This window comes from Ruditapes philippinarum, unplaced genomic scaffold (genome assembly GCF_026571515.1).
Source record: "Ruditapes philippinarum isolate M1 unplaced genomic scaffold, ASM2657151v2 ctg1469_1_1_1_1, whole genome shotgun sequence".
Classification (NCBI taxonomy): Eukaryota; Metazoa; Mollusca; class Bivalvia; order Venerida; family Veneridae; genus Ruditapes; species Ruditapes philippinarum.
The window spans coordinates 209749-281837 of record NW_026859600.1 but is presented as its reverse complement, the minus strand read 5'-3'; the positions used below and the strand labels follow the sequence as shown (position 1 = coordinate 281837).

At 32.0% G+C, this 72089-nt stretch overlaps 3 protein-coding genes and 1 long non-coding RNA gene across 6 annotated transcripts; 3 read left to right on the top strand and 1 right to left on the bottom strand.

Annotated features, from left to right (window-relative positions):
• Positions 1 to 15910: 15910 nt before the first annotated feature.
• On the top strand, positions 15911 to 31984 carry LOC132757215 (paramyosin-like). Of its 3 annotated transcripts, none has more exons than XM_060748428.1 (19): positions 15911 to 16165; positions 18818 to 18964; positions 19609 to 19665; positions 22246 to 22332; positions 22934 to 23100; positions 24223 to 24301; positions 24591 to 24667; positions 24848 to 25016; positions 25245 to 25352; positions 25552 to 25640; positions 25978 to 26110; positions 26362 to 26578; positions 26780 to 27020; positions 28839 to 29034; positions 29194 to 29322; positions 29527 to 29898; positions 30128 to 30328; positions 30565 to 30730; positions 31060 to 31984. In XM_060748428.1, the coding sequence occupies exons 1-18, from the start codon at positions 16064 to 16066 to the stop codon at positions 30721 to 30723; spliced, it is 2730 nt and encodes a 909-aa protein (XP_060604411.1). In that variant the 5' UTR covers positions 15911 to 16063; the 3' UTR covers positions 30724 to 30730; positions 31060 to 31984. The 3 variants fall into 3 exon arrangements, with proteins under 3 accessions (XP_060604411.1, XP_060604410.1, XP_060604413.1); XM_060748427.1 differs by lacking the exon at positions 22934 to 23100 and adding an exon at positions 22698 to 22864; XM_060748430.1 differs by lacking the exons at positions 18818 to 18964; positions 22934 to 23100 and adding an exon at positions 22698 to 22864 and having other exon boundaries at positions 15912 to 16165.
• On the bottom strand, positions 31548 to 48463 carry LOC132757216 (uncharacterized). Its single transcript, XM_060748431.1, has 13 exons — positions 48161 to 48463; positions 45494 to 45626; positions 44729 to 44792; positions 43882 to 44099; positions 42041 to 42139; positions 41718 to 41797; positions 40125 to 40256; positions 38586 to 38729; positions 36872 to 37061; positions 36422 to 36526; positions 34643 to 34827; positions 34043 to 34298; positions 31548 to 33344 (listed from the first exon to the last, which is right to left on the bottom strand). The coding sequence occupies exons 1-13, from the start codon at positions 48374 to 48376 to the stop codon at positions 33019 to 33021; spliced, it is 2148 nt and encodes a 715-aa protein (XP_060604414.1). The 5' UTR covers positions 48377 to 48463; the 3' UTR covers positions 31548 to 33018.
• On the top strand, positions 48451 to 53940 carry LOC132757217 (uncharacterized). The gene is made up of 2 exons (XR_009629417.1): positions 48451 to 48552; positions 52961 to 53940. It is a non-coding gene; the product is annotated as an uncharacterized LOC132757217 (long non-coding RNA).
• A 4857-nt stretch (positions 53941 to 58797) lies between these two features.
• On the top strand, positions 58798 to 69214 carry LOC132757214 (tryptophan 2,3-dioxygenase-like). The gene is made up of 12 exons (XM_060748426.1): positions 58798 to 59267; positions 59867 to 59957; positions 60475 to 60548; positions 61212 to 61277; positions 61781 to 61842; positions 62026 to 62101; positions 62347 to 62460; positions 63359 to 63469; positions 63695 to 63806; positions 67388 to 67525; positions 68246 to 68336; positions 68669 to 69214. Exons 1-12 carry the CDS (start codon positions 59202 to 59204, stop codon positions 68916 to 68918), a joined length of 1251 nt encoding a protein of 416 aa, XP_060604409.1. The 5' UTR covers positions 58798 to 59201; the 3' UTR covers positions 68919 to 69214.
• The last annotated feature ends 2875 nt before the right edge of the window (positions 69215 to 72089 follow it).

The window sequence follows — 72089 nt, the reverse complement described above, 5'->3', positions numbered from 1 at the left end:
AAAATTTCAACAAAAACTATTTATTATAACAGTTATTAAAAAGTTAAGATGCAGCGTTTGACGGTGTTTTTTTTCAGTGTATACAATAAAAAAACTTATTTTGTGGGAAAATGGGCAGTTTCAGGAATTATGTTGTATGCCACATTAGAAAAAAATATAAAGATGAACAGAACATTTATTTTATTAGATTTGTACCATAAGTACATCATCGTAACATATTTACAAAATTAATAATTAATACATTTACATGTAATATGATACAGTCACATGATAAACCAGTGTTTATAAGTAATGTAAGGCATTTGTTTAGAATCACTTTTCCTACTTTTACAAAATAATAATAATAAAAAAATCAATTATCAATATATCCGGTGATGAAGTACAGTCAAATTGTTGGACGTCATATTAACCATATTAACCATAGATGGTAGTTCAACATTTAAAAGAACTCATGATCTGTTATTGATATCATTTGTATTATTGGTCTTACGGCAAAACACGATATATCCGGATTTTTATTGGCATGCTCGATTAAGTTATTAATGCAGGCGTCACACTGTCCCGAAATTGACACCAGATGGGCATACGAATATGAAATTTTTAATTTCGTGCGAAGATAGCCCCGAAATTAGTCGACAGTCTCTCAACAGCCGAAACAAGTACGATTCCTACAGAAGGTCACGCGATCGCATCCGAGCCGCACACGATTCCTACCGAAGGTCACGCGATGGCATCCGATACACACACGAAATATGAACCTTCGCAATGTCTTCGGGCAATTTTTTGGCATGCCAAACATTTTGGAACCGCTCACAAAGTTGCTGCCGGAGCTTGATATTAGCCGGGGATCATACGATGACAAAAGATGCCCTCACGAATGGCACGATGTTATTACGATCAGATCCGAATTTGAACATTTCCTTATTCGTGTGTCCATCTGATGCCAAATTCGGTACAGTGTGACGCCTGCATAAACAATAACAATGTAGTGGCATCCAATTTTATCTACAAAAAAGCATTTATTTTTTTCTTTAATTAACCCTATTTATTACTAGAATAAATATGAATATGGACATATGATTCTAATCTGAAAATATAGTTATACACTGAAATAAACAAATACGTACACTTATTAATGGATTAAATTCTGGCACCGAAAACAACAATGTACTAATACCATACAAATTGCACATTCGGTTTGATTGAGTCTGTTCATCAGAGATTATGTAAAAGTGCAACATCTTGCAAGACCCCCATAGCACCGGCTCAATAGGTATTCAACACTAAAGTGCTGGAATGATTGATCCAGAGGAACAGAAAAATATAAGAACACTGAATTTAAGTACATATACTTGTAACATTTTTCAAGTCTTGAACGAAGCTTGATCATGTGGTAAATGAAAAATATAATAGCAGCACTAAAACGCGGTGGTGGTGCAAGTGGTGTGAGGAACTAAAGAATGTGATTTGAGCTCTCCAATAGAAGACTGCAGGAATAAACTGACAGTTTTGATATCAAAATTATTGATTATTCTTTACATGATGAAATATTATGCCTGACATCAAACACGCACGCATGACTTGTTTTAATAAGAGTAAACATTCATTACATATAAAACATTATTTATGTCTTATAAAACTTGCGTCAGTTTTTCTGCGTTTCTATTGTGAAAACAGATCTCTCTGGTTCCTGGAAGGCATTACTTACAATTAATTACAAGATCTCTCGATGTAAAGTAAAATAACAGTATTAATTCACATACTGTTATATGAATTTACAATTGTAAAGAAGTAAATGATTTGGCAGAGTGTGTAGATTTCACGATTATAATTACATGCAAATACAGATTACACGATCACTTCCATAGACAAGTACATAGAAGTTTTGAGAGAATCTCTGGTGACTTTGTACAGTTGAACCAGGAATTTAGCTATTTATATGCGTACAATTGTCAGTGTCATCGCCAGGTCGGAAAAATCAGCGATTCAGAGCGTGTATAGAGGATTACGGCATACTCCCCCGATTATTTTTAACTGGTTGGAGCGATCCTGCATCCCGGAGTAGGTTCGGGCGGAATTACGTGAATTAAAGATATATATTATTTGAACATGTAAAATGTATGGGATTAAACAACAAAATGAATACAACAACAAAAAAACAAATAAAAAATTTCACACAGCTACAGCATTAAGTTAACAGTTTTATTCGAGATGAGATACATGTATTTCCTATATTCTTAATCCTATTCCAGTATCAGCACTTACACAAAGGATTTTCTTTTGTTCAAAAACATATATATCCCTTATGCTATGGAAGTTATTAGAAAGAGACCAAATGATATATTTATAGACTGTTTTATTTTTTGTGTAAAATCCACTCGATAAAACAATGCAAAATTCTTGATAACACACCAGCGCATGCCAAAATCCACATAAACTTATTTCAAAGGCAGTCATTCAGAAAAAGACATAGACTTTCCTCATTTCATAAATAAATACATGTATATAAGATAATTAGAATTATTAAGACAGCAATTAGAAAGGAAAATGACCAATATGAAATTAAAAAAAGAAAGAAACAACAAAAAAGTAAAACGAATGTATTTAAAGAAAACATCATATTTATGAAAATATTATCAGGATTCAAGTTTCAATTTACACACATACACTATATGGCAAAGACATTTAACATCAATATATCCATAAACATGTTTACATTTTACACTGACACAATCAAACAAATGTTTAGAAAAAATCAAGTTAATAAACAACAAATTCTATGCTTAAGAGATAAGGATTTAACAAGGATTCGTTAAGAAGCTGTGAGCAATTCCAAATAATTGTTTGGACATTTCATCGACTCATCTACTATAAATTTCGCTATTTTAAAAAGTTTAAATTTATTTTTTGTTGATGTAAGCTGTTTGAATTTATGAACATTTGGCCATGGGTTTATTTCCTAAGTATTGTCTTCTTAAATGATCATATTTATTATAACATAGCAAAAAAATGGAACTCAGATTCAATAACATTTTGATTACATAATTTGCATAATCTATTCTGTCTATCAATCCCATTAAATCTCCCTTGATCAATTTCCAAATTATGCGAAAGCGAGTAAGAGATTTAATTTCTTATAGCCTCGTTGCTTATTAAAAAAATAATCTTCAAACTCAAAAAGTAGTTTAAACTTACATTAATAGCGTAATTTCGTCGAAGTATTAATTGTATGATTCCAATCTTGTATAAACTGGTCCCGAATCATACTTTTAAACAAATTTATATAATTTGCATTACAGTCGTAATTTAAACGAATATTTGTAAGACCTAAATGATCAATAATTGAATGGAGTTTAGAAGCCCAACAATTTGTGTTTACACTATTATCAAAACACTTTGACTCTAAATGCGATTCATTGAAGAAGAAAAAAACTCTTATGATTAAGAACATATGGATTGTTCTATTAAAATTTTATGTTATACGGTTGCATCACTCAGGCCTATAATGAATAAAGTAACAGGATAACTGTTCATAGATATATTCGTTTTAACACACGTTTACATGTTACATTTCTGCGTTATAAATACCAAATCCAAACAAATAAAGCAAAAGTAAAGACACTGAATTTGTTTTGGTCTTTACAAATGTACACAAGCTTGTACATTTTCTTCTGTAGTTGAGGTTCCTGTGGACTCAGATGAAATTTAATACTGTGTCGTGGTTGAGATAATTCGACAATAAATATAGATTAATACAGATTTATGTTTATCTCAATTTGATTTTAATAAGTACTTTTTGTGTGTAAACAATGAATACACGCCCTTATTTTTGTTTATTGTTAAATCATGGCGCGCCAGTATACCTATGCTTTATTAAAATCTCGAATCTTGATACAAATCAGTATTTTACATTCATGAATTATATTGACAAGGGAACTACCTTAGAAAAACTTTTCTCTCTTTTACAGTTGAACTTTTTTCAGTCTGTGAAGATACTGCTTTTTTTCTTGGAAATGTTTTCTTGCTAAAAAGGCTGCATGCTTCAAGCGTTACAATCTCATAAAATAGTTCAATACTCTACTGTATGTATATATCTATATCTATGTGAGAATGTTTTGGGAGAGAATACGAAATTAATAGTTCTGTCTATTCTGATGATACGTATAATCTACTGATGTTATCTATACAATGGTTTCCTATCTGTTAGAAGCATACTCGATTGCCTGTAAGACAGCGGGTTGTGATTGCACGTGCTAGATAAGTTGTTTTCCCGTGCATAGTTGATCCCACTTGTAATTTAGACTTTACTTACCTTTACAACTAAAGCTTTACTATAATACTATTTAATGCAAGAGAAATCATTGATGACAAGAACAAATATTCGAAATGCTTTATATTTTTATTAAATTGTATGTCTTAAAAGTAGGTAAGCATGTAAGCCGACTACACATTTGTACCATTTATGTAATATATTCGATTGCTCATTGCTATCAAAATCAGAGATGTAAGTTTTTGATCTTTGCATATCGTTTGAATATTATCAGCAACGCACGCTTTTAATGAAACATTGATTGCACATGTTATGTTATCTATAAAGCATACAATCAGATACAGGTAATATGTATGCAGGTAAAGAGCTTGCATTAAATTGGTGATCTACGGATAACGCAGTTCTGCAGTACAAAAAATACGTAACTAATTTAAGATTTCATCAGTTTTACAACATACATGTGTGCTTCTAGGAACAGTAGCTTTTTGTGATACACAACTGTTATTTTTTCTCTATGATAAATACACGTTAATGATAATGTACTTTACATGTATACCTAATATATGATGCACGAATTCAAAATCATATTTACAAGAATTAAAAAAACATTTGATTATGCTACAACCAGTTTTTTTTTATCTGGTTATTTTAAGAAAAGAATATAGATAACAATTCTATCAATATTTAAGGTATTTGCCAAGCAGTGCAAAGGTTTAGCAACAACAGCAACTGCAAGTGTGTGTAATAGCTGTGGAATTCATAGAGTGAGAAAAATAAAATGTCACGTTAGTGAATCAGTGCTAGGTTTTAGCTTTTGTATAGCTAAAACAATTAACATATACAAAGGTTTAATTCATCAATCAACAAAGACTCAAAGATAAAATAACAGTACATGTTATAAAATACCAGTATTATAGTTACAATGCATATGCCTTATAAAATACCCTTATATGAATTGTAAACATAAACATGCGTTTCTTTGATTGATTATGTAAACTGACAGTATAAAAAATACTCGTATAAGAGTGAATTACCGTTATTTATTTTATGCTTTTCAGTGGACTACTGATTTATCCGTGAAAATTATATTTGATAATTTTACAGTGAAATTATCAAAATATAATTTCACACTTTTCAATGACGAAACTACTTTTTAAGATTTTCCTCATGTGGTACCTCAATTTTATTTTTGCTGACGATTCTGACAATGTCAGGCTGTTTAAAGAAAAGCAAAGCTGAAATTGATAAATAACTTAAATGTCAAAAGTAATAAAAAGAAGAAAACTTACTTCTATTCATTCAAATTCCAATCACCAAATTTCGTCTCTATTTTTTTGGTTTCATTTTTACAGTCTGAAAAATACATTCCTTCCACATGCAAAACTGCTCTTGATGACATTTGGGCATATTAAAGTATCCTACGAGCAATAACTGTCGTATGCTTTATGAAAACTTGAAAAGCAATGACAGCCATCAGCCGAAGAATAAGTAAACAACCCAGCGTTCCTGAGCTAGCCTTTGAAGTTTTCCATTTTCCTTGCTGCTTTTTGAATGTTTTCACATCTGTCAACACTTATTTTTTGTCTGTTACAATCCTCAAATAAGTTTTTTTCTTTTAAAAAGGTGTATGACTAACAAATCCAAAAGATATTCCTCTGAATCAAACACAATTATTTTCCTCCCGTGAAATACACAACTTTAAAAAATGGCTGCCGCTTAAATTTAAGAAAGCCAGGTCTAATATAAATTCGCAGTAAGTAACAGAAATATGGATGGATGGTTGGACCTTTTCTCCTACAAGAATTGTTTGTTTTTATTATTAAAACAAGCGATCATTCATATTTTTTCTAATAAAATGAATCATATCACCGTCATTTAACGTTGATTGTCGAACTTATTTTAATATTAACGTTAATATTATGGAAATTTCGTTTTAACTTGTTTTTAAGCATAAAATAAAAAGAAAATTTGTTTGTTTGTTGTGTAAGATGTAAAATATCCTCTATTTCTTTCCAGTTAAGTCATTGGAAATTTCAAATGAAGAATGATCTAATTTCACTTCTTTTTGGTTTGATAACTGTCTTATTGCTGTTTTAGTCTATGTAATATTCCAGGTAGCAACTGCTTAGTATGTTTTAAGATTCCGTACGTGATTAATAGTTTTGCAATATTTGTGTTGATAAATAAAGACGGTACACTGTTATAGGAAGATCAATAAAATATGTTTAAATAAAAAGTAGACTGTCAGAAATTTTGTTGCTTATTTGTGTTGGTTTATAATCTTGACACTATTTTCTTAAACACGACAATTCATTTTATCAAACATGAATTGTTTCTTTGGTAAAAAAATTAGAATTATAAACTAATAAATTATATGTTGCACAGTTCTTTCGTTTTACACGGTGCTTTCAATAATATCTTACTTTTTATATACCGTACAACTTTTGTATTTTAGTATACGAATGAATCATAGCAGAGCAGATATTGCTTTACCTTTTGCAATAAAAAATTAAAAGAATTAAAAATAAATGAACTGGGAATCTTGGGAATCGACTGATGCCGGGTTATATAACCAATTAATTTATTTATTCCAATCAGTTCATACAAACATTACAGCATGAGGTAATAATACAATTGCAAAAAGTATAATAAACTAGCTTTACGAATAAAATAATACAGGATAATATAAACAAACATAAACTATAAATTTAAACTTTCACGAGGAAGCCAAAATTACAATGAAGATTTAAAATGAGAACTATTTCCAAATAACAATACATAAATACAATACCTGACTCATTTGAATCTCAAAGTAATTTCATTAATGAATTAACAAAGTCTTTTTTTTGTATTTTGAAAATATATCAGCTGTGTTTATTAGCAAACCAATAGAGGGTTCTTTTTAGTTAGAGTTAGGTCGCAAAACTTTATCCTGCTATTCTCAAAAGAGGGGCATTCAAAAATTAAAATGAAATCAACAATGGATTTATGACACATTGTTAAGTTCGACACCATTCCAAATCCCGATTTTTTTGACAGCTTGGTATTTCTTGTTCTAAATCTTATTATATAACATAAACATATATCTACAATAATAAATAGTTTATTTCCATAAGTAAAATGATATGGCATACGTCGATCACTTGTAGAAAGCAAAACTTAAGTTATTTTTCATATGAAGTGTTTGAAAAATGGTTTTAAAAAGGTACATGCAGTATCATTTTAACCTTGTATGAGTATGTTCTAGGTTACAACGAAACAAAATACTGCTTCTAAAATATCAATGAAAAACATCGGTGAAAGATTTTCACCTTGAGGTACTCCAATATTATATATAATGTAATCAGACATTACCTTTAACAAATACACCAGTTTTTTTTGTGTTCATGTATATGATTTTCTTTAGATTGTCTTTATTATGGTGGCTGATTTCTGTATTTCGTTATTTCGATTGAAGGGGCGAAAACCATACAGATTCACCATTAATATTATATGACTGTTATTTTGACCATAAACCCTGGTCCAAGTTATAAAGAACATCATTAAGATTCAGGTATATGATTGGTCACAAACCAGTACATAATGTATATTGACCAATAAAAATCTTGAGATTCGAGACAACAAAAAGCACATTTATATCGACAAAACAAAAAAAATATATTTTTATTTTTTAACGTTAATCAATAAATTAAGGCCTTTAATTAATACATTTTAGTTTATTAACCTTTTCTAAAATTAGAAAATAAGAATCCCTAAAGAAAGTCCAACACGCCAAAATTGAAAATGGTTTGATTAAGCCTGTTCATAGACGGTACTGGCAAGTGCAAACTACCGTCCACGCCCCCTAGCACCGTCTTTAGCAGAATTCAACATTTACACTTAACCTATTTCTGATATTCATTTATACATGTAACATCATATGTAAATGTGAAGTCGTAAATTTTAAAAAAAGCTGTACATATAGACCATGGTATCTGTTTTGATGAAATTAGTAAAACAATTACTGACTATATACATATATACTTCTTTGATCAATTAGCATTTGATATACGATATAATTATCATAGACTATGCATACTCACGCATCTATTTGTTGTTTAGACAGTCTTCAATTAATTTACGATACAGAACAATCCAAATCCAAACAATAAAAGAAATTAGTCGTTAAAACATTGAATTGTCAGCAATATTTTTCATTGGTGCAAAAATTATAATAGATGAATAGATTAAAGACGAAGTACAATAACTGTAGAATTTTGCAACATGATTTGACGTTCTACAGAGCTGTACTAGCATACACCGCATGCCAACTGTTTCCAACATTGTTTCGGCATATCCATTGCCAAATATTTGTCTTTTTTGTAATCATTTTTAATTCTTAAAAAATATAAGTAAGGAGGAGAGAGGTGGTAATTTGATGATGCAAGAATAAAGACACTTCAATCAATTGCGATACTAAGATAGGTCAGTTATCCTCACAACTTTTACAAGGAAAAAGTATGACATTCTCTTCAAATATTACACATGTATTTGAAACAATCATACAATTATTAAATTTAAGCTAACTTTTTATACCGATCTCAAAATTATTTATGTTTGATGCTCACCAATTTCATTTTTTATATACAAAAACATGTTTGTTACGTTGAAACTAAAACTTTAATGAAATATTTCATATTTCTTTCCGCGTGTATTTCAAACATAATGTGGGGAATTTAACTGCTATGTGGTACAGCAAAGCAGATTTTTTATGCAATACAAAAGCTCATTATTAATTATATCATTTTTTCTCTTTAAATATTAAGTGAAGAAAGTGATTAATAATAACTTGAAAAATCTTATTACAGAAAATCTACCGAAAATTAATATATTGCGTACACTGACCATATAATCATTATGCAATAGATATGTTAATAAAATCAAACAATAGTAGAGGCGTACGCCTCTTCTTCAAACAATGATATAGAAATAAAGAATAGAGTTTGCAACGTAAAATAGAACCATGAACTAAAACCTGAACTATCTACTTTAATTACAAAAACATATTATATCAAATTTTTGATAACTATAACTTAAACGTATATGTTAACGAAACGGATCTTTTGTTATTGCAAAAGTCAGCAACAAGTTTATCTCACTGTATGTTAAAAATTTCGAAATTATTCGAACACATACATAATAATAACACAAATAGAATTAAACATCATCATTCTACAGAATAAAATTCACTATAACAACAACTGCATTTGTATAACTAGTGAATATACCATTTAAAATATAATATATGGGTGTCCTCAACTTCCGTATTAGGTCAAACTTGATGTATCTTCAATACTCAAAAATCTGTCTATTAAAGACGTTTGTTATTGCAACCAATTGATAATTTTGGCAAATGCTTTAGAATAGAGTCAGCAGCTTAATGCCGGTAGCATGTAAGTAACAAGTATCACACCATGCCAATTGTCGCCGTCAGGTAGGATTTCTTGGATATGGTGAATATTCTGCACATAAATGACTGGTTGTCTTCAAAAATGCATTTCCAGCATCAGAAAGCTTTCATGACGTCTAACATGAACTCTTGCCAATTCGAAAACAGGGTCAAATCACACGCTGAATATGTCAATGACATCATTTTTGTTAAAAACAATACTTTTAGACAGTATGCACTTTATTTGTTATATTTGTTATGTTTGCTAAAGTAAAGAGAGACATAATGTGTTGTTTTAGATCATGGACCACATTAGATATTTGGCATCTACAAAATGCTTTGCAACTTTTTGTACAGACTGGTCATTATAAATGGGGTTATTTTATTGTAGCTTAACAACAAAAAAGTGTCTTCTGTGTAATTTGGGAGATAAATTGCTCATAGGATGAAGGCAGGAACACTAAGTTTAGTGTATGGTGATAATTTGTACTTTAGTTTTATAGGATTACATCAGCAAAACTAGGAAACTAGGCAACAACCGCTAAATATCATCACTAAACAACCTCTCTACGATATTGCCATGGATTAAAGTCTTTTGCATATTTTTCTGTTTCTTTTCTGCAACTGATGATTTTTTAGATTTTTTAAAACCTTTGTTTTATTTAGAATATATAGACATATCTCTAGAAGTTATTGTTGAATTTATATACCCTGTAAATTGACTGAATGCTTTATGAGGATAATAAAAACAATAAGACTAACAACTAAATGATTTGACAATAAACAATTATCATTTTCAAGTAGCTCACCTGTGTTCTCTTACAGCATTGTATAAACAACCAACATAAATATTTCAAGGTTGCCAGACAACGATTTTATTCCAACAGAATGCAAAATAATTCACCCTCGTATACCGTATCATTTACAAAGCATAAGCGAATAATTTGGACATCACAAATACAGTGAGTCATTAACTGTATCCTATCAAAATATCAAAATTTAACATACATATGTTGCATATAAATCTCATATTAACACGTAAATGACAATAATAACAATAGAAAACGGCAAAATTGAAAATGTTGCAGGCTCGGTTTGATTGAGCCTGTTCATGGACGGTACTGGAAAGTGCAAGTTACCGTCAACACCGGAACCGGCTTAATAATTAAACCTGAAAATGAAAATAACAAGCCCAATATAAATAAACTTCATATTGAAATGTTTACACTTAATTAAAGTACTTTTTAATTTCATCTAATATCTTAATTTAACTTTTGTCTATGCTGCACTTGTACTTATACCTCTCCTTTTGGAGGATAATGTAGGAGGACATTGTGCTATTTGATAAAACTTTGAAAATAATTTCAACCCCAAAGTTGTTACAATACATTTTAATGCTGAGTAAGAAAATAAGGAGATAAACATTATAATATATAATATTGTTAGAAATTTAGTATGGTATAACAAGGCTTACTCAAAGAAAATAATCTACCTGTGCACTGTTACTGTTAGAAAATATTTTTGCTAGGAGATGAATCATTTCTAATTATCATCCGACTTTCACCTGTGCCAGTTTATCTCCTCCTCTAAGGTCTAAGGCAAGGTCGTTCAGCTTACGTGTACTGTGAATATGGAATGCCAACAAAACATTATTATTATTTTACTGCGCTTGTGATCGATCGAAGCTTACAAATAGACAAGAAATGTCGTGGGCAAAATTGTTATTGTTTTCATTATATAGACATAAAAGGTCCATGTGTTTGATTAATAAAGCTCTTTCTACAAAATTAATCTTATTAACAGTTAAAGAATTCTGAGTATTTTTATAATGAATTATTATTTTTATTACATAAAGATAAAGAGGCGACCGGGTACAAAAGGAGAAAAACAAAATTATTTTTCAACACAAACTATTATTAAACAATTTGATAATTCTCTCAAAAGTTATCCTTCAACTTTTACGAGAGAAAAAAATGCATAATACATGTATATATATCTATTTTATAAGCAAGATATTTGAGGCACAAGAAGTTATTTTAATGACTACTTCCACACTACATATTGAAGGTGATTTGTTTTTAGAATACATATACTCATAGTATTTATGAAAGAACACAAACACAAATAAATGAAAATAATGCAAATTTCTCGCAATTCTTTGAAGTTATCTTGTCTTACCTGAGCGAATATCCAAATGCTATAAAAGCATTTAATATTCGGAAAATGCAAATATACCTCTTATATTACAGGAAATGTCAGGAAGCATTGTTTATTTATTGTTCATTAGACGGGTCTTTCTGTCTGCAGCCTTGGAGGTGTTCTCAGCACTTAATGCTACAATTAATTATTCCAGTGATGCTATTTAAAAAACACAGTGATCTCTCGTGCCTATTTTACTATCTATTTTCTTTATAACTTGAAGTAAATGCACAAGTTAAAGTCAGATTCAATATTTTATGTTATAGCTATCGAGTAATCTGCTTACGACACGTGTTTTCCGGTGCCAAAACACAAGTATTTTACAGAAAACACAAATATAACAAAATTACAGAAAACAATGTGTATTCTCAGTTTGGTTGCTACACTTTAATATTGCATTTCTTTAATATTTAATATTAGTAATCACTTTTGAACAAAATGTTAATATATGTTTTATTTTTCACATGCCATATTTTTTGTCTTTTGTCTTTTCTTTTTAAATAGAATAAGTGTTGTTTAAATCAGTTTTGGTTGAAGTAATACAAACACATACATGTATTGAGAAAGTGTGTATACTTTATATAAAAAGAACAAATGTCATTGAAGCATTGACAGATAAAAATATTTGCTTAATTTCTGATAGAAGAGCAATGTTTATTAATATATTATCATCTACTGTGGTAATAAAACATTTATTTACAGAAACTATGCAAATCTTTAAACTGTGATTAAAAAGGATTAGAAAAATTGTATTTGCCATTATATATTGAACAGGTAATTTGATTGAAATATTTACTACACGACGTGCATGACTGTTGAAGAAAAACAGCAGACTTTTGCGGAATTTTCTATCTTTATATACGCTTCTAGTCGAGTCCGCAGCTTCTACTTTTGTTTTTTTTTTCTTATTCCAAGAACCTGTCATCCCCCAATTAGCAGCTCAAGGATTAGCTGTTACCTTGCTTAACGGAACAAATATGTTGATGCACAATTTGCAGAATCTGCCGTCTTGGTAAAGTATGCCAAAGCAATGTTCAGCAGTTTTCAACAAGAAGTTAAATGTAATAATAACAGATATTTATTTTTGTTGACACTGAATTTTCCATGTGCATGCTTATGATGAAATAGCAAATCTCATCAGAATGTTATAATTATGTACATTTTACACATGCCATTTTATTTCTTGTTAAATAAAATTAGTGTTGTGGTAGAAGTAATACAAATACATATTGAGTGAATGTGCTATTTTTATATAAAAAGAACAAATGTCATTTAAACATTGACAGATAAAATGACTGCCTTATTCATGATAGACGAACAGTTTTGTTAATATATTACCACCAATGGTAATATAACTTTAATTTCCAGAAACTATACAACTCTTAAACGAAATTGTGTGATTTTAAAAATGATTAAATTTGCCATTGTCTATATTAAACCGGTAATTTAATTGAAATATTTACTACACGATGTGCATGACTGTTGAGGAAAAACAGCAGACTTTTGCGTAATTTTCTATCTTTATATACGCTTCTTGTCGAGTCCGCAGCTTCTACTTTTGCTTTTTTTCTTATTCCAAGAACCTGTCATCCCCCAATTAGCAACTCAAGGATTAACTGTTACCTTGCTTAACGGAACAAATATGTTGATGCACAATTTGCAGAATCTGCCGTCTTGGTGAAATATGCCAAGGCAATGTTCAGCAGAAAAACTGTTTTCAACAAGAAGTTAAATGTAATAATAACAGATATTATTCTTGTTGACACTGGATGTGCATGCTTATGATGAAATAGCAAATCTCATCAGAATGTTATATATATCACACTGTGACTAAAATACAACAGAATTGCCTGTAAAGACGTCGTAAAAATGTGACCAGGAAACACTTTATGTATATTGATCATTAAATAATTCTTTAACTTTATTAGTTTTATGATGAGGTATTTTCGAATCTGCTAAAGTTTAGAATCGTTTTGTTGTTAACACTTGATCGTTGGATCATTGTTATTTATTTAAGCGAAATATTTGTCTTAATCAAAACTATTTTCATAAAAAATTATATTCAAACTAACTTTGAGTACAATAAGTAAATATGAAATTCATTTTTTTTAAGTTTAATTTATTGATCTTTCATTTTTTATATATAAAATATTTTATAGTAATTGTAGTCATTTTAATAGTTTAATTTAATGTTAATTTGTATTGAAATCAGGTTTAAAGTATGTCTTTCTCCAAATGATAATTTCTTTGTTTGTATTTTGAAAGGTTTTTGTATAACTGACCGAGCATGACTTGCAATAAAATCACACAATGATAGTATTCATTTAATTTGAGATGGGCTTTGGTCATCCTTTAATTCGTTTATGCTTCCTTGTTCAGGTTCTGTGAGGTATCTTTCAAAAAATAGTGTCGCAGGACCTGAAGACAATGCACTAAGTTACCTTACTTACATTATGATAACACACGTGATTGCTGTGCACACATCGCCATATGCCTTCTCTTACCATGCATTCCATCAAGATTATTACCCTTCTATCAATATATTATCACTTGATTAATTAGTCATTTATACATATAGCACACCTTGTTATGTGTATTCCAGAATACCTATGATGTGATCTGACGATAAACAAAATAAACAATTGATTACACGTCTGGGACGTGATACCATCCATGGACCAGGAAGGTGTACTGTTTCCGCTTTATTTCAAGCTAATACTCTTTGATTGTTTAATAAAATACATTCTTTAGAAATAAAACTATATTATAAAATAGAACTTTTCATTTTAGCAAGTTCTGTCTTGAAACAATATCTAAAATGATAGTATCATATTTTTATAACATTATTGATAAATCAAATCATATTTATTATATATACACTAAAACTCATTTGTAACATAAATTCACATATCATATCAAGTGTTTCAATGACAGTAGAAATGTAGGTTTTGTAAATCAGTTGACATGTTCTTCGTATCAATGCTAAGGAAACAATTATATTTTTGTTGTAGTTCGATAAAATTAACAATGGCGTAATTAAACTTTGAAATAACGAGTTGTATTGAACTTCGTATCAACTTAAAACAGTTATGAAATATCTATAAAATATAAGATAGATTATTCATTATGCCTATATCATACCGTATCTTCATATTAACATTGTATCATAATGTAATTTAGAAACTTCTACTGTTTCAATTATACATATATATACTGTTCAATGTGTTTTAAAGCATAAGAATAGTATTATGTAATATGTAATGTAATTCACTTTTAATATACATGCAGACTATATATAATCATTTGAACTGTGTTTTACAATTTGCTCTCATTTTATAGCTTCTATATGCATGTAAGAGAAAATTAGTTTATTATGAACTGACAACAACTTTTTATACGGTTCTCAACAATATTACACCAGCTTTAATACGGTTCTCACAATATTACACCAGCTTTAATACGGTTCTCAACAATATTACACCAGCTTTAATACGGTTCTCAACAATATTACACCAGCTTTAATACGGTTCTCAACAATATTACACCAGCTTTAATACGGTTCTCAACAATATTACACCAGCTTTAATACGGTTCTCAAAATTATGAATCTCCAAAGACAACATTATTATGTCGCAGCCATTAAAGTCAAGTAAACAGAATGACCTCATAAAACACCTTTCTTGTTTTGTTAGGTGTAAAAGCGTTTGTTTTATTTCATTGTATTTTGGCGATCATTTTCATTTGCTGATTCTTTAAATGTATACATGTTCGATTTTAAGTATCAATTACATTAAATATGTCTTCAAATATTTACATTGTTATATTTTCCCTTTCTTTATATTATAATACCAGTGAATATTTGCCAGCAGATGCCATAGGCCAATGTACGTAAAATTTCTGGATCTGCGTTAGCGTATCTGGTTACACTCCTACTTGCAGACTACAGGTAATAGCTTTAAATAGCTCCACCTGGCGGAAACCTCTGCTATATAACTTAATGTATACAGGTATTTAAGGAACAGAGTTTCGGGAGAGCAAGAGTAACAAGTCTGTCAGAGCTGGGCGTTAGAGGAATTTAACCTGTTACCGTGGACGGCACATTTCGTTATATTTGTTCTACCTTGTTTTTTCTCTAGTGTTTCAGACATTTTAAATAACCAGTAAAGATGTCTTTCATGGACGATTCATCCTCCACTAAAGTGACTCGCGTCTCTAGGACATACAATGTCTACAGAGGATCTTCTCCTTCTTCACAAAACAGATTAGAGGTAAGTGTTGTTTTATTGTTTTAGATTGTTTGTTTGCTTACTCTATAACATTTAAGTAACAAAACTTTGCTAGATATTGCTGCTTGGTTGCTTGCAATTAGTAACTCTTTTAATGTTAAATATAAATCAACTATTTGTGCTTATGTTCATGTAACTGTATACATAAATGTTTATTCTAAAAAAATGTGTCTTGTATATGTGCTTTATCATAAAGTGTTGCTTTCAGAACGTCTTGCTTTCAGTGTTGATACGACATTGGATTACGTGAATGTATTTTTCAATGTGATGTTTATGTGTTTTTTGATAAATGTGCAATCGCTGCTTGAATAGTGCTTTATGAATATTATAAACAGTGCATACTGTATGGAACGGCTTTAATATCAAACTTTTAGGTTCTTATATACGGATTTAAATGTAGATCAAAGGATTAAATACATGCTTGTGAAATAGCTTAGCTTTTTTCTGTGAAATTGGATTTAATGAAGCATGGACTATCCGAAATGAGTGTAAAATTATTCGCCACTGGAACAAATGATCAAGCCATTCCAATTGGTCAATACTACAGAAACATGTAACACAAATACTGTTATGATATTAATAAGTATTACGAGAAATTCTCATGAACAACAAGTATCCTTGACACAAAAAAGCTATGAAAAGCTGAAATAATCATTTCTACCTGTATATCTCAGAGCGTAACCATAACAATACCAGAATGTAAATTTTCAATGTCATAGAGGTCAATTCTGATAGACTTTAATCATCAGGCTTTGCTAAACAAGACTGAATTATCAAAATTCGCGACACAAATATGTTTAAAATGTTTATAAATGGCGGACATAAATCCAGGAAGTTTGTGTTACTATGGAAACAAAAGCTCCACCTGTCGATTTCCCTGTTTTGGTTAGAATGTATTTTACCTGTACAGATAGGTTTCATTAAATCTATTAATAGTAACAATTATAAGATCGGGAATTTTCTATTAGTCTCTGAGAGAGTTTACCGACTTTAATGTTTATAAGCAAGTCGAATCGTATGATTTTATTAGATCTTTATTAAACAGTACTTTAAAACAGATAAACAGACATCAGCTAGTTTTAATTGTTTTTATTATCTAGCAATAAAATAAGTTTAGTCAAATGAATAATAAAAGTGAATGGACAGATAATTTCCTTTGCTAAAATGAATGTTTTTTTTTAACAAATTCCTCTGTGTAAAATGGCGCAAGCTATCAGCAACAGTTAAATTCCGTATCAACTGAATAATATTCTTATGATTAAATAATAATTTATTTGTTAAAAGATTTTTTAAGAATCATAGACGTTTCGTTACAAAATCTCTACAAAGTTTCTCTGTGTGTCAATGCTTGTAGGCAAAGTTTTAATAATGTCAGGTATACATTTTGTAGTTATCACATTTCTTTACTGATTAGCTTTTTCTTTTGTTTATTTTGTTTAACTAAAAAACTTAAAAAATGTGGCATGGTATTGTTCATTCTATGATCAGCAATAAACAAACATTAATTATGCCGGAAGATAAATACAAAACATAATAAACAATATGGAAATAAAGCCGAAAGAGAATGATTCAGTATTATGCTAGAATTTTGTTTGAATTGTCAAAATATTGAGCCGCCATTTTGTTTTACTCGAGTGTCTAAAAATAGACGCTGCCTCCTTTTATGGATAGCGCGCACCTAGGTATGCTCGCGTGTATTCATACACGGATAATTCCAGGTATTCTATATCTGTCGGCTCATCAGTGAATCTTAGTCTCTGAAATTAATATAAACTGACAGCTCTCACGCGCGTTAATTAATGCAACCAAAACACTTTTGTGTTAGACAAATATACTTCACGGAACTTGTACTTATTAGCACTTTTGCATTTTATTGCAATAAATGAAATGAAATTAAAAGAATATGGACAACATAAAATGATAAAACAAAACAAGACTTCCTGGTATTTCTTCCTTCCTGCACGATAAATTGTTGATATGGACTTGATTAACAAATGAGAGTCGACTGATAGGAAATAAACAGAAACTGTCTTATCGTCTGCTTCTTATACACTTCACAGATTACTCCAAAATAGTTAACCGGTTAGTCTTATTGTATAGTCTGCAATTAATTATCGGATGAGAGAATGATATCATAATAATGCTATTAATAATAATAACTATTGGTGATAGTTATGATAACTATTGTTGATTGTCATAACATTGGTCAGTATTTGCTAACCATTTCCCCAGTCTACAGTCTCTTTCATATGATAGGTACTCTTCAACATTATACACTAAAGAAATAATAAAACACTCTTATATTTTATTTAGCTTACAAAATTTTACTTTAATATACATGAAATAAAAACAATAACAAAAAGGAGATAATATTTTTTTATGATATATAATAGAATACATATTGTTCAACGAGTCTTGAATAGCATGAATGAATGGAAGTTTAGTATTATTTCAACATTGAACTTAAGTGATTAAAGATCGTTAATACATGTATGCACTGAAAATAAATTAGTTATAGTTAGTCGATGTAGTCTTAGCTGCTTTCACTTTCAGATGTTGACGGCGGCATTACGATGCGCTTTCTGTACATATAAATTACGTCATCACTTATTGCATATATTTGTCCAATAATAGAGTTCTGGTCCAGGATCCTCGTCACGAATTGTGAAGAAAAAAACTGTAATAATAAGCGGAGATTCATCACATAGCGATGTTTCTGATTCAACTAGAGTAATCCAAACAAAAGACGTGTTTCATAGGGACGCAGAGCTTCGCTATCAGGTAGAAGCTGGTAATTGTGGTTAGAGCTTTTTGGCTTGGCACCTTTCAAACCCTTGTCACTGAAATCCGAACACCAGCTTACCTGATATCTTAATTTGACAGCTTCCATCTTGAAGTGAATAACTCCTTATGATATCAGTCAATGAAAATATATCAATCCCATAACATCTTATCCCGACGAAGTGATTTCACAACATTTTTTAAAGATTTTACCCAAAAGCAGGAATAGAAAACAGCGGTCTGTGTGGAAAGCGATAGAAATACTAAAAATCCTTTTGACTTGATGTGTATTTTGGTATTTCTATATGAATTGTTCATATTAGCGCATGATAGATAAAGTCTTATCCATCCATCAACAAAACAACAAACATGTCATCCTCAAATAAACCAGTGAACGTCTTGTATTGTAGATTTTTGAAATGTTATCAATGTTGCTTTTGGCTGCATGCTCGCCTTGCAAATGCTTTAAATACTTGATTTATATCATTTTAAATAAAAATTCTTTTTCATTTCATTAAATCAGTTTTGCTTAAAATAATACTAGTCAAAACTTTTAAGTCATTAGATACTTTTGTCTGTTCGAACTTTGTTTTTAAAGCTACTATACTTCATATATATGATGATTTTATATCTTATTATTTCAGAGTCGTATCAGGGAACTAGAAGATGCGCTTGATGGCGAAAGAGACATGCGCCTCAGGGTAAGTAAAATTTATTTCACTGATTCGCAAGTAATAGGTATGCCAGAAATATTATCAGACAATGCTTACCTTCTTGTGGCTGAACACTTGCTAAAGTTCATGCTTTCTGAAAAGGCATTTGGCACACGATATAGTTGTAATCAACAGACAAAACAATAATGTTTACCGGTAAGTTATGAGCGTTATTATGACTCAGTAATGTGTATGTCCTCAAAATCCATTACTGCCTGATTATATAATATCAAGTCACTCCCATCTAACTTAAACATTCTTACTGATAAACATTCAAGACTTTCACATATTTTTACATTTATTTTACCTGTAAGTAATGTCAAAATGCTGACTTTATGAGAAGTTATTGAACTTAGTGACTATATATGATACAAACATATATATATCCCTGTGCTGTTTTCAATATATGTCAATTATTTACATCAGTTGATTAATATAATGAACAACAACATATCCTTGAGAAACAAGAACAAAAATAAGATTACGAAAATCAAACTCCAACGCAAGACAAAACTATAGAATTTTATTTGTAGGCGGTAAAAGTGATACTATAAACACTAAATAAATTACAGATTTAGAGCAGCATAGCTAAAGTCTGTTTTACGGTTACAGGAATGTGTCTAAGTCTGTATACAACACCTTTATCTTATCCATCAGCAATTCTTCTGACGCAAAAAGATGTTTTATTGACATTTAAGAAGCTGATTTCCAGAAGTTTTCAATATTTATCTAAGTTGAATGTAGGTAGAAATTTGTTGTTGCGGGAAGCAGTAGTTTAACCGCTGTTCTAATATTCAGGTGATCATGAAGCTGTAGATATGTTGTTTTTTTTCTCTGTGGAATGCTGAACACTCCCTGTTATATATACTTACAAGTTATTTCGAGTAAAAAGTCGACATGCAGCTGCAGGACTTGGCATAGTACTAGTAGTTTTATTCTCTAATTTGCGTATCTTCCTTTATATCTATCTATATAATATTTAGGATACGTTGTTTATAAAAATGCTGATAAAATGAGAACAGTGCATTGCTAATTGTAAATATTTACAGAATATACGTGCATTCATATCATTAACAGGTAATATGTTATCCCATCTGTACATATATATTTATATATACATGTATATATCGTTACTTACATGCCCGTCTATCACAACACCTTGTTAATCTGATTTGACCCATCTATTGGATATGCAACTTCATATTATGAAAAAAAAACGTCTATTATAACATACAATGAGATAATCTACAATAAAATGCGGGCTTGCCATTTATTTATTATAAGGTGTATTGTTTTTGTGTGTAAATTTAAATGTTACACAAATTGACGTTTCTATCTTATATCTGTTTATCTTTTTAAATGCTCAGCATTCTTCTATCATCTTATCTCTAATGTTTTGGTAAATTCCACGTCTGCTGTATCACCATGGTTACCACACATACGTACCAAACGACTTTTCCATTGAATATATACAACCTGATAGAGCAGAAGGTCGCTGAAATAAATTCATAACTTATAGCTTTATTACTTGCTGAGCGGTACCTTAGTCATTGTCATAAATACATAATAAATTATACGAATAGAAAGTTATAATTTTAAGGAGATTTTATTCCCTGGGCCTGTATTTTATGATTATATCATTATATATATAAGAAGTAAATAAGTTCTTTTTTATAATAAACGATTTTTGCAGTACAGTGATATTTGATTAATGCAATATCTTAAAAGACAAATAAGCGAAATATTTATTCTATTGACGTTTGATAATCAGATCTAGATGTCCTGTATCATATGGCAAATCTACCAAAATATATAACTGTATTTCATCTGCAGGCGCTGTCGGCAATAATGATTTTATCTTCCCTCAAGATAATTAGATCTGACAAAAGACCTATGAAATAAAGTTGCATCTTCAGCGGTTTATAATTCATGTTACAATAATCATTACCTGTATAATCTTCCTACTTTCATTCACTTTACTTTCCTTAGTAACCGTTGCTATATAAGTCTGCGCGTGCCATGCGACGTCACTAGTGTTAACCAATAAATATGTATGTTAGATTGTGGTTCACGCTCCTCTCCTCTCTCATCGAAATACCTCAACGTCATAACTGTTGCCAAACTAATTCTGATTTATGATGTAAAATATACGAAGAACTTAGAAAAAATACTACGGCAGACGATATTCATAAATGTTTAGACAAGTATTATATTGATATTGTACCCGTACATAAACCCTCTATAGACCTTCTGTCAATTACAATAACAGCTAATGAATATAATTGCTGACTTTATATCATGTATGTATGTTCTAAAAATATAACATATGTCAAACAATGCATCCAATATTTAAAAAAAATGGACAATACAAACAATACAAAATAAATCAAAATAAAATCAATTTATTTGCATAAAAGCATTCCAATGTGAAATTTAATAATGTCTGTCCTAAACAAAACCAACACGTCTGAGCTACACTGTTGGGGGAAAAACAGCCATTTATTTTTAGAATATCATCCGAAAAGCAAAAAAAAAGACAAATGATATAACGTCCTTTATATATTTCAGTTTGAGAAACAGTGCGCCGAATATTCCTTCCAGGTCGAACAGCTCTCAGACAGACTCGAGGAAACCGGCGGTGCATCGAGCATCCAGGTAGGTTTGACTTTCCGACCTGTGATTCATTCATGATATGGCATTTAATATTAAAGTTAAATTTGTTATAATTACATTTAGATGAACGGAAAGATAAAGATACAAATGACATTTTATTGTCGTTTGTTCCTTTTAAAAACTAATTTGAATTTATCTTGTTATAACATTACTACATGATGCTATGTGGATTAACAAATGTTTAATGCATTATTATATGTGAAGTGAACACAGTTTGTTTCCAGTTTAGCTACTTGTCTGACAACGTTTCTGTAGCAGCAAGAAAATCACACTTGGAATCGTTTATATATTGAAGGTCATATGTTTACCCATATGATGAAAATTTTAAAATGTATATCTCTTATTAGCATGAAATGGTTAGAAAGAAGGACGCCGAGAACCAGAAGTTGAGAAAGGACATTGAATTGCTGACCATCCAGTATGAGGGTCAAGAAGCTAGCATGAGGAAGAAACACCATGAGGCTCTTAATGACATGTCTGACCAACTCGATTATCTCCAAAAAACTAAAAACAGGTACACATGTCTGTGTGTAAATGTTTAATATATGTAAAGACTTTGTATTTTCTTTCTTTCTACACATAGGCCGAAATGGTAAGAAAGAAAGATCAGGAAATAACAAAAGTGAGGAAAGAGATGGAACTGTTGGTTATCCAATTCGAAAGCCAGGAATCTAGTTTGAGAAAGAAATATACTGAACAAACCAACGACCTTTCTGACCAAATCGATTATCTCTCCAAAACCAAAATCAGGTTCGAGTAACTCAATACAGATGATACATGATACAAACCACTGTTCTGTTCAACTACAATTTTGAATCCTCCATAAGAAAACAAACATTTACAAGAAAACATGAAAATATATAAAAATGTAGTTAACAGAATTTGTGTTTGTTCTTCAACTGTCTTTGTCTGAAAGTTGCGGCTATTTACAGGTAGAATACTTTCATATAACGTTTATATCACAACTTCCATTGTTTATTTATTTATTTTATTAACATTCATATACTCATTAATTAAAATGTTCATTTAGTCAAAAGTAAACCCGTCGCGCTTAAAGACAAAATGACAGTTAAAGAAACCATGTATCAGAATACATGTATGTAAATTGATGTGATATAATGGATATCAATTACAATTTACATACTTGTAGCCGAGTTTAGAAATAGTGAGTCCGCTTTGGAAAAAAAACCCATTCTTCCCTAAGGTTACGGCCTCCCAATTACAAAATCTTACCAAATAACTCACCAACCTTTACTTCGTTACAAGGCAGAGTGGGGGTGAAAACCCTGTTTCTTTCTGTTTCTACTAATGTCAAACTAACATGGAAAACCCAATTACAATTTACAAGCTATGTTCACGTTTTATACATTTAGCTGAAATATTTCACATCTTTTACTGAATAAAATGTTCACTAAAGACCGATTATTACAGTATATATCTAACATGAATCAAACCATTCTACCTTTGTTCTTACGTTGGTAATTATATGTTACTATCAAATAAACTAATATTCTTGTTAACATGATCAATAAAATAATTAATCAACGACTTATATTTATTTACATGATACATTATCGTGATTCATTTATTCATATATTTGTACTAATCAAGCACAGAAGATTAATAATTACCAAGTTGGAAAGAAATACGACAAAATTAATGAAGCATACCTTATAACAATTTTGTTAAAAGTCTACACTGCTTTTACGTGTGTGTGTTTGTGTTAAATGTCTTGTGCATGCTGCTTATCTGGACTCCGACAAAAGAAAAAAGACCGCCATTATGTGTGCGTGCTTGTGTGTGTATATGTGTGTTTAGTGGTAATCAAGGTGAACATCAAATTTAACATATTATTTGCCACTATCTGTACAGAGTTGAGAAAGAGAAGAGCCAGTTACTCGTTGAGATCGACAACTTGCAAGGAATCAACGAAGCTCTTTCCAAGGGCAAGGTTAGACACATATTTCATTCCTTTGACTACTATAATTTAATCTATTGTTTTAAAACATTGTTTTTCACTACATATTGCCATTGATACTGTAACCGTATTTGTAGTAAAGAAAGCAGTGAAACGAAACGTTTGGAATATGCAAATCATAATGTTTAGATATTTCACAAACATCTAAATTGTTACCTCAAATATAGGCTGTTGTGACGTATTAGATTGGTTATCTAGTTGGATACTGATACATTTATTTAAATATGTAAGAACAATACTGATCGTATTATAATATTAACAGGCTTCAGCTGATGCTAAGGTAGAAGGACTTGAAGGATCATTGGCTAGATTGAAGGCCCAGGTCGATGACCTTACCAGGTAATTCATTATATATACATCGTATTACACATATAACTCTTTATTTTTCATCATACTGTTTCCAACCGTTAATTGCCTAGTTACGAAAATATATTGATCTACATCTGTTAGAAAATGTTATATAAATGTTGTTTTCTGAACGACTGATTTTAAACTTAACTGGCAAAATTAATCTTTCAGACAATTGAACGATGCCAATGCAGTTAAAGCCCGTCTCACAAAGGAGAACTTCGACCTTCAGCATATCAACCAGGAATTGGACAGTGCCAACGCTGCTCTTGCCAAGTCTAAACAACAACTCCAGGTCTCATTGGACGACCTCAAGAGAAACTACGATGACGAATCCAGGGTAGGTTCACCTTGGAACATATCTAAATAGATCATTTCATCTTAAGTCAATATAGTTATGAAATTAAACATAGTTTACCTAAATAATTACAATTTTCGATTGTTAAGGGGATGAATTTCCATGAAAAGAAAAATGAATGTTCAGATATGAAAAAAAGCAGTCAACTTTTAAGTGTACAGAATAACTAGATAACTAAAAATATATTCACTCGTTCTATTTTAATTGCAGCAAAGACAGAACCTCCAGGTACAACTCGCCGCACTCCAAGCCGATTACGATAACTTGAATGCCCGCTACGAGGAAGAGTCCGAAAATGCCTCCATGTACAGACAACAGGTAACACAATTTATGCAAACATTTATCATTGTATGATAGACTTGGCTTAAATGTATAATGTTCTTTGAAAAAAAATCAATTCCGATTGTACTCTCGAATTTTCATAATTTGGTTATGTCAAAAATGATGTTTTTATCATGTAAGATATTTGCATATGTGAAATATGCAGTAACCTTATTGTATTTCTTTTCGACAACAGTACAGCAAGCTTCAAACCGAGTTCCAGGCTATGAAGACCAAGTTGGAAAAGGATCTGATGACCAAGACCGAAGAATACGAAGACCTCAGGTATTTAACTAGTCATTTAACACAAAAACTTGTATTTCTTTAAATTCTTTACACATAGTTTCATATTATTCGTTATTTATATCCTTGTTGAACTTAATAACCTCCCTTGAATGCCTTTTTTCTAGTTATCAATAAAGATTTTCAAAAGCGTCTTGACTATGCCTTTAAGTCATATGATTGTATAATAATACCTCCACAAATAACGACAGAAATTAAGTTATAATAGTAAACAAACAAAAAATCAAACCAACAGGTCGTTTTAGTCTCAAAATCAGCATATATTTCAACACTTAGAATAGAATGAATGTATAATGCACTATATATTATGTGTTAACAGACGCAGATTGAGCGTAAAGATCCAGGAACTCGAAGACATGCTTGAGCAACAGAGACAGAGAGCCGCCAACCTCGAGAAGGCCAAGAACAGGCTGACCATTGAACTCCGTGAAGTCACCATCGAACTCGAAAACGTAATTCTTATATTTCGTTTCCATTTTCTTTATATTTCTCCTTTAAAAAATATAAAAAGATTTGATAAATGTGCTTGTTTATTTTAGATGCCGTTAAATTAATAACAAAATGAAAATACAGTTTCAACTGTTAATAAGTCGTTTCGAAGTTTCGAAGCATAACAGTAGTATTGTTACAGTATAAGATTTATGATCTGATCTGTTTTATCGGTTTGATTTGATTCATCATTCTATTTTCCTCTCATCAATAGACCCAGATCATCGTCCAGGACCTCACCAAGAGAAACAGACAGTTGGAGAACGACAATGCCGCCCTCCAGAAACAGAATGCCGATCTTGCTGCTGAGAACCAGGCTCTCCGTGCTGACAAGGCTGCTCTTGAAGCCGAAGTCTACAGACTCAAGGTCCTTGTTGCTGAACTCCAAGAAAAGAATGCCAACTTGGAACGAGAGAATAAATCACTTTCGGGTATACATTTTTTACTGTCATCATAACAAAATCAATGTTTTAATAATTTATTTTTCTGCTCCGATATCATTTTATGATCATGTGATAAAACAGCATTCTTATTCTGACTGATGGGATATTAGTTTAAAACAAAAACTAAGTTTATAATTGATAAACAAGATTTTTATGCTGAACAAAAGCTATATTCATTTAACTTTACAGACCAACTTCGTGAAGCTAACAACGCCTTGAAGGATGCCAACAGAAGAATCAATGACTTGACCTCCGCTAACGCCGCTCTTACCGCTGAACGCGACAACCTCGCCGCAGCTCTCCGTGACACCGAGGATGCACTCAAGGACGCAGAAAACAAACTTGCCAACGCCAATGCTGCCCTTCAGGCCCTCCGTGCTGAAATGGAACAGAGACTTCGCGAAAAGGATGAGGAAATTGAAGCTGTCAGGTATGAAAATGAAATTTAACATTTGTTTTGCATTTTTTTTTTTGTAAAAACATCGATGTATTAGTAAATGGCAGTATGTTGAAAACTTATTCATAGATACATTATAGCTACTGTATCTTAGATAAAATTCTTTCAATTTTAAGAATTCGCTATCTTGTTACGTTTGGAGTAAAATTCGTCAATTTTCAAGTAATAAAATCTTGAAAGCAATTGCTTTTTAGCAACTGCTTAGTTATTCTTTTTTTTTTATAAAACAGATCATTATATTCACGATAACCGATTTATAACCTTCTATGAGATGTTGTGGGCGATAATGATTACTTATTCCAGCAAAATTGTTTTCGGAACGTACTTACCCTTTAAAATATTCACACCTTTTATTAGAAAGACAGCTGTTATAAACATTCAGAAGTTTCAGCCCAGACTTTTATCTCTAAGGAATGTGTAGGTATACACAACGATGGTTTCTGGATCATGGCCAAACAAATATTTTGAACCTTACCTGAGATACTTTATACCTTCTGTTAAATATATAGTTCTTATTCAAAGGTAGTCAAAGAGAGTAAAAAATCTGGATGTGCGTTTCTGCTGACTTATGTATAATATCGAGATCTTGATACGCATTATAATCAGTAGTAATAAACACCTGGAAAAACACCAACAGTGTAAGCTGCAACTCAACTATGAGTTTTACTTCATTATAAAACATGCAACAACAAAAAATGAGTTATATAATGAATCTGCCAGTGATGGCCATGCTTCTCCTTTTCTGTTTTTTTTTTCATTTTTTTTTAAAATAAATTTTTTGATTGACTTTCAAAAATAACATGTTTTAAGAGGCCTTTTGCACAATTTCCATTTTTAATATTAATATTCGTTTTCTTTTGAGTTTTGACCATACCGTATGACCATCTGTCTCAAATTGAATCACAATTTGATGCACCTGCAGTCACTTAGATATCTTATGACGTAAATTTCAAAACTATTTTTGGTTTTGAGATTTCAAAAAAACATAATTTAATGAATTTAAACATGATTTTTGTAAACAATCAGTTGTATAACAGAAACAAAACTATTTTAAGATGAACAAAGCCAACAATACGACGTTGTTGGAAGGAATGCTATAAAAAAACAACACCAGGATGAATACACTATACCTACTGTTTTCATGAATGAAATCTTTCAAAGAAAAGTTTGGGTCTTCGAAAATGAAATCAGGATAAATCCATTTTTATCTCTAAAACCATTAGATGATAGGAAATTTACCGGATCAGACTAGTTATTTTAATGAGCCTGAATTTTTTGTACTTAGGTAATTTGTTAACAAGCTTTTGCATTTCGAGATAACCACTAGGGGGTACCCGCCTTGAAGGTCATAGTTATGTTGTTAGATAAAATCTTATCTGAACATATGAAAACTAGCATTTGTAACATTTTCGGTTTGGAATTCAGAAGTAAAGCAAGCAACTATGGACGGCAGAAACATGGATGTCAGACGAATTCAAATAGGAAATTATAAATTAACAATAACGTGCGCATAAAATTAAATTAAGCTGAAAAATAATTAAAAGTAAAAAATATTTTGCCGGATATACTCATCATCTTTTATTACATATAAAATTTCAATGAAGAAATATTTTTTTATACTGAATCAATTTATCAATTTACGATATTTTAATTTTCACAAGTTTTAAGTGAGGAATTCATCTAAGAGGTGATGGATTTTTATTATAAATAGTAAGACAGACGAAAAAAGGTTTGAATGTTTTAAATATCGAGAAATCTCAATTCAAAATATTTCTAATTTCTCGTTAACAGAAAGAGCGGTCAACGCGCCATTGAAGAACTCCAGCGCACCCTGGTGGAGGTTGAGACCCGCTACAAATCCGAGATCTCTCGTCTCAAGAAAAAATACGAAACCGACATTCGTGAGCTTGAAGCTGCCCTCGACAACGCCAACAGAGCTAATGCTGAATACCTTAAACAGATCAAGTCTCTCCAAGCCAGAAACAAGGTGAATAAATAATTCGGATATATTATTTTTCTGGTCATGGACATAATCTTATGTACAAGAGACTAGACTTTTATCAAATTAATATGATTCGTGATTATACTACATTAGAAATAAGCAATAATTATTCAAAATGAATTTCATATCATTCTATTTTCATAGGAACTTGAAGCTGCCCTTGAAGACGCTAGCCGTCAACTTGATGACTGCCGCTCTCAACTTTCCATTTCTGAGAGGAAGCGCATTGCTTTGACAACCGAGCTCGAGGATGTTAGAACACTTCTTGAATCTGTGAGTACATTTTGCATTTTGACAGATTATAAAAGTTTTAATTATAAGACTTGTTTTATAGATATAGATATAGATATATATCAATGTATGTATATATACTAGTTGTTTATACACGTTTTAGCAGTATATCAATAAAATTATATAACGGACTAAGTACTAGTTTTTAATTAGGTAAATAACCTTATCCTCACCTTTTATTAATAGGCCGAGAGAGGCCGCAAGAACGCTGAGAATGAACTCCACGACGTAACTGTCCGCCTGTCCGAAGTCACCATTCAAGTCACTGCCCTCACAAACGACAAACGCCGTATGGAAGCTGATATTGGTGCCATGCAAGCCGACCTTGACGATGCCCTCAACCGCTGCAGCGCTGCTGAGGAACGTTCTGATAGACTGCAAGCTGAAGTGAACAGACTCGCCGAGGAACTTAGACAAGAACAAGAGAACTACAAGAACGCCGAATCCCTCCGCAAACAACTCGAGATCGAAATCAGAGAAATCACCATCAGACTCGAGGAGGCTGAGGCATTCGCCACCAGAGAAGGCAAGAGGCAGATCGCTAAACTTCAGGCCAGAGTAAGTGAAACAAAACATTTATTGCATATTTTCCAAAATAAGGTGTCAAAGTCACTTCAACTGCATTTTTGTTAAAAAATAAAGTTAAAGACTATATTCTTATTAAAGTGAAATTGTGTGAATAAGAAACATTATTGCATTAAAGTAGTTCTAGCTTGAAGCATACGATAATTGAAAAATTGACCTATTTTTCATCCTGGTTTTATTTATTGCCAATTGTTTCTCCTAGATCCGTGACTTGGAAGCTGAATATGAAGTTGAACAACGTCGTGCACGTGAAGCTCAAGCTGGTATGCGTAAGGTCGAACGCCAGTACAAGGAATTGTTGGCCCTTATGGAAGACGACAAACGCCGTCTTGCTGAGCTCACAAGCTTGAACGATTCTATGACTCTCAAAATCAAGACCTACAGAAGACAGATCGACGAGGCGGTACGTAACTACTTCATATCATACCATTTGTTAACAATATACATAACGATTTCATGTGTAGTTTTGAACAGCGTCTCATTTTTCAAACATGTTAACTCATCGTTACCATTTTTCACCATTTATTTTAATTTAAATAACATCCATTTATCCGTTCATTCACTATTTAGCTACATTGTTTCCCTTTGTTTACATTGTTTCCCTTTCTTTTACATTGTTTACACTTTTCCAATTCACAGGAAGAGGTAGCCAATATTGCCATGAACAAATACAGAAAAGCCACCTCATTAGTAGAAGAGGCTGAATCTCGTGCCGACAACGCCGAGAAGAACCTACAGGTTGTTCGCCGTTCAAGATCTATGTCCGTTTCCAGAGAAGTTAGAGTTATTAAAATGTAAATTTAGAGTAAGTTGACATATTTATTCATATTTTTTTTTATATATTTTTACAATATAAACGATAGTTATGATACGAGTAAACAGTGAACTTATCAGTCACTGTTTATTGCATAGTTGAATGTTTCGACTATTAGTTGAGTATTTTGTTTCTGAGACGATTTCTTCTGTGATTTTTCATTCGTATTGATTAAAAAATAGTGAGACAGTTTAAAAATGTAAGGTGAGCAATTAGTAAATGAAATGAAAATAATAGTAGATACAACTGTCCGATGCACATTTATGTAGATAATAATAGAAAAATGCACATGTAAAGATGGAATATTATTTTCTTTTCAGGTTTTATTAAGACATTTTTCCAATTTTAAAGATCTTTCGGATCAAAAACATTGCAAGTTGTGTAAATGTTTAATATGAATGTGACTTCATAAGATTCCCCCGTTATGAAATGGCTATTTACTACATTTGTTGAACAAAATGATATGTTGGTGCTATGCAAGATGCGTGCTCAAAATCTTTCTTTAATTCTACATCGGCGCAAGACTTGTTCCAAACTTTACTACCAACAAGGGAAATAAAGAACAACTTCTCTGGAAAGGACACCAAGATCATTTAATTAAGAGTACCAGCGACAGGACACGCGCCGATGACGTCATCTGTCATAATGCTTCATCGATGTTTCCATGCATGCGTTAAAGACAGGGAATATTATTGACGATCTTAACACTTGTGCATATTATATTGTTATGTAATTTAACTTAAATGCGAGAATATTCACCTCTGATGAATTTCTCAGATTAGGCCGTGTGCAATAAAGATATAGATAATTATTTGTTTGCGATTTGTGATACAATGGAAAGACTTGGATCGTATGTTGTATGTATTTATTTTTGTTATTATTTACATTATTATAGTTAAGATACTGCTTGAATGGTTAAGACATGAGATATAATATTGTACAGACCTGGGATGTTAAAGTCGTTGATACGTGTCTCCTTGTCTCAGTTTGGTTTCCTCTCTGCTTCCGGTTCATCACGTGTCGTGTCACGTGACGTGACGTATTGTTGCGACTTCATCATCATTTCACATTTTCTTTTTCTTATTTAAAAACAGATTAATATATAGAACTATTTTCGGTTTTGATGGGTAAATAAGGAAGTTTTCAAAATCAGTCTCTTGCAAATCAAAGAATTTATGTTTGTTTACATAAAATGTCATTGAATTTTTGCAGAGATAAAATAAATCGTACGTTGCTGCTTTGAAATGTGTTTATCTTTTCTTTTTGTTTCCTTTCTGTCATATTTTGCCAATGTAAATATCTGAACTTATCCCTAGAGCATTAATTGTATAGCGTAACTGTTAAGATGTTCTCTCAGATACAAGAACCAGAAGATAAGTGTACTGATACCATTGTCAGAAGAAATGATGATTATTATTTGTTAATGTGATATCGAAAATCATTCTAGGAATCTAAATGTCAAGACAAAGTAACATTTACCAGCCCCTGATATAAATATCTGAACAAAACATAACCTGGCGAGAATAAGCTGTTTAAGCTGAAACCAAGAGATAAACATTCAATACCACTTAAAATATTTCTTCTGAATGCGAATGCTCAAATCAGATTAATTTATATCTGCATGATTATTACTTTCTGTTTATTTAACAGACATGATTACCTCAATAAAAGAATGCCGGATAATCGGAATTTGAAATTTATCTTTAGCACAATCGTAAGAGAATAAATGTAAATTCTATTACTTGAAATATGAGCATATATATTATGAGCCTAGTCTTATGTATGATACGAATAGAAACCAATCATACTGTATCTATGTTTAAATCATATTATAAAATTGTGAATTATTTGGTTTTGCTGATTATCAGGACATCAAATAATGAAAATTGAATGGAAACACTTGGCTTCAATGAAGCAATGGAAATTACACAAATAAATGAAATTCAAAACTCATTGACTGATCCTGCTGTACTGGACATAGCAAGAAGATTATGCTCCAAAATCTGTTTTACAGATTTCAATAGTTAATATTAATTAAGCGGATTGCAATTTTGACACAGAACTGAAAGTACAAAGGAAAACGACTGAATATATATCACATATATATTTATCCGTGTAAAAGTGGCTGAATTGTAATGGTATAAACAAGAGCTTTAGGGAAAACTTCAGAATCAACAAATAATCGACACAAATATGGACATTTGTAGAAAAGCATTGGCAAGCAAAGACAAAGCTGAACATAATTCTAATACGTTTATTGAACACTGATATAACATAGATTAGTACCGTTTTTTATAGAACACAAGATCATTCGGTATAGTAGGATCAGTTAAAATGCTCCGTGGAACATCCCTTAGCGATCCAGTATAAGGTTTCACCTTCGCACTTAAAATGTCCTTCAATAACGTATTTCTGTATTCGAACCACTTCCGGTTTTGCTGGAATTTGTTGTATAATGCTTTATTGGAAGGGATAGAAATCTCTCGTTCTCTTTTTAAACGTCGCAGCTGTTCTGATTTCCCTTGTATGCTAAACTGAGCTGAGTTAATTACTAACAACTCCGTCTTACCTCGAGCAAGTATATAAGTATCTCGTAGGCTTTCACCTAAAATCACATAAAATAAAAATAAAGAGAGTCTATACCTTGTTCTTAAAGAAATTGGCTACTGACGATTTTTAAATGCATAAAAAATCTATAATGACTTAAATTTTATAATCTCTCTTAATAAATCTTTGTCTTACATCAGCTGTAATATGAATATCTTGTCGATTCTATATGATTTAGTTAATAGACACAAGACAATCTGATTAAAATCAGCTCCTAAATAACGCTACATATTAGGATCTGACGACCACCAATAGGTTGTAACCTTAGCCAATCATCGGCGAGCTTTCACAATTTTGAAAGCGACGCTTTTCTAATTTTAACAACTGGAAAATCAATATTGATTAGATAATTTTCACGATTTCTGGCGTTCTGCAAGTAAACTGGCAAAACAATCTTGCCCATTAAAAATTGAGTCTTTTATTTCAAGTTTAGTTTCAAATTACTACAAACATTTTTTTTTTTAACAAAAATCAACCATTTATTTTACTTCCATGAACAACGATATTTTGATACTTCTTCTAATGCCTATCTGTAAGCGGTTTGTTTTCATGGCGCTATAAATAGCCTTCACAGGAAATCCGAATCATAATGATGGCGAAACATATACGGTGGAAATCAGATCTACATGTAATAAATAAGTAGATCTGACTTTTGTCAAATTGAGACACAAGAGAGCTATAATTGTTCATACTCACCAGCTCCAAAATAGTTGCCCGGATGTAGTGATGTCACGGAGAGAAATCTCACTTCCTGTTGGTCTATTCTACGGTTTCTACAATAAGGTTTGTTCAGAAAATCCTTTCTTCGGTCTGTGATCGGCGGAAGTAAAATATTCGGTCTCTGGTAAGGTGACTGGTGTCTGACAAGAACAAGACGTCGAACAATCTCACAACGTCCACTTCTGATAAAATACACGCTGTCAGTTTGTCCATCTATATCACCTATAATTACCTGTAATCAAAGCTAACTCTGATGAAATATTTCTAGAGTTCGGTCATAAAGTAAACGATTTGAAAGTTTTTGAAGTGTTTTGTGTAACAAAATCCTTTATTGTGTCTTCATTTAACTTGTTTACAGCTTTGCTTCATTAAAGAACGTTCGCTGCAAACGACATCCTATCACAATGATTGGGCGTTTATAATGTTACCGAATTAAAAAAAAAGCTGTCAACAATAAGATGCAGATAGACGAAAAATGAAAACAAGGCTATAGCGACAATATGGTTTTGATAAGGACTTTTTGGCCTTGTAAGGTGTGAAATAGAAAAAAGTGAAATAAAATATAATACTATTTACGTTGTTATCCATATACTCTTTAAGTTGTGACGAATCAGCACAAAACTGAAGCTGTTTATCCGTCCATGAGGAGAAGTGCTCACATGATCGCAAGAAATTAAATCTCTTATTACAATCTCTTTCCCATCTTGATCTTAAAGCATGATTAAACTCGTCTTTGCTCAGACTGAGAAACTCTGAAGTCCCTGAATTAACATAAAACATCTTTTTTTGTATTATTGACGCTATAATTTAGTATGTCAATTTAGGCAGACAGAAAATAAGTTAAAAACTAGAAGTTTCCATAGGACGCGAATGCACCCCCAATTACACTGTTTTGTCAGTCTACTGGTGTATAGACAGAGACAGACGGACAAAGGAAATTCTACATGATTCCCCATACCCCCCCCCCCTTTAAAGGTTGACGCATAAAATGACATCAAAAATTTTCAAATGCTAACATCTTTGATTTTTCTCAATTTTATATCCTGAGTATGCTTAAAAACAAGAAAAAAGCAAATCCTACGGATGCTCTACTACACATGATAACCCACATTCCTGTAAAGCTTCATGGCTCTATGTCAAATGCTATTTATATTACGCACAAAATAAGTTTAAAATTGTTAATGTTTTACTAAATCAAGGGCAATAACTCTACAATATTTATTAAATCCAGTAGCAAACTATAGGTGCATAACTAATCATGCTGGTCAACATTCCTGTAAAGTTTCATGACTCCATGTCAAATGATTTTTGAGTTTGGCGCAACACTTGTTGAAAATTGCAAATATTTACTAAGTCAAGAGCAATAACTCTTTCAAAACGAAAAAAAAATCAACACCCGAAATCCCAGGTGCACAACTTCTTATGCTGTTTAACATTCCTGTAAGTTTGTTGGCTGTAGCTCGGACACATTTAGAACAAAATTTTGAAACGGTTATTACTAAGTTAAGGGCCATTCACATGCTGACCAACAATTCTGTAAAGTTTCATGACTCTATAGGAAACACTTATTAGGAGGCACCCGACACAAGTTAAAAATTGCAAATTTTTATCAAGTCTATGGCAATAACAATACAAATGCATGTATATAATAAATTCAAAAGCAATCCGCGGGCGTATAATTACACATGCTGACCAACACTTCTTTAAAGTGTCATAACTGTAGGTCAAATCCTTTTTTGAGCTATGTGCGACACAAGTTGAAAATTGAAAATATTTATTAAGTCAAGGGCAATAACTACAAATACAAATGCTGAATAAATACACAAGCAAACAACCGGGTGCATAACTACACATGCTGACAAACTTTCCTGTAAAGCTTTATGACTCTAGGCCAAATACTTTTTTGAGCTACGCGCGACGAACATTGAAAATTGCAAATTTTTACTAAGTCTAACAAAACTAAATTAATCCACAAGCGAAACCGCAGGTGCCTAACTTCAGACACTGGTGACTGTAAGGTTTGTTGACTCTAACTTCAGACGCTGGTGAAAGTCTTGTTTGTTGACTCTAACTCAAGCACCTTTAGAGCTACTTGTGACATAACATTTTGAAACTGACGCACGGACAAAGTAAATATAAATGCCTCTCCAGAATAGGGGTTGCGTACTTAGAAGTGCAGTTATCAAATCTTCAATCATGTTGTCGAAATATAATTCAAATATCACTTATTGACATCGAACATATTGTTGTATAACAATAGAGTATAGCTTTTACGATAACAATTAATACAGAAAGATAAGACGATATTCAAGATATACATTGTAAATCAGCTTCAATAAAATGAAAACCAATTACCTCGACAGATTGCCGTGAACTCCCGCCGTATGTTCCGGATAAGTGCAAGTTCTCCGAATGTCGCACCAGCTTGGACAGTTCTTATATGGTAGGATATTTCCTCCCCTGAAATGTCATTCATATAATTCCTTCGACTGACTTACTTATATGAAAATATTATATATAAATAATTTACTTACTAATATATTTTTTTAAATATCAGTGGAACTCTCAAAATCAAACATACTGTCAGACATAACAAATATCTAAGCCAATTCATTTCATTTCAAATTATTGATCATCAAGTAATCTGACATAAAGAGATGTACTAGAAGGTCTTAGCAAAATTCTCCCACGTTCAAATTATTAATGTCATTAATATATCATATAGTCATCATATTTATTGATGTTGTTATACATATTTTATTTGTCACTTTTAAAAAAATGTAATAGAAGAATGAAGCGTCTTGCCTGATTCCATGAAATCCGTTCGTTTAAGATCAACCTCACCGGAAATGACGAAATACATTCTGGTTCCCGGATCATCTTGCTTAACAATAACTCGTCCTTCTTTAAAAGTATCGTACCATACCATGTACGCTAGAGCCTGTTTAACAGCCTTGGAATACTTCATGAACATTGGTAGGCGAAGTAAAACTTCCTAATAATTAAAATGCTGGAGTTAATTTGAAAGAAGTAAAACATGCAGAACGTGCCAATAATAATAATTAAAATTTCTATTCTTTACTTAATAAAACTCATAATTACGTCATATCGCATGAAAGCCAAATTTCAAACCTTCTTAGCATGTTATTTGAAAATGGACACGTTTTATTAACTTTTCTCTAAGTTTTAAGGACCGTTTTTATTAAACTTTCTCTAAGTTTTAAAGAAAATGTAAACATAATGTAATATTTTAATATCACAGTTACTTACCTTAAATGATCATATAACTCTTACAAAATATTTCATACAAAATTGTGGTACATCTACCTACCTCTCTTGAAGTCATTGAAATAATAAATCTGAAAATACTACTGGTAGAGGACATTAAAAATTTACAATATAAAGTACTGTAATATATGCATGCAATTTAAAGCAACCACATTCCCGTTATACTTTTATCTATTTTTGAATAGCGGGTAATAAACAAGAAAACAAATTTGTTGAATATCCAAACTATGTTATCATATTCTTACACTATAGCGGAAATATTATTTCGAACAGAAATATTTTAAGGTTTTTTTCTTACGGAAAAGTTTATGCATGTGTTATCATTATATAAGTCTACGGGTATACTAAACATAAATAAAGCCTTAAAGTTTAGCTTTTTTTTTAAAAAGCTTTTTATGGGGGCCCCAAAAATTTTTCATTGGTCGTACGGGGTAAAAACAGTGATTTTTTTTCCCAATTTTTTTAAAAAAAACTGGGGGGGAAAAACAAATTCCCAAAAACGGAAAGGAATTTTTCCCCCACATTTTATAAAAAATTTTTAATTTTAATTTTTCAAATTCAATTTAAAATGATGGGGCATAGCAGGGCTTGGACACCTTTCTTCTTCTAGCTGAATAATAAAGTTTAGATTATTTTAATAATGGTTCGGTAAGAAATGAAGGGGATTTACAGGGAAAAAAAAATATTTTGAACTGGGGAAACAGCCTTTATTTGGCTGTAAAATACAGGAAAAATATCACTGTAAGATATTTTGCTTTATTTACGTTTTGTCAATTAAGATATTGTGATTAAAATAGAATTTTATACAGGAGTGAAAAAAAAAAGTTTGTTTTCATTTTGCTACATTTATCACAAAATATTTTACATTCTGCGCTATTCTTTTTTTTCCAGGTGATAAGCATATCACATGATCTAAATCAATAACGGCAGAATTTTTAAACACATGTATGCCCTTACTACAGAAAGTAAAATATGCATTTCTGAGGCATAAAGCCCTAAAAACACAAAACCCTGCAGAAAATCTTCATGGTAGAAAAAGAAAATGCTATAGTTTTATGACTTCACAAAATAAAAACTCTGTAATGTTCTAGATAGATGTTGGCTTTTTAATTTTTAAACTATGCACATTTCGAGGTATTTCTCTTCAACAAATAGAACATTTTATTACGGTAAATACGTACCTTACCTATTGTTAATTACTGTCAATATAAGAATAAAGAAGGAGCCTTACCATAAGAATTTTAGCGTCTTCCTCTGTCCTATCTCTAGGATTTTTCTTTAGAGCATTTTTAGCCCTGGAGGTGAGACCACTGTAAGATATTGCAGACTTGAACTGTGTTGCATCAAACGATAATTCTAAACCGCCGTCATAACGCTGAAATAGTTACAATAATAAATATATATGTATATTTGTACCCAAATAAATAACAATTCTAACATTTCACGTGATTTTGTCACTATAGACAAAGAAGAAAAAAAACACTGTTAAACTGCCAATACGCACTGGTTATGGACTACTTGTATATACGGCTGTTATGTTTGCACCCTCGATTATATGGTTTACAAAGCCTTTTAAAGCAACAACATACACTTTCACTGGTCGACTTTCACTGGTCGACTTAGTTTTATTCTAAAAAAGAAAATCTTTTTTTTAGAAATACATGTAATGTTCCAATAACCAACTACCTTCTGGTTAGTAGTTGGGGATTCATACCATATTATAGGAAATAAATATCTTGTTATATAACCGTTAAATTTGTTTCAGAAAAATACTTTGTTTCCAATGGAATATAATTATGCAATATCCAAATTACCAAATACCTTCTGGTAGGTAGTTGTACATGTACCCGTATTCCCGCAAATAACCACCTGAGTCCTCTGGTCGATTAACGGTGAAGGGGTTGTAAACATATTATAGAAAACCCGTATTTTGTTATATAACCATAAAATTTGTTTCAGAAAAATACTTTCTGTTCCCATAGGAATATACATTGTATGCAATATACGAATTACCGACTACCTTCCAGTAGGTAGTTGGGTATTCGCGCGAATAACCAACTGAGTCCCCTGGTCGACGTAGGGAGACAGGAAGTTTTAATATTTAAGATCACATTTATCTTGCAATATATCCGTTATATTCATTCCGGTAAAATTCTTTCTGTTTCAGGGTAAAACATGCTAAGTTCGAATTACCAACTACATTCTGGTAGGTAGTTCACGCGAATAACCAACTGATACCAAACTTTATTTTGTGTTTAAAATGTATGATGTGTTCGAACATTTCATGCTGGTAATAATGGATCGAATTACCAACTACCAGCTGGACATAGTTATGATTCTTGTGCACAGCGCTTCCTCTTATTGTGCTTGACCATTGTATGAAGATGTATTGAATTCCAACCAGTAGTTTTCAAGTTATGCTCTGGACAAGGAAAAGTAACAAAGGGCAATAACTCTGTAATTAGTCTAGATGGATTTATGGTTCTTGTGCACTGCACTTCCTCTCAATGTGCTTGATCATTGTATGAAGTTGAATTGAATTCCAACCATGACTCCTTTATACCCCACCCCAGAACGAACTATAAAAAGTTTTTGAGACATAAAATTGATAGCATATCTGAGGCAAAATTGGCCTCTAAAAGAAACCTTAGTTGCTTTAACAGCATAATGTGTACATGATAAGGTTGTTTGTAAGACACAATTACTTGAACGCACGTTTCGATATATTTTCTTAACAGTCATGAATTTACACTGAAAACTAAAATCTTACCTTAAAACTTTTAGATTTTTCCTCTTCTTGTATTCGAATCCTTGAAACTTTAAGAAGAACGCGCACGTGTATCAGCAGACGAACATAGCGTCTAAATTTACTTAATATTTCTGCACGTTTTTCTTCTGTTGTCTGCGAAAAAGATAAACAAAAGTAATCCAAATAGCTTATCATGCAAATTAAGTATGCTATAAAAAGAAATACGTACTAAGCAATGTGAAATGTTATTTGAGAGAAATTGTGTAGAGGATCAATTGCTTGAAGAAAACAGTTCCTTTTTTGCTTTCAATCTTTAACTTAAAGCTATATAGTTAGATAGACGGTGCTTCAAAATAACTGTCAATCAGCATTATAACTTGGTAGATTGAAGCATGGTTATTAATTAAGCATCAGTAAGACTTTTAAAGTGAATTGGTCTATTATATAATGGAAAGTCTGCTATATTACACATTGTAACTTACTATGTTGATAGTACATGTATTTAGTACCTGGCATAACAAAAAACCACGAAATAATTACATTTGGATGTTGTTGGAAGTGTGAGATAAATAATCCGATTTATTTAAATAACACATTTATATAGCAAATAATAAAATGCTTTAGAACAAGATACTATTATTCATCAATTTATTGTTCAAACTATATAACTTAGAAATGCATAAAAGATATTGTTCAAACAATATAACTTAGAAATGCATAAAATCTTTTCAATCAATATCTTATAAGAATATTTAAATCATCTTTTCTTTGTGTGTGTGTGTGTTTTTTTTTCAATATTTAAAATATTTGAGGAAAATGTGAACATTGTTCGCTACTATTTCTTGATATATCAAAATGTTATTTAATTTTACATTTTAAAATGAAATACATCCAATCTATATACCTCTACAATTATACCAAACCTCAATACGTGACGTTAGTCTTTGCCATAATAATGTTGTACATATCTATTGCCCTCAAGTAAAACTACGATTCTAAAGCCGTTTGGACGTCGTGTATAAGTAATTTAATAAATAAAATGAGTTTTCATTGTTAAAGTTTATCGTTTTAGTCTAGCTTACATTTTTCATCATATTTTCCCAAAGTTTTCCTTTACTTTTAAGAAAAAACTTATGTTGAGGGAATTTTTTGTCAATAAATTTCCCATTTTTATTTTTTTTACAAGTGCTTTTTTTTCCAAAAAGGGAAATTTTTTCCATTTTTTGGGGAAATAATTTTAAAAAATTTAAAAAAATGAATTTTTTTGCCTGGTAATGAAAAAAATAAAACCCGAGGGTTTGAAAAAAAAATTTAAAAATTTTTTTTTAAAAACCTAAAAAAAAGGGGGATTTAAATGTTTTTTAAAAGCCGATTGAAATTTTTATTTTAAAATAAATGTTTTGTTTTTTCTCTATAAGTTCTTAAAAGGGGGGAAAATGCCCCGTTTTTCTTTTTTCTTTGGGTTTGTTTGTAAAAAATTTAAATATCGGGATGACATCAAATGTGAAAACCCCTATAGGTTTTCCCTCTATTTGAGCATTTTTTTGGGTTTTTTTTCCCTTAAAAAAACCCGTCACTTAATGAATTTTGGGTCATCCAAAATTTGTTACTTACCAAAGTTACAATGTCATGTTTTGATGGTACATGTGTCCGCTGCTTTCTTGTCAATCTTCTCGTCAACAAATCTGTTGGACCTAAATATATGAAATGATTCAGGATCTATTCATACAAATGAAGCAAATTAGTTAAAACATTTTCGGATTACAAATGTATTTAATGATATGTCTATACTGGAACTTTATACTATACTGAAGTAATAGATCTTATTACAACAACAACATTACAGGCGAAGAACACAAGCCCTTGGAGAATTTTGTTAAAATATAATTGAACTAAACAAGCAAAGACAAATTAAAATACGCTTTATACATTCTTACCTTTAGACGGTTTGAACGTTTTTGTGAAATACCTCTGAGTCGCAAGAAAACTCGAAGATTTCTTGGCAAGCGCTTCTATTTCCTCATTTTCATCCGGTGCTGGTATTAACAAAAAAGATATTGTTTTAAAAATCATAAAACATGTTTTTTTTAAATAAAATTGTATTATTATTTGATTCACTAGTTTATTGGGTTCGTTTGATCATTTAATAGTCAGTGTTGATATCATTTTTGTTTAACAAGAGCCACTGCAAGAGGGGACCACGCTCCACTTTTTCCCGTTTCGAAACATAATCATGCAAGAGAAAGAACATTGTGGTTAAGGTTTTTTTTTATTTGTTTTTGTTTTTTTTTATAAAAAAACATCATTTCTATTGTACAAAATTTAATCAAACTTTTATATTTGACCTTGATTGTCATTTGTCAATATTGTGTTGCTTTTTCTTGCAAGTATGAATCAACCCCGTAAAGAAGCAAGTTTTCAAAAGTTACGTAAAATTTTCATTCAGGGCTGGTATTAAGAAAAAGGATATTGTTTTAAAGACCATTCAGTAGTTTTGGTAGAGACACCAGTCCATTGTGTTCATTCATAGTTTCATAGTTTTCGGATGACAACGGTTTCGGCAACGGTACCAACATTGGCAACGACACCATGACTGTAGCAATAGCTCGGAAAAAAATCAAGCTAAAATATGTTTGAAAGGTGTTGTGGTCACTTACTTAATGCTTCAGTTTGATTTAAATATCAAATGTTTTACTTGTAATTTTAAAGCAGTATACAGGAGTATGGACTATAAAATACATATAACATTATTCCGTATCAATGTTAATATTCATGAAACGCTATTATGCTGAAGCTTTGGTAAGTAACAGAAGAGATGCACACGCGCAAGTAATCACTGTAGTGATGACAGCAATCTTAAATTTACTGATTACTACAGGTAGGTGACATTCAGAAAATAAAGACAATTCCATCGCTAAAGACTTAATGTTCTTTCGTAATGAATACGAAATCCCTATTTATTTAAAACTTGAGATATTTTGAGGAAGAGACAAAAATTTTCACAGTCTTTTCAGAAGCTGTCACTTTTAACCCACTCAAAATATTTTATAAGTACAAAATTATCGTATAATAACTTCAGTCAATGGACAATAAGTCTATGACAATGGAATTGAGCGTATTTGCGAATATATAAATATACCATGGAACTGTAGTTATAGATAAATTTGAAATTTCTGCTATCACTACAACAGCGCCATTATACATTGTATACGGTGTGAGTTAGTATCCTAATTAAAACGAGGATAGTAAATTATTTTTATCGTCTGACTTATTATGGTAACATTATAATGCAATATCAAATTATTTCCTTGTTGAAAGCTTTTTAATGTACGTTTTGAAACAGTTCTACTAAATAACAACAAAATAATTAATAAAGATATTCTATAATGATCTAAAATAACCCGTCTCTTTGACAGAAAAACAAAATTTTAAATACATGTAGTAACAAAATCTTGGCCAGTGAACAAGTAATGCAAGCCGACATGTGGCCATTACAGTCCACAAAATATATGTCAACATGTGCAAAGTTAGCCATTACACTAGTAGTACTATTGTTGAACTTAAAAAAATCTGTTTACTGTGGCTGAGTGGGTTAAGATCACTTTCTTCAAATACATATACATGCCCATCACCACTGTTGGTTCGAATCTCGCTTTTGGGACTTTTCATTCATATATGTAAGGAAGCTATCTAGAAAAATTAAAAAAGGTCGTTGATTCTACTAAAGTGCCCGCTCGTGTCTGAAAAAAGACAAAAGAGGAACAATGATTAAACAAACCTTCTTCTGTATCTGCTAGGGCTCCGAGTCGATTAGTGGCGGTTTTTTCTCTTTTCAGAGAAGACTTTTTAGCACGACTTGCACGTCTTTTCTTCGCAAACGGCAGAAAACCAGGCAAAATGCCAGGTAAAATAGTTGTGCGTCTTTTGCTTCGACTTTGAAGAAATGCATTTAGTGTCGTCTGCGTCTCACTGGGTTTAACTGTGTCAGTACCAAATCTGTGATGAATAAATACAACATAAGCTCGGGGGAAAAACGTATAGCATCTTTTCCGTGACTATCTAAGATCACATAAGATACAACCAGCATTCTAAAGGAACCGCTTATATAACATAATACAAGTGTATGAGATAAAATTCATCGGTGTGTTAGAATAAATTTCACTCCAAGAATTACTTCTGCTTAATGTCTCGTAAATTATTTATCGACGCAAGTATAAACTAAAATTAATAAAATTCAAAAGATAAGAGGAATAATAATCAAATCATTAAAATCCATAATTTAGTAACTTAAGTGAAATCACCAAAATATTCAGAATTATACATGTGTATTTAAGTGTTGTTAGAATTATGATAAGACATTTTAAACTGAGTGACTTCCCGATTTGCATCAGAGTAACTTTAGTTAAAACAATATTATCGTTTTCAATATTTAGCATACTATATTTCAATTCACATAAGATATCAAAATCGGCTAAATATTATGCACATTAAAAATTTTGTGCAAAATATACATGTATTTTATAATATTAATGATTTAAACTAAATATTGTATACAGACTAGTTAAAATAAATGATATGCCGGTATTTCATTTAATACTTACAAATAATATTCTCATATAACTTACGTGTCTTTACTGTCAGTGGGTTCTGTCAACAGTAACGGGGTTTTATCAAATGGCGTTCTGCTTTCTGAAATAACATTTGAACCATTGATAGCAATGATGTAATGCCGGAACAACTTCAACAACCTTGTGATTCGTCTTTCTTTACTTTAACATCATATACTAGTACTATTTTCAAGAAAAAAGTTAATGCAGGCGTTACACTGTCCCGAAATTGGCACCAGATGGACACACGAATTAGGAAATGTTCAAATTCGGATCTGATCGTAATAACACCGGGCCATTCGTGAGGCCATCTTGTGCCATCGTATGACCCCCGGCTAAATGTTCAGGCTCCGGCAGAAATTTCGTGAAGTGATTGCGATGTCTGCCTCTCTTACTGGAGATAAGGGATTCTAGCTCTATATTAGTCATGACAAGTACATGAAGAGACCTTTGAGACGATGAGTACAACCATACACACCAAACATATGTAATAATAAAAAATATTGCTTGAAGTAAATAAAATGCAAAGTGATTTAGTATGAACTTTTTAATATGTTGTATTACAGACATCTCATTATAAATCAATTCACTTAAAAATACAAAATGATGTTGCAGTATTTGTATGTTAATGTTGTTTTGTTTAATGGAATTGCAATAACTACTTTGTATATGACATGCATTTGTAATAATATAAAATAAATAATAAAAATATCCACCAAAAGAAAAAAAAAGAAGAGAAAATAATTCTCTTCATGGTTAATTTCATAGACATCGAATGTTTACCTGTTATTTTAGATTCATCCTTTATGTTTTCAAGTCTCGAACTTAAGTTACTGCTGTTACTATCATGGTGATCCTCGTGAGTGACCGCTGACACCCCAACTATACCGCTGTTTTCCAAATCATGTGCCAATTGCTGTAAATACAAATATGTGAAATGTGCTTCACATCTATCTATCTCTGGATACTGCCAACCCCTCTTACGAGTGTTAAAGGCAGGAATTTAGTGCACGTCGGATTGTTAGTAAAAGGTGAAAAGAAAAGCTAAAAAAGAAAAAAGTCCAAGCATTGACATGCTTGGAAGGTGAGACTGAAAATGTATTCTAGTCATGGTTAAAATGTTAATAGTGAAACAAGATGATAAGAGATAAAATAGTTTAAAAACACTGGGAGTAAGACTAGTACTGCAAACCCACCACTGCCTGTTTGAACTGACTCAAGTTGGACAGGGTGGCAATGTTACTAGGAAGTTTATTCCATAGTATAATGCTATGAGGGAAGAAAGAGTACTTATGGTAGTCGGAAGATACCTGTATTTGGCGTAGGGATAAGGGGTGCATATGTCTGGTTAATCTATGTGGGGTTTGAACGTATGTTGGGAGATTAATTGCAACTAGGTTATGGTATATCTTATAAAACATTATCAGTCTATAGTCCAATCTGCGATGTTCAAGGGATCGCCAGCTCAGTTCTTCCTGCATGGCTGTGACACTAGAGTTAGGGGAGTAATCCCTTTTAACCCATCTTATTGCACGTCTCTGGATCATCTCAACTTTGTCAATATTGGTTTTAGTGTAAGGAGACCAAATAGTTGAGGCATATTCAACCTGTGGCCGGACCAGGGACTTGTATGCTAGTTCTTTCACTTTCTCATTTTTAGTAATAACATTCCTTTTGATAAAGCCAAGGGATCTGTTTGCATTGGAAGTTATTCGAGATATATGTGTATTAAATTTAAGGTCAGCAGACAGATCTAGTCCGAGATATTTAGCATTTGAGACCGACTCTAGGACTTGGCCATGGAGCATATATTTTGTGTTTAATTATGGTTTTGTTTTGTGATATGCATGACTGGCATTTTGAAGGGTTAAACTCCATGTCCCACTGCTTCTCCCACAGAACCATATTGTCAAGATCATGTTGGAGATTTGGGGGGTCTGAGGAGGAATTGATGGATAAGTATACAGCAGTGTCGTCTTCAAATAATCTGACTTGGGATTTAAGGACAGAAGATGGTAGGTTGTTGTTATATAGAAGGAAACAAAGGGGGCCTAGGACAGAGCCTTGGGGCACTCCAGAGGTAACTGGAACTTCAGATGAGCAGTCATTATCCACAACTACTGTCTGTCTACGGCCAATAAGGAAGGACTGTATCCAGTTTAGAATTTGAGGACAAACACCATGTTCTTGAAGGGTATCTAAGAGTTTAAGATGGTTTACTTTATCGAAAGCTTTGGAGAAGTCAAGAAGTATGAGATCTGTTTGTTTGCCATTTGAAAGATTGTTCACAAGGTAATCAGTAAGTTCAATGAGTTGTGTCTCACATGATCGTCTTTCTCTGAATCCATGCTGAAGATCAAAGAGTATGTTGTGGGTGGTAAAGTGAGAGGATAGTTGAGAGGCAACTATGTGTTCAAGTGTTTTACAGAGGATGCATGTAAGGGAAATTGGGCGATAGTTTGCTGGATCACTTGTATCACCTTTTTTGTAGACAGGGCATACGTTTGCACGGGTCCAGTCATTGGGAATATTACCGGTGGTCAGGGATTTTTGGAAAAGAACTGCAACGATGTCAACAATCTCTTCTCTCAGCTCCTTCAGGACAATTGGTCTAATGTTGTCAGGGCCGGCAGCTTTGTTGGCATTGAGGTTGGCGAGGAGCTTAAGTACACCTGTCCTACTGATGGTGATGTCATACAATGTATAAGAAAAACGCTCAATATGTTGGTAACAACGTGACCGTTTTTTGCCTTTTTGATGGAGGGGGGAGGGGGAATGGGTTGAACATTTGTTAGTTTGTTTGAAATGCGTTTTCCAATTTCTTTATAATTATGCTCAATTTCATTATTTCTTTCAGTTCATTTAACCTGACAGCATGAAGGAAAAATGATTTCATACAGAATATAGACATACAATATGGTGTATGTTCAGATGGAATTTACTGCCATAACTTTATTGTTAAATTTTTTATGGATAAAGTGTAGAGCCCGTTCATTCTAGCGTTGAACCTTCCAAAAGAGACCGCGTGATCTTATTTATCCAAAACGAACGCAGTTTCACTTTTCATAAATTAAACGCACTGATTTTCTATTTTCTATTAAGTTCACTCACTAAAATGGGGAGTTCTGCACTTTATCCGATAAAAAATAGTAAGAAAATAGAATGTGAACCGTGTAATGATTTTATTATTTTTTTCTTCATTCCCACGCATATCATGAAATGTCACGTGGTATATGCAACGAGTCATTTTACCAGTACCAACTTATCACGATATTCCAAAAAAGACACATGTGTAATGCACATACAGCGGTCACAGCTGAAGCATTCAAATCAATTGTCACTATTTTCAATGTCAATAAATTTCACTTTTGTAAATATTTATAATTAGCGATAACACATAATTCTCAGTTAAGTGAATTGTTGTGGCATACACAAAAAGAAAAAGAATACCTTTTCGTCTGTATGTCTTGACAGCTTCCGTTCTCTACCGTCTATTTTAACTATATCTTTTGGAATGTATTCAATTTTCTTAAAAGTATTGACAAATTCTCTTTGCAATTTAGGGATGCCGAAGTCTTCTTGTTGTTTGATGTTAGAAATCCAACCTGTCAACCTCTCGTTTGCTTTCTGCTTTGCCCTGTCAAAATCTTTTTTGGACAGAGACATCTAAATAAGGTTTACCGCATTATTGTAGTAAAGTGAAAGTGAAAGTAAAAGCGATGCCATGACATTGACCCTTGAACTCTTTCTATAATTAACGTTCACGCATGCGCACAATGACTAATTGAATTACGTTTCCGCTTACTCTTCTCGTGTTTGATAGAGGTCAATTTATTGAAAAGGTAAATTATTAAGTACACAGTGTGTGTAAAAAGCTTGTATTTCAATAGAAAATATGTACGTAAATAAAAATAAACCATAAGGATTATTATTTATTATGTGACACCAATAACTTGACAATGAAACACTGTTGTCATGCATTTTCGCGAGCTAATTAGGGCCCCATTTTGACCCAACCCCCGATTTGACTCTGTCAACTATCTATAAAAACGTGGCAATCTCCTGGATAAGAGCCCAATGTATATTAAAAAAACGTCAACGTTTGGATCCATCTCTAAGCAGCTCCACTGAGGTAAAATTTCCGAAAACATGAAAGTAAAATTCTTGCATAATGATAATGATTTGGACTCGATCTCCTCTTACCAGTCCCGGCCCTAACTTTTTCTCCACGACAGTTGACCCCATATTTCAAATTAGGGTAAGTGTCAGGAGAGTAACTGTTTTGGGGAAGCTTGTCCGGGTGAGGTACTGCATCATTGCATGGGTAGGTGGTAGAGGTGTAACGATTCATCGATGCATCGCGATCTGTCTTGTCCCCGATGTATGCATCGTAATGAAATTACAAATTCCAATATATTGCGATGCAATACATATTTCACCTCCCAATGTATCGATACAGCGGGAAGGTATCGCAATACACTAACAATATCTTCCAGGAATATAAGGACAAACGTATTTTTTGAAAGACTGAAGAAAGAAAAATAGCTCGGATAAAAACAATAAACAAGCGCGACTATTATCATACCATCGTTGTCATCTCGTTTCCCCATGTCCGCAATCATTTAATGGTTACTAACCAAGTTTTATCAATTCCATGTAAATGGGCTGGTGTTCTTTGAACTTGTTTATAATAAAAACATAATTAGAGATCTGTGCGATTTCAAGAAAAAAAAACCTACAAACATGAATTTGTAATTTTATTTTGTAGCACTAAAATAGTGATGATGACAACATCCCCATGTGATATTCGTCACGTATTTATACTTTCATTTCCGTTGACATCATTTTCCCGTAAAAAAACAACAAAGCAAACAAACAAACAGAAAACATGAAGACTGCAAAATATGTAGACGGGGAAATTACAGTCAATCCTCCTTGGTCATATAAGTCACGAGTTTTGGGAAATTGTAGTTTTTGGGGAACCATCAGACAGTGTTGTATAATGTGGAAGACCGGACGCGGAGTCTTTGCAAAATTTGCAAACTCAAAATAAAATACTCTGGGGTTGAGCACAAATCTTTCGAGAAAACTGAGACTGAAACTCATGTTTCACAGTTGTTGACCTAAATGTAGATCACTTGTTACTATTTTTTTTCACAAGAGAAATCTTTAGTGGTGTATTGTAAGACTGAAATTGTTAAACTGCCATATTTACAGTGGTGGACTTTAGTGTTAGAATAGCAAGTAGATATCAATTTGCTGTTATGGTTTAATTAAAAATACCTTTAATCCTCAAGTAATCAGAAAAGTAAATTGTTAAAAGATCAAAATCGGAAACCAAGTTATAACAACAAGTTAAAGAGTTTATTTTTTTGTTATTGTAATTAAAGTTTTATATTATATTCGTAATTATGCTGTAAACAAATGGCCAATTTTTTATATACTAAGTCTTAAGTCAGTATTGTGATACGTATCGCATCGCAACAAAAGAATCGCAATATGCATCGCATTTCTTCAAAGTATGCAATACATATCGTGAATCGAATCGTTTTGAAAAACAAATATCGTGATATGTATCGTGGCAGAAAAAAATGGCAATGCACAGCCCTAGTAGGTGGATACTCGTGTCATTATACAGTTATATAGATCACGAGTGAGATCACGAGTGGAAAAGTCTAAATTATATTCAAATATTATTAAGGAGGTATACTTGGAGTTAAATGGAAAATCACCTTTAAAATGGTTTAGGTCAGTCTTACTAATTGTACTAATCATTGAGATAGTGTGCTATTTTGTGTTTGGGCAATAGCTTGTATCTACAAATCAAAGAGCGATTCTGAATCAGAACAAAAATATCTTAGAATCTAGCTTTGGCACACCAAAAGTTATGTTTAAGTGAAAAGCGTTGCAGTGCTTTTTTTATTTGTACCATTTTGCAGAGTGCATAGGAATCATCTGAAATCTTACATAAAAATTATTAGTCCAGACATACATTAAATGTAAATCAGGTACAATGTATGCAAGTCTTGATAAAATATTCCCTTTTCCTTCATGTCAAAAAACTTCAGTCTAGTCCCTTTAATGATAAAATTTGTTATATAAACTATTTTTTAAAATTAAAATCACAGTATCATAAACCATCAAGTAAATTAGTATTGTACACTCTGAAACACATTTTTGTTTAACTAGTGTAAGAAGTGATCTTGGATTCCATTTTGCTCAGTCTTTCAACTTTTAGCAATAATAGTGGGGACATGGGTTATATAACAACTGTGTCCTGCCTTGATTAACACACAATAGAATGCCAGGAACCTTTCTCGTATTACATGGGTAAATGAGGGACCGAGAGTCTTGTTTGTTTCACAGGACCATTAATTTGTGTAACTAACTAAAATAAATGCAAATGTTTCTTTTATAAATTGTATTGAATAAAGAAATCACATTTTTGCAGTTTACATACATATAAAATTAATAAGGTTGGGAAATAATAAGAAGATGGAAAAATTTTGGAGAAAGAAAAACATCAACTCGCCATGTTCAGATTTTTGGGTTGTTTATGATGTGAAACCTTCACATGTGTTTGTTAAAGTTTGACATCATGAACCGATGGCATCAAGGTGTCAATTAATAAAACACTTGCTTTAACAATTGACATACAAAATAAGATGGATCTACAGCATGAACAATAAATTTTTAATCTAACCCCCTACCCCCACCCCTTCAGCCCCCCCCCCCAAAAAAAAAAAGAAAAGAAAGAACTAGTCTGTAAACCAAAATACATTATATATGGATAATGAATAGGCATTGACAGACCATAATCACCGTTGTTTATATTTTATTTGAAATCAAATAATATACTGTTCAAGATTATTTAATGATGTTAATCTACTATTATGTGCAATTGAACAAATATATGATAAACTATTGATTAAAGGTTAAAAGGCAAGATACATTTATTAGACATTTTTTAGCTCGACTATTCGATAAGAATAAGTAGAGCTATTGCAGTCACCAGAGTGTCGGCGTCTGTGTCGGCGTAACCACTTATGTTAAAGTTTTTGTAATAGTTCAAATATTTTCAAAGTCCATTGACATATGGCTTTGAAACTTTGCACACTTGTTTACCATCATGACCCCAACCTGTAAACAGGAGGAGGTAACTCTATCAAGCATTTTGACAGAATTATGCCCCTTTTTCGACTTAGAATTTATGTTAAAGTTTTTGTAATAGTTCAAATATTTTCAAAGTCCATTGACATATGGCTTTGAAACTTTGCACACTTGTTTACCATCATGACCCCAACCTGTAAACAGGAGGAGGTAACTATATCAAGCATTTTGACAGAATTATGCCCCTTTTTCGACTTAGAATTTATGTTAAAGTTTTTGTAATACCTCAAATATTTTCAAAGTTCATTGACATATGGATTTGAAACTTTGCACACTTGTTCACCATCATTACCCCAACCTGTAAACAGGAGGAGGTAACTGTATCAAGCATTTTTTTTTTACTTTCAAGCACTATGAATAGTCGAGCATTGCTGTCCTACCGACAGCTCTTGTTGTTATTTGTGTTTTGCTGTGCCAGGGTTTATGTAGGATATTGGTCATTTGTTACACTTGCCCAACATAAACTATAACCAGGATATAGGTCTATCTGGGGTTTCCGTGGCCAAGTGATTAAGGCAGTCTACAATTTAGCATTAGCCTGTTAGCCCATCCATGGCTAGTACTAAGTATGTGGTTCAAGCTTATGAAAAATTAACAGTCAAACACCTTAGTGTCTGCAGAATTTTAAATATTATACAGTATTATCTTTAGATTAAGAGAATAGAATTACAAAATAGCTGTTAAAGTCATTATTCTACATTTTAAAGTTAAATATTTTTGGGCTTGTAAAAGCCTAATTTGGCTATATTGCCATCCACTAGCCCAAATGGCTTGTATTTATTTCGTCCTAAATTCTTTGGTCTCATGCTATGAGTTTGAATACAAACAGAGACTTCGGATTCATTGCCTGAAACAATACCGAAAAAGGCACCTGAAGTCTTTCTTCACCAATAAAGCTGACTGAAATAATCTTTTCACTGATAAAATTGAGAACTAGAAGATGTTGTTTTTTTGTGTTTTGATTTTTCATTCATCAATTTGGGAATGATCAATGAATGATATAGCAGCCTTTATATGTAAATCTTTGAATTTAACTACACACAAAACTCACAATATGTAATATTTTTTTCTCTTTTTCAGACATATTTGTAGATAGAATTTACATACTGAGACAATGAATTTTGATACAAAGCCCCCTGGTGGTGCTGGTCAGGACAAAATGGATCCTAAAGTTCTAGAATTCATTCAGCAGCAGCAAGCACAGCAACAATTATTACAACAAATAGAGAAAGTTTCGGAGACATGCTGGGATCTATGTGACATGACAATGAGAGACAAGCTTGATGGGAAACAAGAAACTTGTCTCAATAATTGTACTCAGCGCTATTTTGATGTTGCAAACTTTATTGCAGAAAGATTTATGCAAAAAGTACAGCAAGCAGGAGGGTCAATGAGATAGTACTGAAAAAAACAAAACATTTTATACATCAAAGTTATTCTGGCTTCAGGAATGTAATTAAAAAAAAACTACCAGTAAACATGCAAGTACATTAGATTTGTAATTTTAAGGATGTTGAAAATTCTTTCGCGTGAAAAATCCAGCTTTTGATGTGAGGATATTACAGTGTACTTGATGTTGAAAGTGTGATTCATTAAAGAACTATGGAGGGATAATATCTTGTTTGAAACATGCTCTAATAAAGTAGTCATAATTATATATTGTCATTAAAACATTTGAAAATAGTTAAAACATATAAAATTATAAGACTTTTTATACAAATCTCGAAAAAACAGTCCTTGTGAATTTTGATTTGATAATGATCAGAATTACACAGAGTTTCTGATGTGTGTAAATAGATATCTATATATAATGCATGATATCATTTCTTTCATATTTTTTTCAATGAAAATTATTAATATCTGTTACAGTATAAACACTGCAATCATAGATATATACACAATTTTATAACCAGATTAGTATAGTATGATAGAATCCTGGTAAATGATTTACAACAGTCGACATACACATGGTCTTAAGTATATACTAACTGCATCTTGTTACATAAAAAATATTATGTCATTAAGTTTTTAAGTAGGATGAAAATAAACATGTAAAATAATGAATAGTTATTTTGCTTCCAATGTATGTTTTTATGTCCCCAGGCATATAGTAATTGAGCTGTCTGTCTATACTACATTACTAGGTTAACCTAAAGTTAGATTTATCTTTTAAGTTCTACCTGTACCAATGGTTCATAATTTACACACTAATCAGTACAAAGTATGTTATCTTGGCAAATAATATAACTATGGCTTCAATTTTATCCAAGTTATTCCCCTTTTCAGCACATTGAAAATGGATATGGTTAACATAAATATTAATACTTATAATGAGACAATGTGCAGAACACAAGTTTGGGCCTCTGAGAACAAAAATTGGCCCCGCCCAGGGATTACTTGATTATGACCCCCTTCAAAGAAGTGGGGGTATATTTGCATTTGTCTGTCAGTCGGTCCGTAGTCCAAATGGTTTCAGAACAATAACTAAAACATGCATAGGCCTAGAATCTTCAAACTTCTCTTGGTATGATGATTGTTCATGACCAGCAGATGACCATATTGATTTCAGGGTCAAAGGTCAAGGTCACATTAACCTTGTAGGTGAAAATGTTTTTCAATCAATAACTAAAGAACGCTTAGGCCTAGGAACTTCAAACTTGGCATGATGATTGTTCATGACCAGTAGATGACCCCTATTGATTTTGGGGTCACAGAAGGTCACATTGACCTTGTAGGTAAAAACGGTTTCCGAACAATAGCTAAAGAAGAATGCTAAGGCTATGAACTTCAAACTTGATATGATGATTGTTCATGACCAGCAGATGACCCCTATTGATTTCAGGATCAAAGGTCAAGGTCACATTAACCTTGTAGGTAAAAATGTTTGCAAATCAATAACTAAAGAACACTTAAGCCTAGGAACTTCAAACCTGGTATGTAGATTGTTCATGACCAGTAGATGACCCCTATTGATTTTGGGATAAAAGGTCAAGGTCACATTAACATTGTAGGTAAAAACGGTTTCTGATCAGTAACTAAAGTACACTTAGGCCTAGGAACTTTAAATTTGGTATGATGATTGTTTCGAACAGTAGATGCTTCATATTGATTTTAGGGTCAAGGGGTCAAGGTCACATTAACCTTGTAGGTGAAAACAGTTTCCAATCAATAACTAAAGATCGTTATGCCTAGGAACTTCAAACTTGGTATGATGATTGTTCATGACCAGTAGATGATCCCTATTGATTTTTGAATCAAGGGGTCACAGAAGGTCACATTGACCTTGTAGGTAAAAACGGTTTCCGATCAATAACTAAAGAATGCTTAGGGCTAGGAACTTCAAATTCGGTATGATCATTTTTCATGACCAGTAGATGACACCTTTTGATTTTGGGGTCAAGGTCACATTGACCTTGAAGGTTAAAACGGTTTACGACCAATAACTCAAGAACTGAAGTTACCTTTGTTGATAATTTTTATTAAACTAAAAACGCTTTTGGTATACACATTTCAAGGTCTTATGTAATATAACAAATTGGCTGTTATTAAGGAGGCCTACATAATTCATAAAATGTATGCATATATTATTTGGTAAGATTTGTGATTACTTTGTCATTAAATTGCTGTACACAACCTTTATGGTCACAATTACCTAGTGACTGGTCATGACTAGTAGATAACCACTATTGATTTTTTGTCACTAGGTCAAAAGTCAGTCATGTAACCTGACCACATGACTAATTTGCTGCTGACTTGGGCCATAAATGTTTTACAAACATATCTTGTTTATATAGACTTGTTAAGAAATGACATTTAAGTTTTCATTGTGTGAAACTGCAATGTCTAGAGTTTAGATATTTAGCATGTAGCATTGCCTTATTGATGTTTCATGAATCATGCCCCTTGGTTCAATATTGGCCCCACACAATGGGTCTCTAGATTAATATAAAACTTATATTGGAAATACACATCTGAGACTATGTGAAACTACCATTCCAAGAGCTTAGATATTTGGCATGTAACATCACTTTGTTGACCCAAAACTAAGTGGTATTTTTCATGTCCCTTGCTACGATTTTTGTACGGGAACTGCTCGCATGCCAGTAGAGAGAATTTATACCATTTAAGTCGAGTCTGTAGAGATGACGATTATTTATACTATTTAAGTTAAGTCTGCAAATATGCCGATTATTTATACCATTTAAGTCTGCAGAAAGTATTTATATCATTTAAGTTAAGTCTGCAAATACGAGGGTTGTTCGGGAAGTTCTGAGAATTGTTTTATAGCACACGTTGTAGTCGGGTTAGCGTAAAAATAAATATATACGCATTTATTTCAATATATACTGTACAGTATCTGAAAATATCATCATCATACACACAGAAACTAAAACATAATAAAAATAGTAAATAACCATATAACAAACACCCGGAGCACGCCGACGTCATTTGCAACGTTATGCGACGTTAATATATATAAAGTCTATCGATCGTCACACCTTTTCAACGTAGTCACCTGCAATTTCGATGCATTTCCTGTGTCGGCTGATCCACTTATTGTATGTTTCCACGTACCAGCTATCGGTAAAAGGACGAGACTATAGCTTGCGTATGCTTAACAAGATTGTCAGCTGAGTCAAAGCGTTTTCCACGCAGCTGTGATTTGAGCTCCGGGAACACACGGAAGTCCATCGGAGCGAGGTCCGGGCTGTATGGAGGGTTTCTTCCTTCTTTAAAACGAGCATGCCATCTATACACTGTAGCCGGACTGCATTTCTTGTATTTTCCTGTAGAATTGATCATTTTCATTGTTTCTGTGGAAGACTTTTCCAGCGCAACACAAAATTTCACGATGCTTCGCAATTCAACGTCACCTATCGACGTCATGTTGTTTACTCAGTGGCTCTGGGCAACAACTTTAAAACAATGTTGATCCGTTGAGAATTTAAATAACGTTATGATATTTTCAGGAAATGACGTCATGACGTTCCGCTGCTGACCAGCGTTTTCGCGCATTTTTTACGTTATCAAAATTACGAAATATTATTAGTGTAGCGCGTTATACCTTTCTTTAGATCCGGACTGCTCCGGTGTGGCGTTATAGTGTTGCTATGGTTACTGCTATTTCCGGCTATTGTTGTCTGATTCTATTCAATTTTTAGGAATAGTGATATGCTAATCTTAGTATGTGCAAAATATTACGTCTTAGAAACTAAAAATATAGGAGATATGACAAAATTCCCAGAACTTCCCGAACAACCCTCGTATACCGATTATTTATACCAATTAAGTCTGCAGAAAGCATTTATACCATTTAAGTTAAGTCTGCAAATATGTCGATTATATATACAATTTAGTCTGTAGAAAGCATTTATACCATTTAAGTTAAGTCTTCAGAAAGTATTTATACCATTAAAGTTAAGTCTGCAGAAATTAATTATTTTTAAAATGAAAGTTAAGTCTGCAAATGTGCCGATTCTTTTTACAATAAAAGTAAAATTTGCAGAGATACTGTCAATATATAATAGTCTAGCCAAGTGAGCAGTAAGCATTGTTATACAAAAGGCAAATTGTGTCTATAAAGTGATGATTTTAAGCCTTTTAGGGAATACATTTTGCAGATGTGCAGATATTTCATGTTATTCTAGTTATAATTAGTAAAGATAATAATATTTCACTCCAGTATTAGGACATAAAGCAGTCGTGTGACAATTATAAAGTGTAACACCGTATCTTGTCCTGTAAATATATGACCATTGTCACATTCACTAACATTTGTACACGTGACTGACTAAAATGTTTAAAGTAGACATGGCATTTTACGAACAAAAAACAATCATCAGGCTAAATATAAATATGTTTGTTACTATGAGCTTGTTAAAAACCTTTATATCATTATAGAAGTCTTCGAGTGCGCGTTTGCATCATTAATTCAACATAATGTCTAAACTGGTGATTCTGTCTTTATTTAGTAAGACAAGTCGTGCTCATATAAAGTCTTTTCTTAAATAAAAAGAAAAGTAGGAGAAAATATATATGATATATATAATAAATAAAATAAAACGATTATTCAAATAATGCTGTATATAATATATGTATATTTATAATAATGATAAGAACTTTATTGTTAGAAGGTAGCATATGGCGACGTAGAATCGTCAAAGTACAAATAAGACATCTTAACTTTATAAATGGCCTTCTGTTATAAAATACAAATAAGATATCTTAATTTTATAAATGGCCTTCTGAACAAACAAACAAAACTAAAAAAACTAGTGATATAACTTGATTTATATCATATTCATTCTTCGACAAACACTCCTTTTAAATGGAAACATTGTATATAAATATATACATAAATATACATTTTTTATTCCACACCTTATAAAATATAACTAAAAAACTTTAATTTGATCATCATTATTAGATTCAATTTATCCTTATTCCCATTTTCAGAGTCCAACAATCCGTATAAAATCTATATTGTACACCATCAAGCCTTCATTTTTCAAGTCTAAAATTCCGTATTCAAATTCTTTTAAGATCTATATTGTATTCTAAGTAAATATAGAAATAAAATTGATATGTTTTCTCCTAAAAACGGCTTGTGCCTCGTTCTATTTCTATTTAAGTAACCAATACGTGAATAATCAATAATTTTACACGAATAAAAATCATTATACATGTAACATAATGACATGTAAGTGATGTAAATAAAAAATGATTCTTTTATTTTTTGGCATAAATCTTATTAAGGAAAGATAAATGAGATGACACTTTATTGACTAGCACCGAAAAAGGCAAAATACAAATATATTTTTTTTTAAATCCTTGTTCAGTAATATGCAAGGCCTAATTTTCGGTATTTTATTTGTCTGTATTTAAACTTTAGTTGTGAAATTATACATTTTAACTGGCGCTCTCACAAAGGTTAGCGTATGAAAACAACTGCTGATAACTGGTTAACAATTGGTATAATATTGTGATTATTTACAAACAAACGCAGACGATAAATACCAATCACCGAGATTAACAGATTAAATATTATGGTTTTGTTTTACTTTGAAAATTACTTCAAAGATTGGCGAAAAAAAAATACGGATTACAATCTTCTGTTTGTGTTCTCTTTAATCTGATAAGAATATAAACCTGGCATGGTTTCATGCCAAGTAAGGTCAATTTATATCCTCGGTTGACATTTCTCTTCTAATGTATATAGCTTTGATAGCTACGTACGGTCACTTCTTCTTTGAGGATAATTGTAGGAGTTTTATTGCGGATTTTTTAATTAAAATATTCGTTGTAGTTGTAGCAGACGACAATGTCTGAGAAATCGGACGAAGTTAAACCCAACGGAGCTCCTTTGAGTTACAGCGAATATTTACAGGTATGTGGATGAATATAAATATTATATAAATTAATGCTAGTTGCTTTTCTAAGAAGTGAGCGAAGGAATACTTATAACTATGAAATAGGAAGAGCTCAGATGTAAAAAGTTATTTACCCACCCAATATTGAGTTGCTTAATCAGTCTTTAGAGATCACTTTGTCTCCAGATTTTTTATAGTATTAAGTGCCGTGTGGCAGCTGTTAAAAGTTGCCCTGTACTTCACTTCAGTGTTGTTATATTTTCTGGTCCTTCGAGATCATTGATGTTAGCACTATTAAGTGTTGAGATTGAGCACCGCTCAAGCCGGTGCTAGGGGGCGTGAGGGACGTTGCACTATTCATTTTCCTTCATGTACAGACTCAATCAAACCTAGTTTTCAATTTTCATGTAATTTTGTTGTGATTAATGCTTCCGAGGGATCACTTTGTTTCCAGATTTTTAAAGTCCATTTATTATTTCGCGGATTCATATTTATTATCAGTCAAGGTCGTTTAAACTACGAAAATATTTTCATAAAAAATGTCTTTATTTAAAGACCAATACTAACATAATTATATGCATGTGATTTGATGTATTTGTTTTTGAAATATTTGTAGCTTGGGAAATTGTTAGACTGTCAGACTGTTCAGAGTGAGAAGGCGGGAAGCGCCGTGCATGATGAGCACCTGTTCATTATTACACATCAAGGTGTCGTCTGCTTATTTTCATTTACATTAATAAACTTATATTTTACATACGATTTGTAAAATAAAATGTGCTATTTTGTTGCATTTAAGTATTTGAAATTGTATTTGATGCATGAAATATGCAAATACAGGCATCGCGCACTAAACTGCCACATCATTGTGTCAACGAACATATGTCATAATTTCTTCCTTGAATAATGTCCATCTTTTGATATATCATAGAAACTTTTCTAATATTGTTAAATATAAATCAGACCTGTCTTAGTTTCACATGTATGTAATATAACAGATAAGTAATCCAGTGATAAAAAAATACATTGTGTGTCTTTTAATTTCTCTAATATATTAAATTGATGAAAAGAACCTACTTCTGTGCCCTTTTAAATAGGAAATGAAGTATTTATCTTTATTTCGTACGTAAAGACAATAGTTTTGAAGGGTTTAAATTGTTTTAATTTAATTTTTCTTTATATACAATATATATAAATTATATTCATCTTTTGTAATTATTATTTCAGCGTACGAATTGTGGTTTAAGCAGATGTTATTTGAGATAGACTCTGTGAGGAAACTTTTCATGACACCCTCAAAGGTAATCATGCCTTAATAATAGTATTATAATTAACATTATGCTCATCTTGTGTGCATGTATCTGTTAGGAATATTCTAGAAGAGTGCTTTATTAGACTTAACATAACTGAAAAAGAACACAATGTCACATCAAAGGTAGGAGTCATAATTGAGCCGCGCCATGACAAAACCAACATAATGGGTTTGCGACCAGCATGGATCCAGACCAGTCTGCGCATCCGCGCAGTCTGATCAGGATCCATGCTGGTCGCTTACAAACCCTATAACAAGTAGAGAAACTGATAGCGAACAGCATGGATCCTGATCAGACTGCGCGGATGCGCAGGCTGGGATGGATCCATGCTGGTCGCAAACTCATTATGTTGGTTTTTTTCATGACGCGGCTCATATATATTGCGACTTGTCTTCTTTACATAAACGCGCAAAATTATAACTGCATGTATTTCGGTCGCATGTAAATACATTTTCTACTTGTAAATACTTAATATCGTATACTCGTGCAAATTAATGTTAAGTGTATAAATCTGACTTTGATATATTTGATATTCTGTTGCTCTATGTAATTTTGATGAACATAACAATCTTTTCTTGCAATGTTTTTTGTTAAGCGTGTCACGTTATTTTATTTAGTATTAACCTATGTCATTTTATACATTTATTGTAGACACTAGACGAGGGTAAGACATTAAATATCATCAACAGATTAAACCGGGTCGTGCTTATCCTCAAGGTATGATCATCACAATTTTCTAGATATGCTTATAAATTACCTACGTATCTCATAAAAATACATCACAGAAATCAAACATGTGTACATAAAATTATGCTCGAATACAGGAATGTCTCATGTATAAGGAAATATTCTTAAATATTGTTTAGTCGCACCAACATTTTAAACGGTAAACTTGTGCCATAAATGCATCATTTCAAGCCAGACAGAGCCTATGACCATCTGTTACCTAACTAAATTAGATATCTTACTGGCATAATAAACACAGTGGTAAGTGGCAAGTGAAGTAATGTCAACGGCCCAAACAACCCGGCCTCAAAATAAATAATAGATAAATAAAACACACAAAATTTACTGTAATATTTATTATATGAACTCGAAGGGACATATGGTCATTACCGATATAACACCCTATTGATTTATATTCATCTCGATATTAAACTTCAGAGCTTTATAACTTATGATGCGCTTTTCCAACAAACAACAATATATATATATTTCAGTTGCTTGCAGACCAATTCGAGATTCTAGAAACAATGACACCCCTCGACTTTCTCGAGTTTAGGTAAGACCGTGTACAATTAGTTTAAAAAATCAAGCAAGATTTAATCTGAAATAATCCAAATGACACTGCACGTGAAATTTGAAATCATATCATCCTATCACATGTCCAAGTGAAGCATTCGCCACTTCAAATCTGCTTTTAAATTAATATTTTACATATATAATTATTGATGTTATTTTACAGGGGTCACTTGTCAACGGCGTCAGGCTTTCAGAGTTTACAGTTCCGTTTGTTGGAAAATAAACTAGGACTGAAAGAGGTTGGTACATTTATGATGGTCTTACGTGGTTGAAAATATATTGTAAATGTCGAAAAAGAGATTATTGAAGGACGGTTACAGTCACTTACATGTTTACTTAAAAAAACTTACATTACGGTCCATTTCAGTATTAAATAAAAGTGGAATCACTTAAGCTGTATCATTTTTAGAAAATAATGCAGTGATAAGACGTAATTAATACACATAAATTATCTTTAAGTTTAATTGTGTTATCAAATTAACAGGAACACAGAATAAAGTACAATCAGCAACATTATAAAAGGGTGTTTAATGACGACGTATCTATTGGCCAACTTCAAGATTCCATGGAAAACCCATCCTTGTTCCAGCTTGTTGAGGTAATCTGTCTGTATTTTTTCTCCGGAATTATAAAGCGAGTTGTTGTTTCGGAATTCAAAATTTCACCATTTTCGTGTTTTAATGTTGAATTATGCTTAATTCGGTGCTAGAGGGCGTGGGCGGTAATTTGCACTTTCCAGTACCGTCCATGAACAGGCTCAATCAAACCGAGCCCGCAACATTTTCAATTTTGCCGTGTTGGGCTTTTTTAGGGATTCTGTTTTTCTCCATTTTATCTACCCCTTAAAATATGTGGAGGTTTATTGTATAGACACTGTTCACGTGATTGCCCTTATTTCGTTGACATTTTCAATATATTGTAAGAACTATATTACAAATTTAGATACCTAGTAACTGTAATAAATGACACTTTGTACATAAACACTGCTTACTAAATATTACACTAGCTGTCATAGGAGACAGGTATTTGAGAAGAAATTTGACCAATTACTTTAAAACATAAATCTTGTAGTAGTAGTAGACCATTAAATTATCAGCAACATCTATTAAATATTAATCTTATTTATGAATTTTATAGATCAATTAAGCATAGAACATTAAACAGGGCAATGTTGACAACAAATAAAGACAACCATTTATTTTTAGTGTAAAATAGATTCATCATTATACTATGATAAATTATGTATATAATGTGATATATAATACCTGTTTATTCTTAAAAAGTGATAACATAGTTGTACAGTTTCAATTATATCAAGTATCATCCTGTTTTAAATGCTATGACATTCAGTGTAACAAACACGGAACCATCCTGTTGTCATAAATTGCTGTCTATTTTCATTTGTTAACCGCAGAATCCTGTGATTTTGTAATGAACTTTCCGTATGTAGATATGTATCTGATTCCTGGAATTTAATTTCATCTAATTTTTTTCAGTCATGGTTAGAACGGACGCCTGGACTGGACAGGTCCGAGTTTCATTTTTGGGAAAGATACCGGAGGTCGGTAAACAGATGGATTGATGATTGTTGGTTGAAGGCGGCCATGGTGAGTTATACATAAATACTACAAGACAATCATAAATAATGTCTCTACAAAAACAAATAGGCCTAATCTGTTTTATTTTTCCTTTTTTACTACAAACTGTGCGAATATATTGAATTGGTGATTTTTTTCATATTTTAGAAATAACCACCAACGAGTTCATATTTACTACAAACTGCATATACATGTATAATGTCAGGTGACTTATTTGTATCAAATTGACTATAGGACGAGGATGACCCTGTTAAGAAGGAGACCAAGATGCTCGAGTATAAGAAACAGATTGACACGTTCGAGTCTATCTTTGATCCAAAACAACACCAGGTGCTCGTTGAACGCGGTAAGGTTTATAATGCAGATCGATATAATCTGCAATCAAACAGGATTTCATTTTTTATATATCAAAACACATGCTTATGTAAACACCGTATTACCGGCGGCAGTGATGGCAGATCACTGCAGTGATGGCAGATATCTGAAAATTACCGATCGGTACAGGTAGGTTATAAATTTGGTTGGTTTAATTATATTACACAAATACGGCCCATATCATTGCTATAAAACTATTGTCCATTGAATGGAGATACTGTAAGGTAATTTTGGACTCGTTTTTTTTTTTCCTGTTTTCAGACTATTTTGAGCAGGTTAAAAGTGAAAGCATTGGAAAAAAAATCCGTGAAAATGTCTGTTTTCTGTTCAAAATCGATCTCAAGTTTTAAGTAAATGGCAGGATTTCCTGTTATCAATATAGACGTTCATCCATTGGGGTCACGCAAGCCAAATATCTACCCCGTGAGTCTTTTCTTGAAAGTTTTACAGACGCTCAACTCTTGTCCGGTCGAAGAAAAAAATGCTGCCCGTTGTAGGCAGATACATATTATAAATGCTGCCGTCGATGGCAGAAATACCATGAAAGTGGCTAACATTCTGACAGAAAATCAAGTTCAATCTTTTATCAATTTCTCTTTTCTTTGCGTCCTTAGTCGGAATTGAGACGTTAAACTATCATTTCTAATATTTTCAAGATAGAAAAGTTATTAATGCGGTGTATGCATCGAAAAAAAGCTTTTTAGCAACATGCAGTTACAATACAAAAAGTGGACGACAAAATTTCACTATAAATAGAGAAATGAACATGAAAAAACTTCATTTTTCTATATTCATGCATGTGCGCTTGATCTGTTCATATGAATTGAAAGGTCAAAAAAAGAGAAAAAAGAATATAACAAATCAAAATATTCTAGTTTTTTTCCTATAAATACAGGATTTATTTTCATCTTGTGATATGAATCATCGAAAGGTTCATCTTTATCAGTTGTCATGGTTAACAACTAAAATGAATGAAAAAATATATAGTTAAATGGGAGCGCGTGATGTTAGAACTGTTGTTAATAGTTTAGCATAGAAAATGTAATTCAAAGGCAAAAACTACAACGCTATTACACACATGAAAATTTTAAGAAATGAACGTTGTCGTGTTTTTCAAGAACTTGATAATATAGGAAAATATTTGAACTGTCAATAATAATTATTTTTCCATTTTACATTAACATACATTGTTTTTATGATACACTGATGCAGTTGCGAGGTTAATAGTCTCCCCCTTTATTACATCAATTTAATAATTTATAATCTGCGCCGATTAAGTAAATTTCAGCCTTTATTTGTCATAAAAGCGATGAACATTATTACCTCGAGAAAATAATGTCATATGCTAGCAAATGAATATCCACTTACAGAAGTTACTTGCTGTAATATGCAATTGGCGTTATGTCTTAAAAAGGGAGTGCGCTGCTAAACTTAAGACACATATAGTATTGTATGCATGTAACTGACAGACACAACAGATCAAGCACACATGCATGAATATAGAAAAATGAAGTTTTTCATGTTCATTTCTCTATTTATAGTGAAATTTTGTGGTAACTAAAAATCATAACTTTTTGTATTGTAACTGCATGTTGCTAATAAGCTTTTTTTCGATGCACATACCGCATTAATGAAAAAATCAAAAAATCTACAAAAACAGCAATTTTTCTTCAAAATTATATGTGAGGCCATGTTTTAACATGGAAAAAAGCGTTTTTGGGTAATTTCGTTTTTCTTTATCATTTTCTGTTAACCGCATTACCAGATATATACGCTTTCTACGCCCTTTTTCACCCCCCCCTCCTTTTTTGCTTTCTCTCAAATGGTGAAAAAATGCCTTATTTAGGCCCCCAAACACTTGTGTTTTGTTTTGATAAAATGTTGTTTAAAAAAAATTGATTACTTTTTCGGCGCGGCCCCACCCCCATCCAAAAGATACATCAGGGGGTTGCCAGAAGGGGATATGCCCCTTCTGTTTGGGGGGTTTGAAGGGGGGCTGAGTCCCCCTCATCGCCAAGAAAACTTTGGACTTGTGGGAGGCTAAAAATGGCCCCAGGTCGATCATAAGGTAACGTGTAACCAATGCTGAAAAGCCTTTGACTCTATCTCAATCCATTGAGAAGTGGCAGCACTTTGAAATCAATTTTTGATGGAAAAATCAACGCAAAATAGTGATTTTTGGGCAATTTTGAGATGTCCCTAGTGCTATGGTAACAGGAAATTTCAGACTGAACATGTTGTTACAAAGGCAATGGTCCAGTCAACATTTTTTGTGCCCAAGTTTGATTAGTATTGAAGCAGTTTTTAATAGTTTTTATAGCAACTTGAACTTGTAACGGGAGACCTTTCAATGAAAACAGCCATTTTTCACAAGATGCTCATGGGGTAATGGGTTAATAACTTTTCTATCTTGAGAAAATATTAGAAATGATAGTTTAACGTCTCATTCCGACTAAAAGGACGCAAAGAAAAGAGGAATTGATAAAAGATTGAACTTGATTTTCTGTCAGAATGTTAGCCACTTTCATGGTATTTCTGCCATCGACGGCAGCATTTATAATATGTATCTGCCTACAACGGCAGCATTTTTTCTTCGACCGGACAAGATTAAGCGTCTGTAAAACTTTCAAGAAAAGACGTCACGGGGTAGATATTTGGCTTGCGTGACCCCAATGGATGAACGTCTATATTGATAACAGGAAATCCTGCCATTTACTTAAAACTTGAGATATTTTGAACAGAAAACAGACATTTTCATGGATTTTTCTAAGGCTTTCACTTTTAACCTGCTCAAAATACTCTGAAAACAGGAAAAAACGAGTCCAAAATTACCTTACAGTATCTCCATTCAATGGACAATAGTTTTATAGCAATGATATGGGCCGTATTTGTGTAATATAATTAAACCAACCAAATTTATAACCTACCTGTACCGATCGGTAATTTTCAGATATCTGCCATCACTGCAGTGATCTGCCATCACTGCCGCCGGTAATACGGTGTGATGTAATATTTTAACTTTATGGACTGTCACTTTGTTCTTGTATTTCGTTTGATAATTTAATGTATAAACATATCAAATGATGTAAATGGCAGATGTGTTTATAAGTAAACGTTTACATTAACTTGGACATAATTCTTAACAGACCGGCGAATAAGTATACTAGCAGATACTTGTATTTCATTATGTAGATAATATTTGAAATACTTATTTCATCACAGTATCAGGTCCTGTAATGACCTCTTGCAGTTTTTGAATATTCAGACAGGAAAGTTTATATGAGCCGCGTCATGACAAAACCAACATACTGGGTTTGCGACCAGCATGGATCCAGACCAGCCTGCGCGTCCGCGCAGTCTGATCAGGGTCCATGCTGTTCGCTATCAGTTTTTCCACTTGTAATAGAGTTGATAAGCGAACAGCATGGATCCTGATCAAACTGCGCGGATGCGCAAGCTGGTCTGGATCCCTGCTGGTCGCAAACCCACTATGTTGGTTTTGTCGTGACACGGCTCAATTATGTATTATATTTAACAACATGAACATTTAAGGTGATCGTCGCTTCAGTCACAAGGCGTCACAGGGAGCACTGATGATATCATTGTATCGTGATGAACCCAGGTTTCATCAACCTTTCCATATCCTCACACTTCTAACTGATATAGACTCCCTCATGATTAAATGGAGGGGTATGTGTATATATTTATATATTTCTATGTTTTCTATTTCTATGCAACGCTTTAGAAACCTTTCTTTCTTATAAAGGGACCCATTGGTCAAATACTTAGTCCACTCCAAATGTTGGCACCGCATTAAGTAGCAAGATTATTTTATTCTTTTTATTATCATTCTTGTTAATTTGTTTAAAGATATGCTTGTGACTAAACTATTGACTGTTTATCTGGCGAATGTCACTGAATGTAAATGTCTTCGTAAACGTTTTCTTGTAATTTATGCTTTAACTATTCCGTAAGGAACATAGCTATAAAATTATTCATACTATCACGTTATTTTTTAAGCAGTACAACAAGAACATTTTATGATGTAATGATGTTGAGTTTATTTATATTCATGTGACCTTAAACCTTAACACTCATTTCTGTAAATTCCCACTGTCCACATTGTAGAATGTTATATTATGGTAGATTTCCCGCCATTGCAACCAACTTTAATCTTGTTCAAGGGAGACATATATGATTATCTTACTTAATGTCTAATTTGAGTTGTTTCCCTTCTCTAAATCTCGTCTGAAAATATATTCTTTTTAATAGTCTATAATGAAATGTAATTTATTTTTTTCTTTTTAAATCTGTTAAACATAAAATATTATCTGATTTCTTTTATTTATCATATTCGTTAAACACTTAATTAATATTTCTTAAATGTAAATAATATTTTATTTTTTAAAGCTAATCACGTGACAATGGTACAGAGAATGATTGGAAGTAAGGTTGGTACTGGAGGTTCGTCAGGGTATCAGTATCTTCGCTCTACAATAAGGTAAAAATATGCATATTCTTTCCAAATATTCCTACCAACATTTGACAAAATTGTTTTAATTGTTTTTTTTTTATCTTTTCATGCATCGGAGCACTTTATGGAAACATAAAGTAAATCACACAGTTAAAAAAACATAGCTCAAATTGAAGTCCACCTTCAAAATAAAAGATCAAAGAAACATGTTTACTAGTTTGTCTATTACAATTATCATACACAGCCGAGAGATTTTCTCAAAGAATTGATGCGAATCAATAATTGTCGCGAGAATCTGCATTTCTTTAAATCAATTATTTATTTTTCTTTATTATTCTTTAATTGTCATTTTATTTCAGTGACCGCTACAAAGTATTCTTAGATCTCTTCAATTTATCAGCGTTCTTGATTCCACGTGTTTATATTCCACCGCTTACTTCTACCATGAAAAGAACACTGAGTATCTTATCACACGAGCAGATTGAAGAACTTGACGCCGACTTCGAGCAAAGTCAGTTGTCTTCTGATTCTGACGATGCAGGCGACAAAAGTAACACACGCGCAAATGGCACCACGCAGGAAAAAGACGCAATTATTGAATTCTTGTGAATAGTGAAAAACAGTGACTTGATTTTTTGTTAGATGAAAACGAGCAATGTTTCTTTCAGTTTTAAATTTTCAATTGAGTTTTCAATTTCATTTGGGAAAAGCAAGGGATTATGTGTGTTTGGTGTATTTTGTTATATTGTATATAAGTCTTTCTACATAAACAAATGTCATTGATACAACAGCATAGAAAAACAACGCTTCATTTATTTTAATGATATTTTGTATTCGGATACGGTTGATATTACATTTCGTTATTTGTTTTATATTTTATATGCTAATAAATCTTGTTGTTATTATCCTTATTTTTGTCTTATATTTAAAAAAAGTATCATGATCTTAAATACTAGTATTGCACAAATGTTTGAGGCGAAAAATAAATCTTCGATATTGTTTATCAGCATCTTTAATCATACATAAACAGAGTTTAAAGATGTTCTGTTATTACTAGCCTAATTTTGATAAACTTTTCTTGGCACAAGTTTAAGGTCAGACTCTTTTGATTTTCACATAGACTTACATTATGGGAAATTGATCCAAAAGTATTCGTCCTAAAGATGTTATTGTTCTAGATGATATGCCTGACATAAAGAACATTATATAGTGGTGACTGAACAAATGTTTCGTGAAATGCCTTCTAAGGTGTTAACAATCCTTTGCATTGTCCCTTATCAAAATTGAAATTTACGGCTGATCACGAGACCAACATAACTTTAACTCTTAAAATGTAAATATCCACTTCAAAAGTTGTCCTAGAGAATCATAGAGACTTATGAATATTTCATTTTCTCAAGTAAACAATGAAATACATTTGTATTAGTTTCTGATAAAGCATCATATTTTGCTCCTAGTCACTTGCCCCATTGAATGTTACGGTTTTCACACAAATTAGTGGCTATGTTACAATACAATACTCTGACCTAAAATGATACAATATATGAGTTGAAAGCAACATTGATGACTTACCAAAAGACATTAGATAAAGTTCTATGCCACATAAAGTATAATTTCTACTTATTTTTCCCAGGGAACTGACGGATGTATACGTTCGGTATTACTTAATTTTACAATTTTTACCTTATCATTCAATCTGACCTGATCCAACATTCAACTTTTTTCATCACCGGTACTTCAGGAAAGGAATGATAATCATTTTCAGAAGAACATGTTACGTACTTGTGAGATTTCTCCTCCACTTACTTGAACATACCTAAAATATATAAAAGTTGTATGTACATTGTATTTACACAAGAGTGTGAAATAAATAAAGGAAGTTGAAAGTGTAAACAAGTTACGTCTGGTTTAAAACTTTTTTTTCTGCTCGACAGGTGTAACTTTGATCCTTAAACATCAAAGGCTTAAAAATCATAATTTTCTATCATAGAAGACCGTATTATCTTTATAACGGTAATTAAGTTTTACAGCAAAGTGTAATTTTTGATCAATTTTGTATACAGCAATGATTGATATAATGCTATGTTATAGATAGAAATCGAAGCAAAATATTATTTTTTTGTAGCTCTGAAGAAAACTTATTGGGTATTACAATTAATAACACCTTGTCTTGGCAAAGCCATATTGATAATGTTCTTAAAAAGTGTAACTCATTGTTACATTTATTATCACGTATAAAATTATTCATATCTATACCGGTACGTAAAATGTTTTACAATGCATATATTTTACCACATCTTGATTATTGTTGCATAATTTACGGTAACTGTATGTCTTTTCTAGAAGATAAAAAGTTCCAAAAGAGAGCTGCAAGACTAATTCTAGACAAAGATTTTGACACTCCATCTGCTGAACAATTCTGAACTCCGCTGGATGACCTTTTCACAGAGTTTCAAAAAGCTATTATGATGTTTAAAATAATGAATAATCAGGCGCCTTCCTATTTATTGAATCATTTCATTTTATCGTCAGATGTTCATACTCGCATTTTGCGTTCATCATCTGATTTTCAACTTTATACCCCTATACCAAATACTAAACAATTTCGTAAGTTTTTTGTTTATTCTGGATCTTGTATTTGAAATGGCCTTCCTGATTATATTAAGTCTGCTACATCTGTTAACCATTTTAAAACCTTATACTTGAGGTTTTATCACACATTGATGTATACAAATTGATAATCTCCTGTATGTTTTTACATTTCGTCGTGCTAGTATTATAAGGTTCTATCTCCATTTTCATGAAAATTGAGTATGATATACCACTGGATTCAGAATTAAAAGATCTATCTCCAGGTGGTTTCCATTTATGTATAAGGTTACCCTGCTTGATATAATAGCATGTATATCATTTTCCATTTTCGAAAATAATAGTTGAATTAATTATTATGTTGCTCTATGTCCATGAGCCAATCAGTGATTGTGTGCGAGGTCATGTGACAGATTTTGCTTTGTCAAAAAGCATTGACACCATTGCTTAAACTGGCTGACAGAAGTAAGTTAGTTTTTCAGTATCATATTTGATAAATTGCTAGGAAATATTACCAGCAAGTCAAAGCAAAACCTTTAATTCTTTTAAAAGAGATAATGTCATTATATATGATTACCGCCTTTAAAATATAAATGGTTATAAACACTACTCCTGGAGATAGGGTATTGTAATTCTAAAGAGAAATTTTTTATTTTGTTTTAATATTTTCAAAAACATGGCAATAAATAGAAGGCAGTGTTGTTTAAGGCTAATGTACTTATTCTAAAACATTTTTAATCATCTATTTGAGTTATCAAAAAAAATAATAATAAGGTATCGTGAAAAAAGTCGTTGTATATTTTATAAAATATGACTTTTGAACTATGGATATATTCGGATGATTGAATTTCGGTTATAGTTGTTGTTTCTTGTTTTAATATACTGTCGTCTATATAACCAACTGTTGTTGTGGTATAAGATACTTTAATTGTTTCAGAGATTAGAGTGTGTTTTATTGAATGCAGATGCCAGAACATATACTAGTGTTTATTTTGTGATTTCTTCCATTAGAATTTTTACTTGACAATGTTTCACTAACATGTTAAAGACTCCACAACAGCGCATTAAATGTTTTTGCCGTTTATGAGAAATTTTGAATTTTCTTTTCCATTTAGCTTAAACGATAGAGGCATCCACAATATTTTCCAACATGCTTGTGGGCTTAAACTATTTTTAATTCCATGAATATTC

Excerpts from the sequence above, each read along its gene's own strand:
- LOC132757214 (XM_060748426.1), top strand. The coding sequence starts at position 59,202 with ATGTCTGAGAAATCGGACGAAGTTAAACCCAACGGAGCTCCTTTGAGT. Across the intron at positions 62,102-62,346 it reads ATAAACTAGGACTGAAAGAG|GAACACAGAATAAAGTACAA; the intron begins GTTGGTACATTT and ends TCAAATTAACAG. Across the intron at positions 63,470-63,694 it reads GTTGGTTGAAGGCGGCCATG|GACGAGGATGACCCTGTTAA; the intron begins GTGAGTTATACA and ends AATTGACTATAG.
- LOC132757216 (XM_060748431.1), bottom strand. The coding sequence starts at position 48,376 with ATGTCTCTGTCCAAAAAAGATTTTGACAGGGCAAAGCAGAAAGCAAAC. Across the intron at positions 45,627-48,160 it reads CAAGACATACAGACGAAAAG|CAATTGGCACATGATTTGGA; the intron begins GTATTCTTTTTC and ends TTGTATTTACAG. Across the intron at positions 38,730-40,124 it reads AAAAATCTAAAAGTTTTAAG|CGTTATGACGGCGGTTTAGA; the intron begins GTAAGATTTTAG and ends TAACTATTTCAG.
- LOC132757215 (XM_060748428.1), top strand. The coding sequence starts at position 16,064 with ATGTCTTTCATGGACGATTCATCCTCCACTAAAGTGACTCGCGTCTCT. Across the intron at positions 25,353-25,551 it reads CCTCCATGTACAGACAACAG|TACAGCAAGCTTCAAACCGA; the intron begins GTAACACAATTT and ends TTTCGACAACAG. Across the intron at positions 29,899-30,127 it reads TCGCTAAACTTCAGGCCAGA|ATCCGTGACTTGGAAGCTGA; the intron begins GTAAGTGAAACA and ends TGTTTCTCCTAG.